The sequence below is a fragment of the Mangifera indica genome, chromosome 11, assembly GCF_011075055.1.
Source record: "Mangifera indica cultivar Alphonso chromosome 11, CATAS_Mindica_2.1, whole genome shotgun sequence".
Lineage (NCBI taxonomy): Eukaryota > Viridiplantae > Streptophyta > Magnoliopsida > Sapindales > Anacardiaceae > Mangifera > Mangifera indica.
This window is the reverse complement of record NC_058147.1, coordinates 7,726,379-7,790,609: the sequence shown is the minus strand read 5'-3', so window position 1 is coordinate 7,790,609 and position 64,231 is coordinate 7,726,379. Positions and strand designations below refer to the sequence as shown.

Genomic DNA, 64,231 nt, shown 5'->3' with positions numbered 1-64,231 from the left:
TTAGTTTTTTATTTTATTTGATGTAATCACTCTTTTAGTCTCCAACACATTTTTTTAAGTGTAATCACCATAAATTGTTAAACTCGTCATTCGGTTAGGTGGGAATATATTATGTTTATAAGTATGAAGATCAAAACTCATATTACACAAAAATAATTGGTTTATGTTAAGATTTAATCTACTACATTTATATATTACTCATTTATATTATTTTTATTTGACGTGAGAGTCTTTAGTCTCAAACAAGAAGAACTTGAAAATTTTAATATTTGAAAACAAATATTTCAATTAAAACCAATAAAATTATGTAAACACATTTTTAAGTACATAATTAGATATAAAAATTATGTGTTATCATGTGATTAAGTGATTTTGAATTAAGAATAATATAACATTTAATCATAAGATGACATATAATTTACATACCTAATTATGTATTTGCTCGTAACATCACTCTAAAATTTCCTCTTTTACTATTAAATTATCTATGAACAAGAGTTAAAATTAAAAAAAAAATGTGCACACTTTCGAATACACAATTAGGTATACAAGGATTTACTATTAGCAATAAAACTATGTATACACATATTTAAATATACAATTATGTATATAAATGATTGGTCATTATTATGGTAGTCGAATTGCATATTGTAATATGTATCGAAAACTTAATTTTTCATATCATATATTGAATATCATATCGTATTATACAACTTTTAGAAAATTAAATAATAAAATAATAAAAAACTCTAATGACACCTCATTATTTTGAAAAATATTATAAACACTCTTAAAAATTTAGAATTTTTCATATACACTCTTACTATATCATCATTTTCTCTAAAAAGTATATCGATCTATATCAATAATAAGTATTGCATCATACAATAAGTCTATTATATCGTATTAATTTAATACACCTCATAATACATATAATTTTTTTATCTGTATTGTATCGTATCGTAAAATACTAATAATTATAATCATCATATAATTCGATAATTTTAAATTAAATATAAAATAATAATTAATTACAAAATGATATATTATCTATATATCTGTATGTACCATAAAATGTGTGCATGGAACATTGTTTTGATATTTCCCCTCTCATTGCTACTATTATCCATGAACAAGAGTTTAAATTAAAAAAAAGGAGATATCCATTGAATTTTCGCCAAATTAATATTCTTCTACCTATAATATAAAGCAACAAAATGCCTCTTATCATATTAGTAGGGTTAGATTCAAATTGAATTAAGTTCGAGTTCGATTTAGTTTATATATAACTGAGCTCGAGTTCGAGCTTAAGCTCATGAAAACTAAGCTCAAACTCGATTCGGTTCGTCTTTCATGATTAAAACTACGTCGTTTTAATATATATTGATCAAAACGATATCGTTTTGTATCAAAATTTTTAATTGAAAAATTTAATGAATAGCTTAAACTCGACCGAACTCATATAGAGTTGGCTCGTTTTGGGCTTATTTGAACCGAGCTCAAACAAGCTCGATTCAAATCTAACCCTACATATTAGAATCAAATATAAACTTGACATATTTTTTTTATATTTCATGAAATCATACACCATAGCTTCTTTTTGTTGACTACACATATAAATTAATGCATTTTTAAAGGAACATTCAACGTAATTTTGTATGATTGAAATTGGTCAAATTTTTTTCATAATGAAATTCACCTTACATATAAAAAAATTGCCTTTTTAATATTAGATAATTTATTAAAAAGTAAATCAAATTGATAATTAAGTGCACAAATGAAGGAAAAACAATGTTTTTTAAATAAAAGTAGTAATCAAATTAGTTATTTCACTAATTTATAGTTTAATCAGTTTAATTTATTATAAAATTATTATATATTTTATTAAATAGTTTCAAATACTTGTCACAATTTTTGAATATAAACATAATTTCAAATATATTAATTAAATAATTGATATTTTATTTTATATATATATAAATCAATTATAAATTTTATTATTAAAACAATTAAAATCTTATAAATTATAATTATTTTAAATTTTAATGAAACAAAAATTATATAATATTATATATTCCAATTTTATTGATTTTTAATAATTTTTTTCACTTAATAAATTCGATCAAATTTTAAATAAATTAATATTTATATATAAAATAAATTAAATTATAAAATCATACTAAATTATAAATAAATTTAAATTTTAATCGGGGGGATCGACTGATCCGGTTTCATTTTAAACGTCCAGAAAACAATACTAAAAAAACCGCACATTCATAATATATTCTTGCAGACGTGGGCCCAGATCAACGGTCACGGACTGCACAAAAGGAATCAAACCATGCTCGTGAGTCCGTGTCGACACGTGGCTAATATTCAATGGCTGAGAGCCGCTCAAAAATATCTGGTCATAAGCGCACCACCACTCCCAAGATATTTTCCTTTTACCAAACGTAAACAAAACACTGATGTAACGTGGACCAATCACCGCCCTGCTACAGATATATACATCTTCGATCTCGCCTAACATACACGTGGCTCAATGCTGTCGTAGGAATATATCTCCGGATCTTCGCGTTCAACCCACTTAATTTCCGTGGGGGCCCTTCATTTCACCGCCTCACCATGCATGCTTTTATGTCATGTTATGCATGTATACACATTCATATAATCATGCATCATTCTAAACATGTCGTTCTCTCATTGGTCAAGGTTCAAAGATTGACATCTACCGTTGACCCGCAAGTATTATCGTAAGTTTTGGGCAAGATGATACAATTCCGATATATCAATTTTAATATAAAATTATTTTTGTAAATTAGTAATAATTACTATCTAAGGGTAAATATTAATTGAACCGTATCAAATTCAAATATTTTTTAATTTAAATTTGATTTAAATAAAAAAAAATTTGATTCAAATTTAGTTCGAATTTATCAAACTAATAATAAAAATAATTTAAGTTTAATTCAAATAAAAATAATTTGATTTAAATTTATAATTAAGATATGTGAATTAACTTGAGTTAAGTCCAACACTATTATTAGCTCAAATAATTGGTGCAAGAAGTTTCAAGTAATTAGTTAAAATTAAACACGATAAAAAATTAATAAAAAATACATAAATCATGCAGAATATTTGAATAAAAAAATTATATAGATTAGCTTAATCTTACAATTATTGATTAAAATAGAACTATCTAGAACGGCAACGTCCCCAACAAAGACATAAAGTTGACACAAGTGAGTTGAATGTCGGTCACGCATTTGCAATAAAAAATTACAGAGTCATCACTTGTCGGTATCATTTTTGTAAAAATTAGTGGAAAATAGGGGCCCAATTAAACCGTTCTTCCAATTTACCTCCACGTTTCATTAACTTTACTCTTACCGGGTCCCATTTGGTGATATTGGACGGCTGAGATAGACGCATTAAACTTTGATTAATTAGTGATTAAAATATGGTTGGGACGGTTTGAAATTGATGCTCTAGGTTAGTGAGAAGCCAAAGCATGGTGTGGATTTTCATTTGGTTTTTTATGTCATGATTTTCATGTAGATGTGAAATGTGAATATTGGTACATTGATTCTTGTGCTGAACAGAATTGTGATTAGATGTAAGAAGGGGTGAATACAAAATATTTCTCGACTTTTTATTTTCAACCTTCGTACGCATGTGTTAGAATTAGGTTGGACAAATTTTTTTAATATAAAAAAAAAGGGAAAATGACTCTTTCCCACCCATTTTTTAGTCTATCTCAACACAAACCCACGTCTGATAAAAAATCGAAACATCTACCCAAAGTTTAATCTGTTTACTCCCATCCACATATTTTCTATTAGATTAATGGGTAAATTCGTTATTTTATTAATAATATTAAATAATTAAAATTTTATCTCATTTATCTCCCTTTAATTTAAAAAACTAACATTTATCCCCTGAATTAAGTTTTAAACAATTCACTTTTCCCTCCTGAAATACAACCACTTTTTTCGACGACGACGGAGAAGTTTTCGTCTAGAGGTTGACCACCTCTGGACAATGATCGTCATCTAGTCTGGACGACGTTTTGTTGTATATTCTAGACAACGTTTTGTCGTCTATTCTGGACGACGTTTTATCGTCCATTCTGAACGACAAGCGTCGTCCAGAGAATGGATGACGCTCGTCACTCTCCCTCCAGCCACGTCGTCGCCGATGACAGGAGGGAAAGTGAAAAAAAATTAGGATTTGGGGGGGTGAAAGTCACTTTTCAAAGTTCAGGGATGGGGGTAAAAATTAATTTTTAAAATCGGAGAGAAAAATGCGATAAAATTATATAACTGGAATATAAACAGTAAAATGACGGTTTTACCCTCTATTTAATGGAAAACTTAACGGCAGTTTAGAGATAGGTAGGTGTTTGGGTTTTTCATCAGACGTGATAGAGTTGGATTCGAGCCGAACCAAACTCGAGCTCGCTTGAGCTCAGCTTGGCTTGACTTAAGAATAATATAGCTCGAGCTCGAGCTCGTCGAGCTCATTATGCTTAAGCTCGAACTCAGCTTAAGTTCGGCTCAACTCGCTTCGAATTTGAATATTCGTTATTAAAACGACGTCGTTTTGTATCCAAAATTTTAATTTATAAACTTTGACAATTAAGTTCGAGCTCGCGCTGGCTTAGGGCCAGCTCGTTCGAGCCAAGCTCAAGCTCGAACGAGCTTGGCTCGAATCCAGGCCTAAAACATGAGTATATCTTCCGTCATCATGTTTGAATCAAATTATTCTTTATATTATTGAGATTTGAGTGAGATTTTGCAGTTTGAAACTTTAGGATTTCGATTTTGAACAATGCTTGAAATGTTTTGATTCTTGGTTGTTTTCGTTGAATTTGTTGAGGGGTTTTGTGTTATAGGCTATGTAGATTTGATTTGTGTTAAAATTAGAGGCCGAAACGACGAATTTTTGGCCGAAAACTCCTTTCGAAGTGATCGATAGTCCGACTGTGGGAACAGTGTTTCCCACGGTCAAATGATTTCTCCCACGGTCAGGAGGGATTGATCGTGGGTTAGGGGGGTTAATTAGCGTTTTCAAAACATTAGGGAGCTGGGCGAGCGTCCTCAGTCCACGACGGGCTTTTCTGAAATTTGCCACGTGACAGTGGGTTGTTGCCTTGTATACTGTGGGTTGGGCGGAAATTTGTTTTTTTGAAACTGTAGGGGCGCTAAGAGATTAGAAAATTACTGAGGGGTCAGGGATAAATATTGGATCTGTTTGTAATAGGAATTTTTTTAGGGGGTAAATTAAAATTTTTCTTATCTAGGGTTTCTTAACGTGTAGTTTTCGAAATTTATATCCGTTTTTTCTGTTTTAAAGTTTTTTCATATGTAATTTTCGAGTTTGAGATTCAGTTTTTTGAATTTTGTGTTTTTTGGCACATTTTACAATGTAATGATGTAATTTCAGCTCAATATTTCGATTTTTTTTGTTTATACGATATATTAATTTGTATTTTTGAATTTCAGTTTTGTTTTTCTGAATTTTACCATTTTAGGATATATCGACTCATATTTTCCAGATTTTCGAAGAATTTTTCGATTGTTATCATTCTATGGTATTTCAACATTTAGAATTCGAATTTCAGTTCCGTTTTTTCGAGTTTTACCGTTTTATGATATATCGACTCGTATTTTCCAGATTTTCGAAGAATTTTTCGATTGTTGTCATTCTAGGGTATTTCAACGTATAGAATTCAAATTTCATTTTCATTTTTTAAAATTTTACCGTTTTATGATATATCGACTCGTATTTTCTAGATTTTTGAAGAATTTTTCAATTGTTGTCATTTTAGGGTATTTCAACTTTTAGAACTCGAATTTAAGTTCCGTTTTTTCAAGTTTTACCGTTTTATGATATATCGACTCGTATTTTTCAGATTTTCGAAGGATTTTTTCATTGTTGCAATTCTAAGGTATTTCAATGTTTAGAATTCGAATTGAAGTTCCGTTTTTTTGAGTTTTACCATTTTATGATATATGAACTCGTATTTTCCAGATTTTCGAAGAATTTTTTTATTGTTACCATTCTAGGGTATTTCAATGTTTAGAATTCGAATTTTAGTTCTGTTTTTTCGAATTTTACCGTTTGAGGATATATCAACTTGTATTTTTTAGATTTCTAAAGAATTTTTCAATTATTGACATTTTAAGGTATTTCAAAGTATAGAATTTGAATTTTAGTTCCGTTTTTTAATTTTCACCATTTTAAGATACCGAAATCTTATTTTTTACCTTTTGTCATTTCTTTTTTTATTGTTTTCTATTTTTCATTTTTGTATGTGGGTATGTGTATGATGCACTTTATCTGTCATTATGTATAGATATGTATTTGATTTTATTTTTTAAATAACTTGTCACAAAAATAATTATTTCTTATTTGAGTTATGTTACTATCAAATGTTAGATGAAATAAAAAAATACTCAAACAACTCATTCTAACAAATATAAAAGGAAAAAATTATTTGCACCAAAGTTATTACATCACATATCAATACAATTACACATTTGCAACAATAATAAAAATACATCGGTTATATATAACTGAAGTACAACAATGATGAATCATATAACTAACAAAACTGATTTCACCGCATGTCAAGATCTTGTCCCTTTGCCTTTTTTAGATGAACGTTGTGGGCCGGAGCTCGACACGGGTACTGGGCTTTTACATTGGGTTCGTACATGTCCTAGTTCATGGCAACGACTACAAATCCTCGATGTCACATTTTCTCCCTACGAAGGTCATCGATTTTTGTTGGAGGGGCGATCCGGACGACGACTATCGAGGACGAGGGGCAGAATAACCATTCCTTATGGTGAGTGCAACCAATCACATTGGTTTCCAAGATGATTGATAGGTTCCTGATATATTGCACGATAGATATCGGTCCGAAAGAATGGATGAACCCATGCATTGACATTCGTGAGCCTCATATGTCGTGCAATGACAATGACATGCTTGCATGGAATACGTGAAAGTTGAAACTTTCTACATGTGCAAGACATTTCATCGAAGTCCACAATATCCATGAATCCATCAAAACCGACAACCTGATACTGAGTAGGCGTAATTGACCGAACCTCCAAACGTGCAGACTTTGATAGACAACTGTTGATCTTCTCCTCCGCCCAAGGGGTGACAAAGTTAGGACATTCATCTGTAATTATGAGTGAATATTAACAACACATTTGATAATAACCAAAACTAAAGGGAAAAAGTACATGAGAAAAAACTTTTAATTAATAACGATTTTTTTATACTTACTTGCATAGTTTCTCCTCTCGTAAAACCATCGTTGCATAGTATCACGAATGAACTCCAAGAGCATTGTGATATGTAGGCCCCGTGCATGTCTGACAAGGGCATTAAATGACTCAGCAATGTTAGTGGTCATGATGTTGTATCGATGTCCTAGAAAGTACATTCTACTCTAATGCTCAAATCCGACATCACGTAGATAAGCTCTAGCTTGAGGGTTCATTGAGTCAAGAGATTACATCATCGCCCCAAATTCTGATTCTGTGTATGATTTTGTGACTTTCCAATATGCACCCGCAACCTGTAAGGTGGTAAAAAATATGAGAACTGATTATAATCAAAATGTATGAAAAGGATAAATTGTTACAAATTTGATTACTTGTTTAAACACTATACCTTTGAGTCTCGTTTATACTTTGTCCGCATGTTACACAGAAGATGATGACAACAACATCCATGGTGGACATCTGGAAAGACTTCAGCCATTGCCGAGTATATAGCATGATGTCGATCTGAGATTATTGTCAGTTCAAATAGGTCATTGATACATTCTTTAATCCTCTTGAGAAACCAACACCACGTGTCGTGATCTTCTTTTTTGTAGACACCGAAACCAATGAGATATATCTAGTTATTACCATCAAGAGCCACTGCAATGAATAAATGCCCCAGATATCGACCTTTAAGAAAAACAGTGTCAATGCAAATAACATGATGGAGATATTCTCTGAATGCACGAATAAAACATCTTAATGTCATGAAAAAATTCTTAAATCGATGGTCATCATCCGTTTCAATAGCAGTAACGGTGCCCGGATTAGTACGTTGTAGATTGTAGCAATAATCTGGTAAAAACATAAATGATTCCTCCGGTGAGCCCCTCAATGAATTTATAGCCCAGTTTATTGTCCGCCAAGCCTGTGAATATGAAATATCAATTTTATATCGGTCGGCGATGTCCACAATTATTTCCTTAGGCCAATAAATTCGATCAATCATCACAAACTTTGACCTCATTAATTGACCTAAAGCTCGAACCCCAGCTTGTCTGTGATTTGACATGATTTGATCAACTAAACATGTATGGGTAGGATTCATAAAGTTGATTTGAAACACTTCACCGACTGTGGACCTAGTTGCATGTATATACCACTCACAATTTTTAGCCTTGCACTTAATTTCCCATCGTTTCTTGTCAGACTTTTTTACCATGAATTGAAATCTTTTAAGTAAGGCGAATTGCTTCACAACGTCTTTCAATTGAACTTTATTATAGAAAATATCACCAACCTTTACACCATTCTCCTCTCGGAACGATCTGGAACCACCTAATGATGTTGATGGTTGTGGAGGAAAATCAGGAAGCCACCTAAACGGATCAGTTGAGACATTGTCAAAAAATAGCCCAAAATAATTTTCACCACCTGAAATAGGATCTTCAAGCTACAAACTATCTATACCCTCGATAACTGATGTCGTATACTCATGCTCTACATCTTCAGAAGGAATATCAGACATATCATTTCTATCAAAGTCACCCTAGTCTGGAACTCTATCTTTTTCTTCATGAGCCCATGAGTTTGCAATGTACAACAGGTCATTACTAAAATCAATCAAGTTTTTCAAATCGTATTCTTTTTTGACCCCACTAATTTCTTCTTCTTCTTCTTCATCTTCATCTTCTTCCTCTTGCCTTTCAATTGGGGTACATATAACAAAAATAGGAATACATTCTTGTAAGTACTGAGACATATCAATAAGACCCTGAATATCTTCATCATTTTTGATCTGTACGGGTAGTCGAGCTCAATTTTTCTTGGCTTCATTGATAGTTGAAGGTAGTTTTTCATTGGATCAATACCGCAAGACTCCTTCAAAAGCTCAATAAATCCCTCGAATGTTATTCCATAAGGAATTTTAATCAACTGTTTGGATCCTCCAACATATTTCATTGTGTTGTTGCCACCTTGAATCCATTCTCCTTGGTAATGAACTGATGCATAACCATCCATTTTAATTATCAATCCTGCAATGACAAGTTTTTGAAAATAATTATTCATTTATAACAAAAAATCTGTAATAACTATGTAAAACGGTCTTATAATTATTAATATAAAAAAACCCCTCATATTTTTTAAATATTTTGTTAACCCCCTATAATTATTTAACAATTTATATAACACCCTCGTATGTTATATTGTATCAAAATACATTTATCTATTCTTAACATTCCATTTAAAACGTTTTTATAATGTTTAATATAAAAAAACCCCTATATTTTTTTAATATTTCATTTAACCCCCTATATTTATCTAACAATTTGTTTAACCTTGTATCAAAATGTATCTATTTATTCTTAACATTTCATTTAAAACGTTCTTATATTGTTTAATATCAAAATACCCCATATATTTTTTAATATTTTGTTAGCCCCCCATACTTATTTAATATTTCATTTAATATCCTCATATGTTTCCTATTATCAAAATACATCTATTCATTCTTAACATGTTTTTAAATCCTTCATGACATTATGAAATATCAAAATACCCCCATGTTTTTCTTAACATTTCATATAACCCCCTATAATTATCTAAACTTTCATTCAACACCATTTTATGTTCTCTTGTATCAAAAAACATTTATCCACTCTTAGCCTATTATTTATTTGCTTCATGTATTATGTAATTTCAAAATACCCCCTATATTTTTTAAATATTTTTTTTACCCCCTACAATTACCTAACATTGCATTTACCACCCTTTTATGTTGTCTCATATCAAAATACATCTATCTCTTCCTAAAATTTCATTTATAATGCTTTCTATATTGTATAATATCAAAATACCCCCCATATTTATCTAACATTTCATTTAACCCTTATATTATGATATATAAACTAGATTTAACAAATAAAATTAAGTTTTTAGGCTAACATTGGTATAAATACCTTTTTCTCATGAATAGTCTTTTTTCGAATTGAATTCAAAAATATGAACTTTTTCCGTCTGAACGAACCCCTACTAATTGATCTTGAATAAAAATGAGAGTGAGAATGAGTGTTTGAGTGATATAAGAAGTGTATATAATAAGAGCGAGTGAGGAGGGTTTATATAGATGAGGGGAGGGGTAATTTTGGTATTTTAGAAAAAGCTATGGGCATTTTTCTTTAGGAATAGTGAATTTGGGCATTTTTGCTTAATGGAGGGGTATTTTGGCCATTTTTAATAATTTCCCTTAAAATATGGTTGGGACGGTTTGAAATTGATGCTTGAGGTGAGTGAAAAGCCAAAGCATGGTGTGGATTTTCATTTGGTTTTTTATGTCATGATTTTCATGTAGATGTGAAATGTGAATATTGGTACATTGATTCTTGTGGTGAACAGAATTGTGATTAGATGTAAGAAGGGGTGAATACAAAATATTTCTCGACTTTTTATTTTCAACCTTCGTACGCATGTGTTAGAATTAGGTTGGACAAATTTTTTTAATATAAAAAAAAAAGGGAAAAGGGCTATTTCCCACCCATTTTTTAGTCTATCTCAAACACAAACCCACGTCTGATTAAAAAACCAAAACATCTACCCAAAGTTTAATCTGTTTGCTCCTATCCACATATTTTCTATTAGATTAAGGGGTAAATTCGTTATTTTATTAATAATATTAAATAATTAAAATTTTATCTCATTTATCTCCCTTTAATTTAAAAAACTAACATTTATCCCATGAATTAAGTTTTAAACAATTCACTTTTCCCTCCTGAAATGCAGCCACTTTTTCGACGAAGACGGAGAAGTTTTCGTCCAGAGGTCGACCACCTCTGGACGACGATGACCTCTGGACAATGATCGTCGTCCAGATCTGGACGACGCTTCATCATCCAGATCTTTGGACGACAAATCGTCGTCTAGTTTGGACGACGTTTCGTCGTCTATTCTGGACGACGTTTTATCATCCATTCCGGACGACAAGCGTCGTCCAGACAATGGACGACGCTCGTCACTCTCCCTCCAGTCACGTCGTTACCGATGGCCGGAGGGAAAGTGAAAAAAAATTAGGGATTTGAGGAGGTGAAAGTCACTTTTCAAAGTTTAGGGATGGGGATAAAAATTAATTTTTAAAATCGGAGGGAAAAAATGCGATAAAATTATATAACTGGAATATAAACAGTAAAATGACGTGGGGTTTAGAGATGGGTGGGTGTTTGGGTTTTTCATCAGACGTGATAGGGCTGGATTCGAGTCGAATGAGCTCGAGCTCGCTTGAGCTCGAACTTGGCTTGACTTAAGAATATTATAGCTCGAGCTCGGGCTCGTCGAGCTCATTATGCTTGAGCTCGAACTCGGCTCGAGTTTTGCTCGGCTTGCTTTGAATTCGAATATTCATTATTAAAACGATATCGTTTTAATACATATTAGTCAAAACGACGCCATTTTGTATCCAAAATTTTAATTTATAAACTTTGACAATTAAGCTCGAGCTCCGCTCGAGCTGGCTTAGGGCCAGCTCGTTCGAGTCGAGCTCGAGCTCGAGCTCGAACAAGTTTGGCTCGAATCCAAACCTAAAACGTGAGTATGCTTTTGAGATAGGGCTAAAAAATGGGTGGGAAATAGTCCTTTTTCCAAAAAAAAAATTCTAATCAAATTGATTCGTTAGCAAAGGGAAAACCTATCCAAATATAAAGAATTTTTATGAAAATTGGTATAGAAAGTAGTGTGTGTGGTATATACATGTATATATATATAAAAAGTTATGTAGGTTTGTCAGAATTTAATTTAGAAAGAAGAGTGAAAAGGTATATTTATGATAGAAAATGAAGTATTTGCTACGGAAATGGGAAAATCATGTTGGTGCCCAATACGCGTACTCATGCTTACTAATCAAATCATGCCTACATATACCTTTTTTTATGAAAAGAGGATAAAATAAAAATTTTTAGTTGGCCTTTTGAGTGGAAAATAAAAAATTTTGATTGCAAATTTACATCTAAGGGTATATGATTTTTAATAAATAAAATAAAAAATATTAAATGATATTTTATTTGACGTTGTTTTTAAAAAGATAAATTAATATTTTATAATAGACATAATGAAAAATATTATATACCACAAATAATATAAAAATACCATAATGTCTTTAATTTCATAATTCAAAAAGTAAAATCACATTTTAGTTTGAATTCGGCCATTAGAGCTAAATGTGCCTACCCACAATTTTCTCTTGACTAAGGCAATAAAATCACTTGAAAGTTTTGGGCTAGGGATCCTCAAGGCCCGATGAAGCCCAAATTTAGACTAGAAATAGCAAGCTCATGTAAGAGGATCTGACAACTTCACCCAAAAGCTGATGGGCTTCGACCCATTCAGTAATTACTTTAGTGATTCACTTAAGCTATTCATGACATCTAACGTCACACTTCGACCCATTTGAATTACATATAAATTAATTAATTTTGGTTAGATTGATGCTATCCTATCATATTCCATGTATAATAGTTGATCGTGTATCCTATTAAATATTAAAAATTTAATTTTTTATATCATATATCAAGTATTATATTATATAATATAGTTTTTAAAAAATAAAATAATAAAAAATATAATTGATATATTCTTATTTTGAAAAATATTACAAATATTTTTTAAAATTAAAAATTCTCATATATATTTTTACTGTATTATCATATTCTCTAAAAAGTGTAATGATCTATATCAATAATATATATCTTATCGTATAATACGTCCACTATATCGTATTAATTTGATATAGCTCATGATATATATTATTTTATATTTATATTATATTATATCATATAATATATATTATATATCGTAAAATATTGATAATTATGATTTTATGATAATTTATTATTCTCTCAAAAATTTGTACTAAATTTCATATCTTTCATAATGTATCACACTATTTATGATACTATAGGTAAATAAAGTGACGATGTATTGAATAATAATACGATAATGCTCGTAGGATGACACGTGAAATTTATAATAAAGATTTAAAATAAATAAAATTATCATGGGTAAGTCTCATTGAATACTTAATAGTTGAATTAGTTGTTGCACATGACACATAATGTTTAATTAATCAATGTTTTGTACTCACATACATTTACCATAGCTCCATTCAAGTAAAGGATATTGTTTTTAGGGAATAGATTTCCTGCTTGGCCAAAAGAATTACTCCCACCCAAGGTTTGGCCTACTTTGTTAAATTTCAAAAACTTAAATATCTATTCTTCTATTAAAATTTTTTATTAGAATTAGAGGTAAAATCATTAAATAAAAAAATATATAAAAAATTAAAATTTTATTTCATTTCTCCTTTTAGTTTTAAAAACTGATAATTTTCTTTCATCCTAAGTTTTGAAAACTCATTTTTTTCTCTTGTTAAGTTTAACTCAAAACACAACACATTTCCTGGTAAGTACTCCACTTCGACCACTTCTATGCCAGTGACTTTTTTCTCTAGAGCTATTTGTCACTCTTAACAATAGACAATTGGGCAAAGTTGGTTGAATCCATCGAATTTTCATCATCTTTCTCCTTCACTGTTTTTATCAAAATTAGTCGTTTTCATTGAAAAAATTTGTCGTCGTTTTGAGCGAAATCAATCGTTCAAGGTTTTCAACCATTGAGAAATACTTTGTCTTTGTCGACAATCGACCTTCAATTTCGAATCCTTTGTTGACAATCCTCTTTATTGTTTTGTCCTTTGTTGTCCACCCTTCATCGTCCATCCACCCTTTGTCTTTAGCCTTTGTTCTCCTCAGTAGGGAAAGAACTACAATTGTTGGCCAAAAAGGGCACTGAAGAAAAAAGAAGGAAAATATAAACGCTAGGAAGGGAAAAGGTGATTTTTCAAAACTTAGGGTGGAGAAAAATTGTTAAAATTTAAAATTAAGGGGGAAAATGAGATGAATTTTTAATTTATTTATATATTTTTTAAACAATGATTTTATCCCTGATTCTAACAGAAAATTTTAATAGAAGAGTATGTATTTAAATTTTCAAAACTTAATAAGTGTAAGTTTGGAGTTAGACCAAACCTTGCGTGGGAACAAGTCTTTTGGTCCCTGTAACACCCTTCCCTAGAAGTACTACCTACCGAAGGAGAAATGTTACGAATTAATATCCGAAACGTCTATTTTTTTCTTTTAAAATACTTTAAAATAAACTCATCACTAAAAGTGTTTAGAAAGTATTCAAAGAAAACTGAAAATCTGGAAGCAAACAAAAGATATATATACTTATATGAAAACTTATCTGAAAGCGTCTAAAAACAAAGAGTAATCATATACAACTGTACAATCATCTCAAAAAGGTCAAAAGTCGACAAGAACATGTTACTGTATGCATGTAATATAAACCAGAGATAACCTGCTCCAGCCAGATCTATCTTCGCTGACCTGACCCTACCTTGCAGCTACCTCGATCACCTGTACCTGCAATTAAGAAAGAAAAGGAAGTGAGAGATAAGAACACTCAGTAAGGAGAAAAAATTAAGTAAACTATCTCATTTATTGTTCTAACTCACTCTCGAGACTCAACCTCACTCATAACCCCTATAAGAACTCGAGGGGATAATCTAGTTCATGTTTTACTATTTGAGTCATACTTTGTCCTATATGGTGTCTATTTGATACTTTTTGGAAGCTGTCTATAGGGATTTGACACTTTTCTAAGCTCGAGCTCTTTTCCTTTCTCTCATTACACCATTTTGAATCTGATTTGAGTTCTATTATGAGCATGCTCTACTGCGAGTGGACCCTACTGTGGGTCTATATCCTACTACGGACGTGTCCTACTGCAGACGGTGTAGTGTAAAGTACCCCCTCATAGTTCATAACATGTATGCGTGTCTTATATCTTACTAATCTTGCTTTCATCTAAATCTATTCATAACTCACTAGTCCATACTCTTGGAATGACCCCTGAATCTTGAGCCCCAAATTCTTTTTCTTGCTTTTCTTCTTCTTGCTTTTCTTTTTCTCTCATTTCTTTCCTTTCCTTTCCTTCCCTTTCTTTTCTTTCTTTCTTCCTTTCCTTTTTCTCCTCCTTTTCTTTCTTTCTTTCTTTCTTTCCAAAAACTGTGAAATACTATTCACAGAACAGTCATTTGGTAGGACAACCTTATTTTTCATATAATTTAATAGCCCAAATGATTTCTAATTCATACAAGCTATATATCGTTGAAAAGAGGATTCAAAGATCTTTCCAACAAGCTATAATAGCACTCATAATTCAATAGATAAGACAGTCAAACTATGGGATGAAATTAGTGGCAAAAACTGTCTTCACTGTTTATTTGGTAAAACAATCCTTTTGTTTCATACAATATTTAATAGTTCAAATGATCTCTAATTCATACAAGCTATATATCCCTGAAAAGAGTATTCAAAGAGATTTGCAACAAGATATAATAGCACTCATAACTCATTAGATAAGATAGTCAAAATGTGAGATGAAGTCAGTGGCAAAAACTGTCTCCTCTGTTTATTTGGTAAAACAGTTCTTGTGGTTCATACAATATTTAACAGTCCAATTGATCTCTAATTCATACAAACTATATATCATTGGAAAGAGGATTCAAAGATATTTCCAACAAGTTATAATAGCACTCATAATTCATTAGATAAGACAGTCAAAACGTGAGATGAAATCAGTGACAAAAATTGTCTCCTCTGTTTATTTGGTAAAATAGTCCTTGTGGTTCATACAATATTTATCAGTCCAAATGATTTCTAATTCATACAAGCTATATATCATTGAAAAGAGGATTCAAAGAGCTTTCCAACAAGCTATAATAACACCCATGATTCATAAGATAAGATAGCCAAAACATGAGACGAACTTAGCGGTAAAATTGTAAATATTGTCCAACTCTCTGCCATCAACAAAATCACACACATAGACACCTCAAATGACAAAACAACATTTCTCAACTTCAAAATCATCATTTATAACATAGATCCAAGGAACTAAAAGCTTAAAATATGCAACATATCAAAGATGATACCCCTTACTTTATTTCAAGCCAATTTTTTTGCAAGTTGACTTCCTTTTCCTTGTCTTGCTTCTTTTATCACCAAAATTACCTTAAATCAACACCAAAACATACTAACATATTCATATAACATGCATCCAATACATATATAAACATAGGTAAAGGGAAAAGGAAGAGATCTTTTGGTTACCAAAGCTTCCAAAGTGCTTCATTTTCTTTTCTTTCCTTACTTTTCTTCCAAAACTCCTTCAAATCCTTCATTTTTCTTCAAAAAAACAAAGAAAAAGCATGAAGAAGGCTGGCTGCTGGATGAGGCGGAGAAGATGATGGAAAAAGGGTAAAAGTTGCCTTTTTGAGTTTTCTCTCTCTTTATATAATCCTTATCTCATTTTCATTTTCTTTTCTCTTTTCTTTCTTCTTCTTTTTTAATTTCTTTATGTATATCTATATATCTATATAGATATATATATAAAAACACACACACATATGCATGTGAACATATATATTTAAAACTGGAAATATCTCGAAATAAGGTCAAAAGACATAAATGCCCCTGAAACTCACCTGAGGGTATTACAGTCCCCCGACTTTGAATCACCTCATTACATTATGCATAATTTGATGTGTTATGGCTGAGTAGTTTTAGTTAAATTTTCTAATCCAGTGACATGGCTGATGGCCCTACTCTTGTATGAATAGGTCTCTACATGATGTGTATAGTTTCTTTAAAATGTAAGTGCGTCTTTAGATAAGGATGTCGAAAAGAATTTTATATTTAGGGATGTGCATAATTCGGTTCAAATTGTAAAAATAAATCAAATTGCTTAGTTTGATTTATAAAATAGTTTACTTTGAGTTAATAAATTATTGAAAAACAGTTTTTAGTTTGAATTGTGATTTAGACGATTTTCAAATCAACTAAATTATAAACCATATTTAAAAAAAAAAAATTATATTTAACATAATTTTTTAATAAATAATTAGTTGTACAACTTGTTTTTTCATATTTATTTTGTCCTTTTTTTATAAATATTATAAATATATATTTTACATTTATTTTATATGTTTATATTATATTGTAGAAAATTATAATTCAATTAATTTTTAAAATAATATATATTTAAAAGTAAATGATTTTAATAAGTTCAAACTCAATCAATTCATGTTTTCAATAAAAAATTTACCACCAGACCAAAATTTAGCTTCTATAGTCCGTTGAATTAGAAGTTTCTCTAACAACATTAAAAATAAGCATTTAGTAAGATAATTTTAATTTCATTAATAATAGGAATACAATTATACTATCAAGTAAACGAGGGATAACTTGAAGATAGTTTGAGTGATAAAATAGATTTTATATATAAGAGAATATAAGTTTAAGTTTCTTTTGGTAATATATCAATATCAAACTTTTGACTTATCTGATTAATTGGTTCTACTGGTTATATGGTTCGTTAAAAAAAAAAAAAAGGGTAAAGACCCTTATCAAAATATGCATGGTTTATTATGAACAAGAAATGTGCATTGTGGAGTTACTTAAGATACCACAAGTGAGTTCACTTGTTATGTTTTATGTGACATTAGGATCAGGTAAGTGTATATTGGTAGAATGATCAAAATCAAAAGTTTAACTCGTTATGAGTGACATAATTTATCCGTTAAGATTATGTGAGTTTATCTCTCTCAAAATTTTACTAAAAATTACATATAAATAGAGCAATAGATTGTGCGGTATGCCAAGAGTTGTCACTTGATAAATAATTAAAAATATTATTTAATTAAATATTTAAATGATATGTCATTACCATTCGTGCGACCTGCAAATTGCAAAAGGGTCTTTTACCATGCAACTTGAACTAAGTGGTCACCACCGAATTCTTCTCTCCATCGTATAAAAGGCGCCCCATTTTCTCAAAACCTCGCTTACATCTTACCAATCAGTAACCCACGAAAAAGAAAAAATAAAAAAAAAATCTCTGAATCAAACTTCTAAATCATCCAACAATCAATCTCTTCTCTTGATATGGGCAAGAAGAGAAAATCAATCGCCACAAGCCTCGATGAAGTGGATCAAAGCATGTACGCGTCGTTTTGCAGCGCGGCGAATTCACTCTCGCAGCTTTACACACAAGCCATGAACCACCAGAAACACTCTTTCCAAGCTGGTGAACGCCACGGCCTTGTGAGTTTTTTCTTCATGTCTGTTCATTTAACGACGAAAGATTTGTTTTTTCCTTTTTATTGTGCGTTATATCTAATGGGTCTGTTTTTTAATTGGTGCACAGATAGATGGATGCATTTGTTTGATACATTAATTTATTTGTTGTCTTTATAATGTTGGATGTGATTTTGAGTGTACGGATTATAATGAATTGTGTTTGATTTAATGAATTAAATGTTATGGGTTAGCTGTGTGGTTTGATTCCTCGAGGCCGTTTATTGGTGAAAAGCCCTGAGGTTTTTGTTTCCAAAAGATTATAGGGTTTCTGGAACCCTATATTTGGACTTGAATTCGAGGAATTTTGCACTGCAGGCGGTTAAGGATTTGGTGTTTTCACTGGAAGAGGAATTTTGTTTTTGGGTTTTGATTTTAAGTTGAATTTTGACTGTTAATGGCTAATAGGTTGATAATGAGAGGGGGAATATTTTCTGGTGGAAAGACTGAAAATATTCGATTGATCATTTTCTCTTTTTCTTATTCCTTTTGCTCTTGCTCTTGCTCAATGAAGTTTAAGATAGTGTTCACATCCAAACTTTTTGTGACTAGCGTGTGCTGCCATGTGGTTTAATAATTGATTCTGGTTACAGCTTTTTTTTACTATTTGGTTTTTATGCCATTTGGGGATACTTGATACTCTAGCCCTTGTTTTAGTTGCAGGCAATGACAAATAAAGTTCTCATTTGCTACATAAATGTATTATTTCTCTAATGATTTTGGCCTTAATCTGTTTATTTGCTATTTTTTTAAAAAATAATTTGTTGGCAGCTTGCTTTTTATCTCAGCATTTTATGTATCTAATCTGGTTATCTTGTTATAGGAAAAACTTTATCAGTGGATCTGGAGACAAGAAGAAGGAGGATCAAGAGTGACAACAGTTGATATTCTCAATTACCTTCAGGTTGATGTTGATTTGTTTTTGTGCCTGATGTTTCAATGTTATGATATTTTTTTCGCTGAATGTGTTTAAATAGCAAACAGATTGGACAACCATGCACATTAGCTCGTTCTCTCTCTAAGACAAGTACACACACATGTGCACTTGCAGAGAAGTATATTGCTGTACAACTGGCTATTACTGATGTACACTTCTGAACTGCATTAAGAGGTCATCATATGTGATCTTTTAAGTGTGGCTGTTTCTGAAACATTTGTGTTATAACCATGCTTGCACCTTATTGCAGGTCATGGTCTTTGTAATCTTCCATAGGTTAGCACCATTGTAAATTAATCCTAGCATTTGCTGCATGGAACAACCTTTTGGCATCTGCTGTTGGTTAAGGGTATCTGACATATCAAGGAAAATTTTAGTAAATATGATTTATTGAGAAGAGTAAATAGTTGAAATTTCAAAGTTTTCATGCAAATTTAGTTACTATGTCAAGCATAATAGATTTTGTGTGGTTATACTTGAGATCTTTTGTATTTGCATACTTTAATTTGCTGAATCTGTTTTTGGTTATGATTAGAGTAATATGATTTTTGGATTAATAATGTAATAAATGATTGTTAAAATAAGAACATTTAAAGACCTATTGAGTGATGTCTAGATTGCAGATTGAAGATTCCTGGAAAATTTAAAAAAAAAAAATTCTTACTTTACATGCTATACTGTTGGAAACTAAGAAATGACTAACTTTCTGCTTACATTTAAGACTCTTGGACTGCCTTCTTGGCTTCTAACCAGTAGTGTTATGTGCTTTTGGGTTGTTGTTTAATAATTCAGTCATGTAAGATTCTTCCAAATCCAAGTTTGAGTAGAAAATCTTTTTTGCGTTTGTAGACTTTGAAAGATGTTTGCAAATATTCTTCATCAGATATGTTAGAATTTGAACATGCATCATTGATGAAACCTTTGTCAGCACTTAGATGGATTGGGAGAGATAAAAAAATCAAATGAGCTTAAATTTGTACATCTTTTTTCCATTTTTAAAAAAAATTTATTTGGGATGTAAAAGTAATATGGGTTCTTTGCAGAATGAGCTAGATTACAGTGGAAAGGAGCCATCAATGTCCCCTAGAGCACAAAATCGGCATCAGCATTCCCAAGCCACACCACAGTTAATGAGTTCTGGCATCTCTGTCTCTTCGGGTCCATCTGGCCAAAGCACCGGGCAGGGAACTCGCTCTGAGCACTGTGATCAACAATCCAGAAATTCAGTTTTCTCTAATGCCTTATCTAGCCCCATTCGTCGGAGCCTTCAGCATTATCACATAGCACAAGGAGGAGGCTTTGGCAGTATGCCTCCTGCCATTGGAAGCAGGAACAATGATCCCAACTTTCTTCAGCACCAAAACAGGGATTCAAACAGTTCCAATGATTCTTCGATGGACATGCATGCTGACTAAAATTGCTATGAGACCAAATCCAGAAGCATCTTTCCATAAAAAGGCTTGGACAGGCTGCTGCAATTGGGACACTATTTTCTTCATCATTTTTAGCTTATGGAATTGATTACTATATACAAGAATAAACACATGATGCTGGTGACTTGTTGAAGCGCGTGAAGAAGAATTGTGTGTGTTCTCTCATGAGGTAAAAGGCAATGTGATTAACACCATCGCCTATTAGTTACTGTTTTCATTTGAATCTAGTCGTTTGAGTCTCTTAAGCCATATCCTTTTTGTTGAACCGACTCTGCTACTTATTAACCAGTACTGTTTGTTATATTATCACTGCATGATCGCTTCCCTGAACTTTTTTGGTTTATTATTATTTTTTAAGTTATGTGAATGTATTCTTCTGCATATCTGCTGCATGTAGCATGTTCCAATTTGCTTGCGGATTCATCTAAATAGTCAGGAAAATATTGGTTATTTTTTAGGTTGATTCATTGTAGGAAATGTGAGTTACATTTATGTGAACAAGATCAACATAATTTCCGATTTGTGTTGGTTACTGCACAAGTTATTCTTGCTTGCATTTATTCACTAGTCTGTCCTTCATTGCATAACTAACAATAAACTTATTAATGTTTAAGCCAAATCAATGTACTATGAGTGAGAGAGGATGCTAGCCTTGATGGGCGCCCAAGACAAGGGAGTTGTCTCCCATGTTGGGGTGATTGAAATTATTTTTTGGGCCAAATGACTTATTCCCAACCGCAAATTGTTGTTTTCTCAAGTTCTCATCTTTTAACTTTGAAAAATTTTTTTATCCACTTATTGATTGTTAAGTCATTTTATCTATAATATTACGGATAAACTAAAATTTTATTTCATTTTCTTCCCCTAAACTCTAAAAACTAATAATTTTTCTCTTAGGTCAAGTTTTAAAAAACAATATTTTCCTCCTTAGGGTTTACTCTATAATCTCTGGTGCCATCTCTAATCGTCTCTTCCTCTTAATGCTTTCTCTCTCTTTAATGGCGATCTTTCTCTCCTTATCTCTCCCTCTGGTAGCCTAGTGAAGCTGGAAAGACGAAGACGTAGATCTCTCGTTTTCGTCTTTCCAACGAAGCTTCCTAGAAGAAGACGAGTTGAATGCTTTCCCAAAAGAAGATGAGTGTCTTTATTGTCATCTTTGTCTTTCCAGACAAAAACGAGATCTTTCGTCTTCCTAGATGAAGACGAGATCTCTCATCTTCGTTTTCCTGATGAAGTTCTTTGTTTTCTCGGCTTTGATGTGTTGTTGAAGAGAGAGATGAGGAAAGAGACCGTTGTTGGAGGTAGAGGAAGTGTTGGGAGGGAGAGACCGTTGGAGATGACGTCGGAGGAACGACCGGAGATTGAAGAGTATACCCTAGAGGGGAAATGTTGTTTTTTTAAACCTGAATTTGCGGAAATTGTTAGTTTTTAGGTTTTAGAGGGGGGAAAAGAGATAAAATTTTAAACCTAATGAATTTGATTAACTTTAACAGTCCATGAGTGGGTAAAAGAGTTTTTTAAAGTTAAAAGGAGAGAATTTAAAAAAGCAACAATTTTTGGATGGGAATAAGTCCTTTGGCCTTATTTTTTATAGCAGATGAATTATAATGGAGTCCAACAATTTGTAAACCTATTCTCTAGTCCATGTTGGATTGCAGCTTTGACAAGAAATGAATATGAATTTTACCTACCAGCCACCATTTGCACTTGCTCTAGCTTGCTGTTTTTGATTGATGATTTTTCTCCGTTGAGCTTATGGGGTTTTTCCATGATATTGGAGTAATACTGTCAAGCTTCATAACAATTTCCATTGTTTATTTTGTATTGGTCTTGTTTACCCTAATATCTACATGAATTACTGTTGCATGAAGGGTTTCATTCTTTTATCAAAACCTTGCCTTCAGTTGAATTGCTAGTCTTCATTGGATTTATATGACCATCAAATTTGACCGTACACATGAAGCTTGACAGAGATAGGGTGTGTCTAGTATTTTAGTGACATGACACATTGCTAGAAGCGTGTAGATAGTTCACATCAGTAACATGATGGTAAAACTTGAATGGAGCAAGTTTTGCTCGTCTCTCTGTACATATGGTCATATTTTGGTCATAACTTTCTTAGTAGCTATCTAATTGTAAAACTAAGAAAAGATGAGAGACAGGACTACCATTCATGTTTTTATAGCTCAAACCTCAATCATTATTTGGGTCAAATTGTCATGACAAGGTTGCACAATGGGAATCTCAAAGTAAAAAGAAGATTTTTTAAGATCGAGGGCCAAGATTTGATCAAGAAAGTTCTAATGGCTCAAGATTCTTCTGAGAAATCAAAGGATGACATCAGAACGATAACTCTAGCGTGTATACAAACATACACTAACTAGAAGGAGGAGTCGAGAGGGACATTATCAAGAACTCAAGAAGGAGAATGACAATCTTTGGTTAACTTTGGGAGTTGTTTTCAAAGAAAAAAGTGGCATTGAGGTGACATCTTTTGTAATATGCATAGGTATGTGATGAGATTAAAATAGTAATTTCATATAATTTATTGAATTAATTAAGTATGATATATATGTGGTTTATGAAATGTTGAAATTAAGTCAAGTGTAGAAGAAGAGAAAGGTTGAATGACCATTCCAGAGTTTGCAACACCTGTTCCATATTGGTGGAACACTCATTCCAACAACTATATGGATGAAAATCTATAAAAGGAGGCCATTATCCAATTAGATTTATGTATATCCTATATTGCTCACGATAAAAAAAACCCTAACGGCTCCCAATTGTCATTACAACCCTCAAATGCTTGATTTAGAGAAGAGATTCAAGGCTAAAGGATTATTTATTCAAGATATTTTAGGTAAGTAAGGATCTTTTATACTTTACACTTTGATTTATGGATATTTGATTGAAATCTATACACATGTAAATATAGGGTGTAGTACGGTGATATGTAGAATATGTTGCGAGTATACTATGATGTGATGATATTTTATATTGATTATTGTGAATGTTTGAGAAGTGATATTGATGGAAATGTATTGTTGTTGTTATCACATGTTTCAATATAGATTGATCTTGATATTAATTATACATAGTAGAAAGTGAAGTTGAAACAAATATTAGAGAATTGAATTAGTTATGATGTGAATTGTGGCATTGGATTGATTGATTACATTGCAAAATCTATAGTTTTGTTGAGATAAATACGATGGAACACCTTAGGGTTTAGGGTTTAGGGTTTAGATACGATGGAACAAGAATAGTCGTTTTATACTAAAGTTTAGATGATAGATATCATGATAAAACACCTGTTCTAAAGGCATCAACAATTGTTCCATACACATAGAATAGTTTGCAATGAAATTTCCGTTCTGAAAAGGACAACGACCATTCTATATTAATAATGATTAAGGATCTAAGATGTGAGAATAGTTGTTGTAGAGCCAAGAACGATCATTCCAAAGCAAGAAGGAGAACAATTGTGTTAAGAGTTATAAATGCTCGTTTCATAACTAAAAAGGTGAACAAATGTTCCAAGTACATGTGTGTATAACTCAATCCCATGAGTTTTATAGTTTTATGAACAACTATGAAAACATATTTTTTCGTAAGTTTTATGACATGTTTTTTTAAAAAGTTATTGCAATAGGGCACTTGTGATATCCTTCATACATATGTTTGCAGTTGGGCACACCTACAATAGAGGTGTTATGATAGTCCATTTATGTTTGTGTGAATGAAAAGGAGGATTGTGAGAGTTTATGTGACTCACGTGGTCATATTGTCTAATCTGTATCTCAATCTAGTCCTTTTAAGTGAAAAAAGATTTAAGTTATCGATTCTAACGATGTGTTCACATTGGAGAAGATGTATAAGCTATCATAATATGAAATGTTATTGAAATCAGGCCAGACTGGCCAATTTGGTTGGTTCAACCATAAGTCGATCCATGGTCTGATCGGGTTTACATATAAAAATTTGTTTGTTTGTTTATTTGTCTTATGTATATGCATTTGTAAAGAAATGAAAACCGAAATAGTGGTAGTCGATAACATTAAAAGATTATGATTGATTAGGGGGTTAAGAGTTAGATAATTGTCAATAAAAGTAAACAAATATTAATTAGAGAGAGAAGAGTTGTTATTGAAGGAAAACAAATATTAATTAGATAGAGAAATGTTGAATTAAATTGATTTTGAAGGGCTAAAATAAGTCAATTATTTATAAAAGTATTTTTAATAGGAGAAAATACATCACATATTTTTTGTTTAAATACATATGATTTATGTTTAAAAAATATGATAATTTTTTAATAATATTTAGAAAACCCATAATAATTTAAGAACTAGTTGAACCGTTCAAACTATAAACTAGTGAGACTCTTAGTTTGATCATCGATCCGGTTTTAAAAACATTGATGATATGCAGTTATGCATAATCATCACCATTTATACTATGTAAATTGTTCACATCTAATATAAAGTGTTCACAGTATTTAGATAACATATTAAATGTAAAATGATTGAGTCGATCAAATAAAATGCATCACATTAAACATAAAATAGTGATGTTATACCCAACAATCTTTAACGTGTAATGTTCGCGATTGTATGCATACCACTCAAATCATATAGATATGCATACTTAACAAAACATTGAGGCTCCATGCGACTATGAAACATGACAATGCCCTCACAACTTGGCTAAAAAAACCAAAAAGTGGATAAGAGTAAATATCTTTTTTGTCTTTTTTAAATTTCTTATGCAATCCCTTAATATATCTTTAAATCCTCTCTCTTTCCAAATTCTCTTTTAGATTTCTTTTGGATCACTTTTAACGGGAAGGAAAAAGATAAAAAGAACTCTTTGTAATTTTTCCCCAAAAACACATTAGAAAAAAAGTGAATTTATAACTATGAATGTAAGTTTTACTGCAACAACTAAACCATATTCTCTATCTTGTATTTTATATATATATATATATTAACAAACGAACCGAAGCCTTTAAAATGGAGATACTTAAAAAAACAACCTAAACTTATCTTGGCCTTTAAAATGGGCCAAGAGAATAAACTGGCAAAGCTAGACAATGAAAGTGAAGAATCCAAACAAACAAAGCTAAAAAAAAATTACAAAAGGCATCATAGGACAAGTCCTAGGATGTGAAAAAAGGATGAGCCCTAAGCCAAAACAACTAGGGAGAGGACTCCTAGGCCAAAACACCATGCATTGTGTTTACTACACATTAATTTTATAATGTATTGTCGTCATATTTCTCATCTAATGTCTTAGTATAATTATTTTATTACAACTTCTTATATTGAAAATTATCCGTACATATATCGGATAAGTGTAATTTACGAATATGTTGGATTTTGGTTTTCTTTTTTCGAAAAAAGTTTTTAAACGAAAAGATTTTTTCATTTTTTCTGTTACCCTCCCCTGCCCTGGACATTCTTTGAAGTCCCCATACTTTGATGGCAGACAGACCGAATGACTAGTAAAACTGAGAGATCATTTTAGTAATTTCCCATTTCAGGTAAAATATGAGAATGTTCAACATTTAAGATGGGTTATAAGTAAGTTGGAATTACATCTTCACAAATAATAATATTTAATTTATCATCAATTAATATCTATTAAAATATAAAATTTAAATTTAAATAAATATATAATAATATCCAACTGGTCTTGATGTTAAATGTTGAGAATCGAAGACAGAAATTAGGGCAACGTCCAGTGATAAGTAGGCTCAAAATTGGGGAATGAGTGAGTGAGCCCATGTCATCTCTCCCACGTCACAGGGACATGATTGGAATGGGTCATCACCTAATCATATTTATTTATGACCATAAATGTCAACAACATTTATTAATTACATGTCTTTTTATTTTTAATTATCTCATTTCTATTAACTAAGTTGTGATTTATATATTAGTCAAAGGGGCTGTATTTTAAATAAATAAATGAGTAAAATAAATACCTATTTGATATCATTTTGGTGAATGGTCAAATAGAGATAAAGATAAACGGTTAGACGCGTCTTCATCTTAGACAAAAACTATTCATCTAAGACGAAAATGGCCAGAGAGAGAGAAAAATCAAAAATAAAAGAGAACGCGTTTAGAGACAACAAAATTTATTATCTCCGATAACGGAAAAAATCTTAAGGGAAGATAATTACTTTTTAAACTTTGTGTGAGAAAATTGTTAAAATTTTAAATTAAAAGGAAAGACGAATGTGATAAAATTTATTTTTTTAATTTTTTAACTAAATAACATTTTTATTAATAAAATGATAAGTATTTAAATTTTTAAAACTTTACGGATAGAAGTTTGAGAATACACCAAACCTTGGGTGGTAATAAGTCTTTTGCCCTTTATTGTTTGAAATTAGAACATTTAGATTGTGCCCTCCATAAAGACTCCTTTTTTGAACTTTCCACCATTATTTCATGTTTTGTTCTTAAACCCATATACCATATTTAATTATTTTATAGTTATAAAATTATGAAATAAATGTTAAATAAAAGAGTGCGGCAAACAGAAGCAAGCTTGCTCTTTATATAATTACTACAATTTTATATAGAAATTTCTATACTTTCCCATAAGTGAAAAAATACAAAAATTAAAAAAAATAAATAAAAAAAAGAGGAGGGCCCATTTGGTAATTGACATCATGGACCAACTAGCCACTGTCCCTATCCTTCTTTAAATAAATAATTCCAACCATTTGAAAGCCCAAAATTGTTTATTTTAATTTTCTTTTCTTCCCATTTTCAATTCCTCGCCGATTAATTTCCCTTTCAACAGGCCGCCGACGCCGATTTACTTACTTAACTAGATTTCTTTCTCAGATCCGTTATTTCTCCCGTCAGGTAGGACCTTAACTCTCTTCCACCACCCCGTTTTGATCTGAATATTTTCTGTTTGATTCCCGGGAAAATGAAAAAAAATAAAACATTGAGTTTCGACATTGTGCTGACTAATGAGCTCTCGTTTGTTTAGCTTTAAAAGTGGTGCATGTTGTTGTAGCTGATTTGATTTGTTTCTGTTCTTGCTTGGTTGCTTTCAAGTCAAACAGATCTTCAATTGTGATGTTTAGCAGTAATTATGAATTCAAGTGATCTCACAGTTCTTCATCGTGTTTTGTTTTTGTGTGAGTCTCATTGAAATGAGAATGTTTAATTTGTTGTTTGGACATGGACGGGTTCATTACTTGAAAAGTTTAATTTTATAAATTAATATATGTATATGATATGATGACTGTACAAATGATGTGGCATGATAAGACTATTGTTTATGGGTTTTAGGCTGTGGTCAAATTACAATGTTTAATGGATTTGTTTAAAGTTTTTTAGGATTTGATTTTAAACAAAATTGGTTTTTGTCAATTGGGGTTGGGGGTTTCTGTTTACTCTGCTTTGTGTGCGAAACTGAAGTTGCTAATTGAAAATCTGTCGTTGATGATGTGACTGACTTTGAATTATTGGCGGATGAAAGGCCGGTGAAGAAATTATTGTGAGAGTGAGCGGCAAAACGGAAATTATAGCTTATTAAGTGCCCAGATGAGCAGAACTGATGTTATTGGCAGTTGAAGGAGGAGGGTTCTTCTCTTCTTCGGCATCTGGGTATAGTAAGGGCCTGACCCTTCTTCTATTGGGTCAGAAAAACGAAGACAACAAAGAGAAACCCATGAGAGTTTCCCCGTGGAATCAGTACCAGTTGGTGGACCAAGAACCTGACTCTGACCTCCAGCTGGCTTCCACCGCCGAGAATAAGCTTTCCCGCGGCTGCGCCTCTTTTGTCTGCTTTGGTCGCGCTTCCGCAGGACTTGACACCCCATCGGCTCCCAAAGTAGGCCCTACCCAGCACCAAGATGGCTTACCAGGGTCTCTTGCCTCTGACCAGAGAAAGGATAAAACAGTTGATCTTGAGGATGAAGATGGTATTGTAAGAAAGGTTTCTCTTAGGAGTAGCTTAAAGAAGCCATCACATAACATTCGAGTTCCCGCTCAAAATGTTAATAAACACGACGAAGTGAGTGAAAAAGGTAGTGATATCCCTGGTCACACAGAAAGGAGGAAAGTTCAGTGGACTGATGCTTGTGGCAGTGTACTTGCTGAAGTTAGAGAGTTTGAGCCCAGGTAAGGGAAGTTTTCATCCCTAGATGAAATGTTTTGACTATATTTTTAATTTTAAATTATAGTTTCTTTGTGCACATGTACTGTTTTTGTCTCTATTCATGGTTTATCCGTGTGCACAATGAGCTCAATTTGATACTTCTGTGTCTTACTATCAATTACTTATGCATAATTGTCATGCTAATAGCAGTTCCCATCAAGCTACTCATGGCCCGATTATTCTCTGGACTGAACTTCATTGTTACTTCTTTCAAGACTATTAAGTAAAGTATGAGTCAGGAAATTTGCTTTTCTTAGATTATTTGTTGTAACAGTTCATTTTGCCGGATAAGGAAAATGCACTGAAGCTGTTGAATAAGTTTTGTCCATCCTGTTGCAATACATGGTGATTCAAAACAGGTTGGATGATAGGCCATTTTAACCCAAGTATTTTAACTTAAAATGTTTATCCATTCAATATCATTTCTATCTAGTTCTGAGTGCTTCAACCATTTTGCAATGAAAAAAGTAAGGACTGAATTTAGAATTTTAATGATGTCATGATGAACAATGACTTTAATTAAATTGGAACTCTTTATTGGAGATAGGCCTTTCAGTTATATTGTGATGAACTGTGACAGTCAGTAAATGAGTGGGAAGTACATGTAACTCATATTAGTTATGTGATACCATTATTGCTGTTTTACAAAAATGCAAGAACTGGGTTCTGTTAAAATAGTAAACAGGAGACCATATTAATCCATTTATTGTTGTAAAGGTATCAAGAAATCACCAATATAATTGGAGTAGACAAGATTAAAGTGCTGCAGCACTAACTTCTTAATGCAGGACATGGTGATTGTAATAATATGATTATGAGGGTTTCTTGTTTGATGTATATGGTTATTTGATGTCTTGAAGTTGGCATGCAAGATAACAAGTGGGATATATACTGATAATGATTTGAGGGTTGTATATGAAACCATTTGGAGTTCTCTGTGTTATATATAAAAGGGTTTGAAGGTGGCAAATCTGATTTTCTTGTCAAACCAATAGGGGATGCCGGGAGAATATATTACAGATATAAGTTTTACATAAGGTAGACCCATACTGTTGACATTCCATGACCAGTCTGCACAAGATCAACAACAATGTTCTTGTGAATGGGAATCACAATTTGCTTTTAAGTTTGCATTATGTAGTTATGGTTCTGACAGTATGGGGTGGCACCTTGATTTTAAAAGGTGTGATTTAACACTCATTGGAGGTTAGTTTTCCTGATTCTTTCCGAGTGAATAAAAAAATTTGTGCATTAGCAAATGCATAATTTGGATTGGACTCTGAACGTACCTTCACCAACAACTCAATATAATTCAACAAACACAATATCCCGACAAATTCGAGAGTGCCAGAAACCTCTCCCAAGGATGGATTTGAGCGCTAGCTCTCTTCTTAGGGTTTCCACAAACAATAATAATTTTCTTGTCTCCTCCCTTTTTCCCCTTTCCCCTTCTTTTATATTGTTTGTTTTTCTTCACACGTTTTGTGCCTTTTCCCCAATGTTGGCCGTGTGGCCTTACCCCCCTTGGATTGCTCCACCTCATCACAGTATACCAAAGTCCTAACAGCCTCCCAGAATTGAGTCACTTGGTCATTATTAGAGAAATATGCAAACTTACATTCCAGTTGATGCTAAGTGATTACTGTGAAAGTTGGAAGGCCACGATTCATAATCTATTCTTGTTGTTTCATATGGGCACTTAATTTTAATAAAGGTTGGTATTAAACACCATATTCTCTTACCATTTTTTTCTTTCAATTTTTTTGCTTGGTAAGGGATTTCCTTCCCAATTGATACTGGGAAAGTTAAGCATATTTTTCATCACTATTTGATTTTTCCTTATCTGGCATTCCCTTATTTTTAAACCTACCGGTTGGTTTTTGAATGCTGAAGTACCTTGAAAGATAAGTTCTTGCCAAGATCAATGAATATGGAGGATTAATGGATCTGGTCAGTGTCAAAACAGAAGGCCATATATTCATATGTCCTCAGATTGGTGCATCACACATGGGGAGTCAGAAAGTGTAAATACTATATTTCTTCTGCACTTTGTATCTTTGAGATCATTGTCCATTGTCTTTTTGGGTGGCAAGATTAAGTAGGCTATCCTGCATTTGTACATTTCTTTGTTCATTGCTAATAGTGCTTTTGGAGAAGAGAATAGGGCTATGCTTTGTGGAGAAGAATAGAACAGTAGACTTTGCATTTTTCATGCCCCTTGTTAATAAAAGTTCCTGTTCATTCTTCATAAGATTCATATCAAAATATTGGGTTTGTGAAACATCTAACTATGATTTTAGATGTGAGCCATCAAAGTAAAATATGTTGGAAAAAATGAAATGAGCATACAATGATGTTTTAGTGTTACTCCCTCTGCTCAATGAAATTTATAGTATATGATTAGCATTTTAACGAAATATGTTGAGTAGAGGGAGTAATGCTAAAACATCATTGAATTTATAGTAAAATATGCTGATCTCAATGGTGTTTAGTATTTTCTTGGATATGGGTTCATATCTTGTAGCCTTTTCATGTATCTGAAGAATGTGCTTAGATGTGTTTTTAAATGTCTGTAACTTCTTGTCTTGCGCACATATTATGTTGGCGTTGTCCATATGTCTGTGTTACCATATCAAGCGTTTGATGACTTTGAGAAATTGATGCAATACATTTTAAAAATTCTTAAGCAGTCTTTTACATGTTCAGAGTGTTAATAGATTTAACTTACTAAGATCAGATATACGGAAAGCATCCTTGTTCAACATGCTTATTTTTAAACTCATGCTAAGCATATGCTTGTTTATTCTCTGAAGGCAAAGGGTTGTTACATTCATTTACTTGCTTTTCTTCTTTTTCTTTTGAGAATGGATTAGCTTAGAATTTTTTTTTTTTTTTTTTGTAATGGCAGTGAATTGGGCGGATCAGATGACGAATTTGACAATGGAATTGAAAGAAGCTGTTCATGCACAATCATGTGATTTTGTTCTCACCAACACCATTTGTGGACTCACATTTCTTAAGATGCAGCAACGCATCGGGTAAGATTACTAGTAATGCCATTGGTCTGATTTTGGCCTGCTTCAACTGATTTCTGGAGAAGGGAAAGCAAGTTTTGGATCTCTTGCCACAAAAGAATGATACAAGGATAGGAGCTTCATTTCTGATCACTTTTGTTGGATTGATCATTTGTGTGTATATTTATTTGTTGAGGATTTCAATTTTGACACTCGGATTCTCTTTGTTTTGTTATGCTCTTCTTCTTGTTTCGCCTTTTGCTACTGTTTCTCGTTTTCATGTCAAGTGATGTTAAAAATTTCATCTCCTACGATACAAATCAATGCGACATTAATTATGGTGGTAGCCACCCTAGTTTAGCATTACCCTGCCCACTCGCACTAAGAGCGCGTCAATTTAAACAGCCATTTATAAATTGCACGTGCTATCGCTATCCACTTGCAGTTGGCGACAAGTGAACAACAGCTAGTTTCTCTTTTGGATAAATTCGTTTGGGTCCCTAAACTTTTGTTTAATAAAACATCCTTTAATATTGTAACGTCGTAAGTCACAACAATATTCCTATATTCTCTACTGAGGAGGAATAATTAGTTTATCTCCATATATATATATATATATTTGCTTTGATAATCAGACATTTCGTTTGTATTAGTTAGATGAATAATTTTAAATTGTAGTAATCAGATTTATAATCAATATACTAGATAAGTCAGTATTTTATGAGGATGATAAAAACTCAAACTCAAACATTTTCTTGTTGTAATATTTTGTTAGTTTTACTAATTTTTAAGTCTTAGTTGATATCTTCCGTTTACATTACAAAATAAATTTTTATTGTGTGAGTGGCTCTTTCACTTAATATGATATACATAATAATGTTAGTTGCGAAGATAAATCATTTGACATTACAAATTCGAGAGAAAATTAAAATAATCATTTAAAAAACTCCTTTTAAACTTAATATTGCATTCAAAATAAATTGAATGTGTTTAAGAAAACAGAGAGAAGAAAAAGTGAAAAGAATTCTTATTGTTCTAAAGAGTTGTTATAAAATAAATAAAACATTTAATTGGAATATGGAATCATCTTTATACAATCACTAATTTTTCCCAACTATTCCTTGTGATAAATTTCAAAATTTTAGGACCTCTCTTAGATGGAGTCAAATATTAGGGATTTCAAAAACTTGTTCCTTTCCTCGTCACCTTATGGTTCATCTGTCTCTCCTTTGAAAACATGGCAAATCTTTGTCCACACAGGCCACACCTCTTCTCCACCATCTTTTTCCTTTAATTCCCTGAAAACAAGAACACAAATTCAACAAAAACAGAAGCAAAACAATAACACATATACAGATAAAGCAGAAAAATGAAAATGTCAGTAGCTTCTTCAATACCGTGTATCAAAATCCCAAGTCCATCAACCTGTTGCTCTTCTTCTCCTTCGTCTTCTTCAAGCTCATCACTTTCGCTACCAAGTTCCTCTTTTTATAGATTTTCAAGAGCAAAACAGCGGCTTGGTGGTGGGGCATTTTCTGTAACTTGTTCCCAAGATGAAGGGCCGATTAGGAGACCTGTGGCGCCTACTGTGAGAGAGCCTTTACCGCCCTCTACATTCAAACAGCCTGTCCCTCCATCGCCGCCGCCGCCTACTCCAACGTCGTCGTCTTCTTCGGTGGCTCAGCTGCCTAAGCTGGCTGTGGTGGCTAGTGGCATAGGTAAGAATGTGATTACTTTGGAGTTTCAGAGGCAGAAGGCAAAGAAACTTCAGGAGTATTTCAAGCAGAAGAAGCTTGAGGAAGCTAATGTTGGGCCATTCTTTGGGTTCATGGGAAAGAATGAGATCGCCAATGGCAGGTATTTTTTTAACTTCTATTTATATGGGATTTGGGAAGGTCAAACGGGTACCTTGCCTTGTGAGGATTATTGCACTTTTGTGTTGAAATTGAATTGCTGAATTAGATGGAAAGAAATAGTGATTCATTGGAGGTATGAAGAGATTATGATGTGGAAATCTGTGCTGTGCTAAGAACAAAAGCAAAAGGCAGATGAATTGTGTAGAATCTATGAAATTTTTGCGTATTTGGTTCAAATTTGAAGTTCAATCAAGGAGTAAAATTCCTTGCTATGATGTTAATGTTTCCTTTAAGTTCCCAGTTAAATTACTTTTAAGATATCTGCGCCTTTCTGTGCCCTTAAAGAAAGCATTCATTTTGCACATATTTTCACTTCCATTAAAACTAGTAGTTCAGTGAAATCGTGTTTAGAGTGGTATAGTAAAAGTTGTGTGTAAAATCTAGTAATTATTAGTTTAATGGAGTTTCATGTTCAGTCTTCCATTTCCATCAATTGATGTATGGAAGTTTACTCAGCAATGCTATTTTACTTTTAAAGATGGGGTTAATTACTATGAGCCAAATTCTTTAGTATAATGCAACATCTTGATTCATTAGCATTTTTTTTTTCATTTGCTTGAGTCCATTTTTGGCGATTCTTTAATAGGCCTCTTCTTTTTCAACCTCTGTATTGTACTCTACTGGTTTTACAATATAGTTGTAGTTTCTCAGTCAACCTATGTGTAGCACCTGCATATTGCTATTAGTCTAACGACTCTTAACCTCAACAAGCAATATCAGCATCCTTTTCCAAAGGAAGGAGAATGTCTGCTCTGGCATGCTATTCGCCTTTAGTAGAACCTCTTTTTTTTTTTTTAAATGATAAATTCAAACAAAAAGAAAGATCAACTTGTTGAAGATTAGGGAGTCAATAAACTCTGGACTCGCCTCTTGCTATGCATCAATATATGTTGGCGTCCTAAAAGTTACATTTGGACTGGACAAATGTACAATAATGTTTGTTTGCTGTCAGTTGTTATGTGATAGAACTGGAATTTTAGTCAGTAACATTTTGTTATCCTGAACTCATAACAACTTCTAGATGCTCTTAATTCTGTGAGTAATAGTTTGGGTTCTTATACAGTGCCTTCTCTGATGTTTACTAGTTTTGGTTGGCAGGTGGGCAATGTTTGGTTTCGCAGTTGGAATGCTGACGGAATATGCGACAGGCTCGGACTTGGTTAATCAAGTGAAGATCCTTCTTTCGAATTTTGGGATAGTAGATCTGGAATGAGTTATCTGCTTGACCCCTTAAACCTTTATACTTTTTGGGTTTCTGTAATTATTGTAGCTATATCCACCGTTTCATCTGCAACTTCTTCTGTTACACATTTCATATTCTCTTGGTTTATCAGTTGGATATCAAAGGATGTATTTACACAATTTACTTGATTCACAAGTATACAAGTTTATGTTTGAGCAGGGCGCGAAATCCGGTGAGTTGCCTCCTTTTCTTTTAACAAAATATATGCAGAGAATATGCTTTCTGTTTCTTCATTTGAAGTTGAAAATAAAATCTGCTGAATTCACGAAGGCTGCATAGAAAGATCTGAACTCTGAAGTCTTTAAAACAGCATAAACAAAGAGAAAGATTAAAAAAAAAAAAAAAGAGAAGAGAAAAAGAAAACTTGTCATGTTGATGTTTGGTTGGAGAGAAATGATTTTTTTTTTTTAACATTGAGAGATAAATTGAACTGGGCCTAGGTGGATCTTTATACAAAATGGCAAGTCCAAAAAAGAAAAATCAGTTTGGAGGTACATGCAAGCCATAAATACCATTTGGAAATTAATTTTGGAACAGTAGAACAGCCTCTATTATAAATGAACAAGTGACCCTTTGTCAATTTATCTCAAAATCGGTTGTGTGATGTCATAAAAAAGGTGCAGTTTATTGGATAATGTTAATGTTAGCCTAATCTTCAACATCATAAACCAATTACTGTAACAGCAATCTTGGTTTTGAAAACATTTTTACCAAAGCACATTTCAAGGTAAAATCTCAATCCAATGCAGTGAATCCTTTAAAAAGGTTTGTTCCTAATGCAAAGTGAAGTTCTTTAGTTCTAGATAAGAGAAAAAGGAAACAACAAAAGAAGAATAAAAAGTTCTAGCACAGTAAGTTGATAATTAGCGATTGCCAATCATAAAGGCAAAGCATGGTTATGATCATCATTTGCATAGAGGTTAATGGACAATATTTCTTTCTCTTTTCACCGAATTTCTTAAATTTGACAGCTTACAGTTTGAGAGCAAGAATCATCAGGCACCTAACTAGATTTCTAATGAAGAGAAATAGAGCTACAACAGAAGAATTTGTCATTAAAACATTCATTTGATTATAGCATAGACTAGTGTAAGAAGAAACGTGATAGTTACAAGTCGCAATGCCCTTCGGAGGAACAACAACCTTGCCTCTAGTCCTAGTACAAGAGCCTCAATCCTTGCTACACGAGCTGCCAACATGTCCAACCTCCTTTCCCAGGATGCTACATTGTCAATGCCATCTGCAATACTAAGGAGAGAATCTTCATGCTGAGGTGAATCACCTTCCCATGCCTGATAGTGACACATTTTCACTTGTTGAAGCTTACTGCAACAACAGATAAACTTTGATAAAGCCATAATCATTTCAGCATTTTCCCATTTCCCCTAACCTCAGCATTAACTTTGTTAAAGTTTCAACTCATCCTTTTTCAGTCAAGTAATGCCAATCAATTCATGAATCCTCACATGATTATGTTATAGGATAGACAAGAAGTAATATTATCCTCGAGTTTTGATCATTACCCAAACCATGCTTATTTTAGCATTCTAGCTTTGTTATAACAGAAATGATTCAAAATTCACAAGCCAAACATTCTAATTTGACAAGAAATCTGTTTCCAATAATGCCATAAATGAACTTGGCAAATGCATATTAAAAACTTACATAAAAAGAAGCATATGAGCAACTACACAGGCAAATTATGTATGCATATATATGAGCATGCAGGAGGACGCGTATGTGAGTGTGTCTATCATATACAGGAGGATAACTTGGAAAGCGGCAATTCGCAAGAATCTCTGCTTCAATGTGGATAGAAATGGAAAGAAAAATGACATAAAGTTCTAAAAAAGATGAAGATTTTTAGTATATCATATGTTCTTGAACCTCCAATTTAATTGACTGTTACCAGCTTTTTCTTACTTCTCATTGCTGCTTTTCTTCCCTCCTACACATAGAATCAGATTCCTACAAATCAAGACTTGCACAAAACAGCACATTACTCAACCTAGCCAAACCACAAAAAAGTTCTAGCATTTGTTAATTCACCCTCTTTTCTCAAAAAACTTGACAACAAAAATGTAAAAAACAAATGACCATATTATCAGGGTAATCCTATAACACAGGGATAGAAATATCCCTGGCATTATCAAGATCAACATATTGGTAACAGTAATGCCACATTTGGAATGTTTAACATCATTTTCACTTTGAAACTGGTACTAACATAGTACTCCACTTATAGATTTAGGCTAAATTAAAGCTAATAATCAGTTAGAATTTGCTCAAGCACAAGTATAAAAGCATGGTGTTGGTGTGTGCTCCAGAAAACACGAAACTTGAATCCCTTTCTCTGTTCATCCCACAGACAAAAAAACAAGATTTTATACATTTTATGATCAAGAAACAAACTTTTCATCATGGAAAATCTTGGTTAAAGCTAAAGATAATCAAACAAAATTACAAAGACTAAATTTTTATCAGCTCTGACTAGTAAAAAATTGAACTTTGAAGCATTTACCTGAAAGTGAGAAGAGAGCAAGATTAAAACTGAACTCGAAAGCTGAAAATTTCGTAAGCTTTAATGGGAGGAAAAAGCGCTTTGAAAATTCAAAGGCCAGCCTCGATGGTAGAGAGGAACAATGTGTGCAAATTAGGTGGTAGCCTGAAACCAGAGGAACAAAACTCGCCACTTCAGACTAGACCTGCCCCATGATCTGATGACGTGGCAACATCACAGTGGAGTTTACCAAATGGCGCAAATCGAAGGCCAAGATTTCTTTGTAAATACTCAAAATATCCCCGTGATAGTAGTCCCATCCCATATATAAGATTTAGCCAACGGGCTACCTGTATATATTGTTGAATATATAATTAAATATATATATAATATTATTATATAATTAAATATTAATTTATTTTTAATTTAAAATTATCTAATTATATAATAATATATTATATATTAAAAAATATATATAAATAGTTCTATTATTCTATCACTCTACGTTATGTTTGACATTACAAATATCAATTTAAGAATAAATTATACAATGTAATATCACTGAAATTTTCTTATAATGTTTGCTAAATCCGGTGGACTAGGCTACCATCTCTTGGCTTTTTATGCTCAGCAGAACTCTTCACAGGCCAATTAAAAGATATCAGATTTGGGCATGCATGCATTCAATCAATTTTTTTATTTATTATAGGCAAAGGGACTTGCTCCTACCCAAAGTTAATTGCATTATCAAGTATTTGTTAACTATTAAAAACTCAAACATTTATTTATAAATAATTAAAATTAATAAAATTAGTTAATTTTTAATGATAAAATTATTATTTAACTAGATATATATTAAAAATAATAAAATATTATCTATTTTCCTTCTAAGTTTATAAAATTAACAATTTCTCTCTAAGATTAAATTTTAAAATGTTATATTTTCCTTATAAGGTTTCCTTCTTTTTCTTTTTCTATTTTTTGACACTGTTATCGATCGACTTCTCTCTCTTCCCTTTTTTAATGTTCGTAACTGGATGAAGAATGTCCTTGTCACAAAGCCGATTTGTCTTCGTCTAGTGACGAAGACGTTCTTTATCTGATTACTAGCATCGGAAAAGGGAGAGAGAGAGAGAAGCTGACTAGTGACACCAACAAAAAGAGGGGAAAAAAAGAAAGAAACTATGGAGGAAAAAATATAACATTTTAAAGTTTAATTTTATGAGAAAATTGTTAGTTTCCTAAACCTAGAGAAAAATAAATAATTTTAATTAGTTCTGTTACTTTTAACAGTCCAAAAGTGGATGTTTGAGTTTTCAATAGTTAACGGATATTAATTTGATAATACAATGAACTTTGGATGAGAATAAGTCCTTTAGCCTTTATTATAATCTAAAAATCCTTTCGATAACCCAAAAATTCTTTTATTTGCATTGCAAGTCCGAAATCAAAATTAAGCATCTACGATCTACCAAACCTAAAAATCCTTTAGATAATCCAAAAATTCTTCGTACTTGCATTGCAACAGTTGAAACTACGTAAACCAAAGGAAATAAAAATGTAAGTCAATTTGTTTTTCACTCTATTCCTCTGTTCTTTTTAGCGGAAAAGGCAAAGAACAACACCCTCCAAATTCGCTTTTCAACAACAATACAAAAATGCCGGCCTTTTGCCTATGCCAATGGTCGGCACTTGTTTATCGTCTTCTTCTCCCATCACTTTCTCGTCTCAAACTTAACTCTACAAGTGTCTCTCTTTCTTTCTTGTTCTTCGACCTGTATTATGCAATTTGTCAAGAGTCTTTTAAACTGAAATTTGACTGGATAAAAAAAGTCATAGGATGTGTACAGGCTAAGACTGGATGAACTCATAGGCTAAAGGGTTGACCAAGTTCAAAAAGGAAAACGGTTATGTGGGGAGAGTCATGATGGGCTACAGGAGATCCACAGGTCAGAGATACAATGAGACAGAACTGGGTGGCGCTCGGATTCTGAGGCCTGAGTTGCGTGTTGTTCCTGAAATTATTAGGAAGGTGATATGAACCTGACAGAACCATACTTTTCAATATAGAAAACAAGTATGATATTTTGTATTTAGAATTCTAACATACCACTATGCTTCACAGCCTCAACGTCTGTGCAAGCTAACTGTGCGTTAATTCCCTACTAGCCTTAAGTGAATATTACAATGCCGATATCACCATCTGTGTCTCACAATTACAATTAGAAGACATAATGATGACTCTGATACTAAATGATACATATCTTGAGAGAATCACACCTAAAAAACTAGCTATTAAGATGGGAGAACCCTAGACCATATAAGTTTCACACTAGTCGTTTATACTTTTCAATCTGAGATCTGAATCTCATGCTTTACATTTGAGATCCTAATAGAAGGGAAGGTGATTAATGGTAGAGTGAAAAGAGGTTTGCAGAGTGGAAACAATAAGGAAAGCGAGTTTGTTGGGGGATGGCCTAAATAGCTCATTTATAATATTCCTAGAGAGGCTTTGGCAGGTTTGGCTCCAAAAAGCGCCGAGTTTTATGATAAACTTGACAAGGTAGAACTGATTTTTTTCCCCAATTTTACTTTGGTTTTCATTTATTGCGCTTCCTTTAACCGATTGGAATGATTGATTTTCTGCAAATTTTGTTGATCCAGGAAAAGGGTTTTGATGTTATGTTCTCTGCTTAGGCCTATCAATTGAATTAGGCTCAAGTTCAGTTGTGATTAGCTTTATTTTGGTCTTACAAACTTTTGTTTTCCTGAGTTTCTCAGAAAAAAAAAAAAAAGGCAATTGGATTGCTAATTTGGCTGTATTGGTTTGGACTGTTGCACGGGTCGGGCAGCGTACTTACAGTAATGTGTATAAAGCTCCAGATAGGGAGACCGGAAAGATTGTTGCCATGAAGAGGCTTCAGTTCGATACATCGGAGCCTGAGAGTGTGAAATTTATGGCAAGAGAGATTATGATTTTGCGGAAGTTGGATCATCCCAATGTAGTAAAGCTTGTAGGATTGGCAACATCAAGAATGCAATATAGTCTTTTTCTTGTTTTTGATTTCATGCAGTCAGATTTTGCTGGAGTCATCTCCCACCCTGATGGCAGACTCACTGAACATCAGGTGCAAATGATGATTATTTCATAACTGATTTTGGTGGTCTGAGTTTTATTAATTTGTCGCTAAAGTTTGAGTTTTTGTTATGCAGGTGAAGTGTTATATGCATCAACTGCTTTCAGGCCTGCAGCATTGTCATGAAAGAGGGATTTTACATCGTGACATCAAGGGATCAAACCTGTTGATTGATAAAAATGTGTTGCCAAAGATTGCAGATTTTAGGCTTGCCAATTACTTTTCTCCCAAGCAAAAGCGCCCTCTCACAAGCTGAGTTGTGACGCTTTGGTATAGAGCCCTTGAACTGTTGCTGGGCACCACAAATTATGGTGTAGCCATTGATTTATGGAGTGCTGGAAGCCTCCTGGCAGAAATGTTTGCAGGCAGGCCAATTATGCTTGGTAGAACTAAGGTGAAACCTCGCAATCTTGCTTCAGTTTTGTCAACTAAAGGTTCAAGAAATCTTTGTATTAGTTGTTAGTTTCTGATAAGATCAAGTTTTAATGCATTCAGGTTGAGCAACTTCACAGGATTTTCAAGCTATGTGGTGCACCATCAGAGGACTACTGGAAAAAATTGAAGCTGTCAACAACTTTTCAGGCCACCAGCATAGAAACCTTGTCTATTTGGAGGCTTCCAGGATTTTCCTGAATCTTCTTTGGGTCTCTTGAGCTCTCTGCTCGCATTAGATCCTGCATATCGTGGCTTGGCATCTTCAGCCCTCCAAAATGAGGCAAGTAAAATACTAATGTCAATGATTTGCGAATTCTATCGCCAAATCTCATGCTAATAAGTTCCTTCTGCTTGCAGTTCTTTTCCGTAAGTCCACTGGCAGGCGATCGAAAATAGAATGTAATCAGGAAAAATTGAAGCTTCTTGTTTAAAATTTGCTATAGTTTCTCTCTGTGTAGTTATTCTGTAACTTATTTCTGATCACTTCATTAACTTCCAGGAACAGAAGATCAAGAATGAAGAATCGGTCTAAAACACATCACGAGTGCAGAAGTAAAGATCAAGCGTCTGAACTACCAAAACAAGAAAATGAATCAAATAATGAGGTAAAGTTTAACATTTAAAATTCATAAGCAGTCCCTTCTATAAATGAAATCGTAAACAAAACAATATGTATCAAATGCAAGTTCTATTAGAAGACTATAGAGTTGCAGATTAGTTGAATGGTTATAATTTTCAGGAGCCGGAGGTGGAGAAGATTGTGGAGCTAGATGTGCGAAGCCACAAGCCCCGCATCAGCACCAGCAGCGCGACATCCAGCGTGAAGCAAAGCAACCAGTTGGAGATCTTGCCTTTCCTGCTCTCTCCAATGGCAGCTTCGAGTCAAAAGTTGTTACCAGAAACACATGATCATCCCAATGCAAGCAAGAAGATCAAGAACCGGCCTCCATTACCCACCTTCAGAACTAGTTCTAACAATTATAATGACACTGACATTGCTGTTAACAAATACAAATTAAATCGAGTCCATAGGTCTGCATCCACCAGAGAATTCAGAAAATTGAATCAAAACAAAAACTTAGGAGCTCTATGCATTGATCATTAGACTGTGAAATTATTTTCTCTTTTTTTCAGTTATAATTTTTTATTTCCATATTTGTTTCTATACATTTTTTTATCCTCTTTAGACAGTGTAAAAGTCAATACATACACCATGATTATGCTCTACAATGCATCTAAGATTTGTGCTTCAGGGTTGTCCTGGTGATTGTAAATTGTAGCTTGCTTAATTTAAAGCAAATGTTTTTTCTTAAGTAATAGATAACTAAAATCGATATTGTTCTCGGCTGTTAACAAATTCATGAATTGTGTCATCGGCTAAAATTTTTTATATGCCCTTGTGGCATCCTTGATATTGTATTCTCAATGATCAGTCTGGTATACACATACATTATGATTTAAAATCACTAGTTTTGTCCTACTTTAGACTCATCAGAGTAACAAGTTTAACTCCTGATCAGTTTATGCATAGATGGTTAAGTCTCTTTTCAATGCGTCCCTGACTATATTGCACACGCTCCATGGATAGAGCGCCCCAATTAAGTCTATATTCGAAATGAGTTTGTTTGAATTTTAAATAAGTTTTATTCAAATGAGCCTAATATACATGAACCCAAACCGGAGCTAACAAATATTATTACATCCAAACTCAAACAAAAAACCAAGTACTAGCCAGGTTCGGCTTACATGACTGCAATAAATGTATTTACTCAAATAGTCAATGCAAGGAGTGGAATCGGGCATTAGGTGGGGGTTTGGGCATTCGGATTAGTAAGGAATGGAATTGGGCAGCGGTTTCTAAGCACCTGTGGAACCTTTTGCCACCAAAAAGTGACTCTACTTGGGTTAATTGGATGAGGAGGAATATGTTAAAAATGAGATCATTGTGAGAAAACGAAGCGATGGGTGAGTGTCCTTGGTTCTGGAAGAAACTTATGAAGCTTAGAGAAGATCTGTATTTTAAAAAGAGAAGCTGGGCTAAGGAGGGAAGACTTAGAAGGAGGTGGATGAGAAAGGTGAAAATTTTATCTAACTTTTTTTCTGTTTTTGCAGGTTTCTCCAAAATCACCATGCTGTTGATCTGTGATGATCCTGGTTGTTATTGCTTTTCGGTATCGTTGTTTAATTTTTGCAGTACTTTTGAGCTAGTGATGTCAGGTTGCTGCTAGTTCTATTGGCTGCATTGCATGACTTGAGAGATGCTGTCTCTCATGCGCTGCCCAGTTTGTTTGCTACCTTCTGCCTGGCAGCTTCCATTGTTGATCATCTCCTCCCTTCAAGTCTGTCATTCTCCTCTGGTGGTGTGCTGCTGCTTCGCATATGTGGTTGGCCTGGTTTCCTAATTTCCTTTTTGTAGATCAAGTTTTTGTCCAGCTTGCCCAGTTTCTACTTCTTCAGCTTGAGTCTAGAATTCCAGCCGAATCCTTCCTTCTTCTCTTCTGATTTTCTGTTGCATCTTCTTTGGGGTTGTAGTCTTGCAGCATGTGTTTCCTTGGTCTCCCCTCTTGTAGATGGCAATTTTTGGTTGCTGCTTTCAGTCTTGCAGGCTCCCCTCCCAACAGTCTACCTCCTACTTTCCTATGAGCTCCCCAAGTCAGCCATAAGTTCTCCTTTGGTTGCACATATTCCAGCTTATAGAATTTATGGCAGAAAATTGTTTGTGTTGAACTCCCTCATGGTTCTGCAATTTCAAAGGTATCCCAGTCTCCTTGTTCACCTCCTTGCTTCCCTGCCTCCTGCCCACTTTGAGCTGAAAGTTGGCTCTCTCTGGACAACTTGGTTCATGCCTTCCTTTAATTTGTTTTGCTGCAGCATTAGGCTGCCTGTTGATGGTTTATTTAGTCTTGCCATTTTGCTTGTTTTGGTCTTTTTGCTCACAGGCTTGCTAATTTGTATGTATTTAGCGTTTGAAACATGTATAGCTCTTTGTGTTCTCCTCTTGAACTCTGTCATTGTGAGAATGGTGGTAGGTCTTCAAGAAGAGAATGCTAGAATGTTCCTTTTGTTGTTTTGATAATTTGGCTTGTTGTAGTTCTTTGACTTCCCTTCGATTCTGAAAGAGTGAGCTTAGGTTGTTTAGGGTTCTTACTTGAGGTCTTTTCTTGTTGTTAATATATTCTTTAATTACCAAAAAAAACAAAAAAAAAACTTCTCACATTTTTTTCTCAATTAACACATCCTTTCATTTCATTTTACTTTCTCCATTAACCCAACTTTTCACTTTTCTCGATTAACACAACTTTTCAGTTTTTCAGCCTTCAGGCTTCAACACTTAACTCCTCCATTGGCCATAGAATTCCAAAAAGATTTTAGCTCAAGCAGCCATTTTATTTCTCATCTGTGACATTTGGTTGCCCAAGTTGCTTTGTCAAGGAGCTTGTTTGCATTTGACGATGAGCCAATGGAGTAAAAATCAAGTTATTCTCTGAACCAAATGGTAAGTCATTTTCCCGGCGATGACAAGTCATTTCTTGCGAAATCAACTATAAGTTTTTATATTGCATCCTAATTTTGGATTTAAGGTTTCTAATTTAGTTGAACTGTATTTTGGGATTAAGGTTTCTGTCTAGTGAGACGAGTCATTTCCGAACTGATCTTGAACTCCAGTTCTGACGACCAAGCCAATCACAATAAGCCAATCTATCAAGTTAGGCAAGCTCGAGCCAAAGCTCGGGCTCACCAGGTAAAAATCGAGCTGAAACCTAATCGTATCATGTTTAAGTTCGATTCAGTTTGAATCTAACCCTAACCCCAACAAACAACAATAAAACCACGAAACTAATAAATATGCACACACACTCTTTTGCACGCCAATTATTGTGTCTGTCCAAGCTCTTGTCATAATCACTAATCTTGAGCCATGACATGATGTTATCACATACCGATAATTATTTGCAAAGTTTGTTGTTACTAAGTAGAAGTGGTAGTGGGTCATGCCGAGCCAAGTTGGATTGGCTTTACCATGAACTATCGTGCCTATAGGCCATCTGAGGCCTAAACTTGCATAATAGCAGGCCTTGCAGACCATACGACCCGCAATACGACTTACACTATAGTGGGTCATGTCGTACCAAGCCTTTAATGGGCCAAACCCTAGGCAGGCCACTCCATTAATGTTATTAATAAAATAATTTTTCATTAAATTTTTTTAAAATTATGTTTTATAATAAAAGAAAACATGTTAAAAAATTGAATTCTGATTAAAATAAAGGTAAACATATTTATAATAAGTGAGTTGAGTTTTTATAATCAGTTTCACTTATGTAAGATAATTAAAATTTATGTTTGATTGAAACTTAATACTCAACCTTTATATAAAGTGAATTAAATAAAAATGTTAGAGAGTTTATAATTTTTTTATACTTTAATTATTTTTAATTTTTAATTTTTTGTATGACTAGTTGCATCTAGGTTCATGGTACAATCCTTAGGTCTAACACGACGTACTACAATAATGGGTCACACTAATAATGGAGGACTCGGTTCAAGTTAGGTCAGGTCAGGTCATCCTTGCTATGTCTATTATAAAGTAAATAATGCAATGGAGGAGGCAAAGATATACATTGGGTATCATTTTGTACTATTTGAAGGAAGATGATATCACACTATCGCAATTATTTTAGAATACATCACTTGTCGATACTAATTAGAGGGTGTTTGATTTAAAGAATATTTTATTATTAAAATACGAAGATTACTTTGAAAATAGATTATCTTAAAGATTACTGAGTATAAATTATTACTATATTTGATAAAATTAAGTAAAAATAGGTAAATATAAATAATTATTGTATTTAATTAAAGATAATAAAAAAATATTAGTATATTATTTTATTCAAATACCTTTAGATTTAATTATTCTAAAGTATTTTTTTTGTTATTTATTATATTAATTGAAAATGAGATTATTTTTATCCTAAAAATAATTAATAAATAAAAATATAGTTACAATAAAATTAAGATTATTTTAAAATCTTTTAATAATTAAAGTAAATACGATAATATTATTAATAATAAAAATTATTAATTTTTTTTATTTATAAATTAAATAAAATAATATAAATAATGGAAGGCAGGAGGACACCTATAAACTATTAACAAGTGTAGCACTCATCCTGAAAATTATACCGAAACATAATGCGCCAAGCATGGCCCATCAACTCATGCATGCGTTAAAAATTTCCAATAAAAACGTTGGCTAAATCACTAATGCCTACTCAAGTTTTAGTACATTTTTAAAACGCCCCTATAATATTTTAAAAATATGAATATTTATCAATAAATGGTTAAATTTAATCAAAATTATTAATTATAAGAAATAAAATTATTACTTTATTAATAAAATTAAAATAAATAAAATTATATTTTCTTTTCTTTTATTGATATAAAAAACTAATAATTTTTTTAGGATTAAATTTTAAAAAATTTATTTTTTTCTTTAAGTTTTGAAAAACAAATCCGACCAACTATCAAGTGAATGGTGACCTCCTTCTACGACAATCTCCTTCGTTATCTAAATCTAGATGATGAACGTTGCCTCTCGTGATGATAAGTGGTCATTCTTCGTGGTCAGATATAAAAGATGGATAAAAAGTGTTAATCATCAGTCAGAATGATGGTGACCGAAGAAGAGAAATAAACTTTAGGGGATAAAATATTAATTTTGAAAATTCTAAAAATAAAATATGAGAAAAAATGATATTAACTCTTAAGGTTTAGAGTTTACTAGTAAAATACCGATTTTACTTTTATTTATAATAAAAAATTTTAACAAAATTAATTTATATATGAATATTTAAAATTTCAAAATATTATAAATATATTTTTGAAAATAGATTAAAACTCCAAAAAAGTTTAAAAAAAAAAAAAAAAACTAACATGTCATATTTCAAAGCTGAATCGATTGTAAATTAGAAATTAAAGATTTGGTCAGATTCGGTTGGGGTGTCAATTTCAATCAATAATCTCCTTCTCTTTCCACTCAGACCGCAATAAAAAATTTCTGCATTTTTGTTTTTAGTTTTTGGACATTTTGATATTCCCTCCCTTCCCTGCTAATTAATTGTCTAAGATAGCAATAATTAATTATTAATTCATGCACTTAACAGTTTAGCTGACTTTGTTGATTGGTCAAGCCTAACTAATTAATGTTAATCCTCTTCCTAATTACTTCAACTTGATCAAGTGTGAATCCTTATCAAAATCCCCAAGACTTGCCTCAATCAATCCCATCCCAGCAAAATAATTTCAACTTATCAAATAATTATTGATATTTAAGGACGCAAAGTTCAGACTTAAATGATTCCAAATTGAAACGTATGAGATTCTGATTGTTATTAAAGAATAAAATTTAGAATGATGAAATTTCAAATTTAGTTCAAACTATAAAATCGAACAAAATCGTTTAAAAATTACGATTTGATTTGGTTTGTTTGTAAAATTATTTGTTTTAAATTGATAAATTTTAAAAAAATAATTTTTAATTTACATTATAATTTAGGTAATTTTTAAACTAAACCAAACTGTAAATCATATTTTTTTAATATATATATATATATATATATATATATATATATATATAAACTATATTTGATAGAATTTTTTAATAAGCAGTTGTTTTTATTCATATTTATTTTATTATTTTCTTTACTTATATATTGTATAAATATTTCATATTTATTTTACATATGTATTATATTCAAGAAAATAATAATTCAATTAATTTGATTAAATAATATATATTTAGAAATTCATGACTTTAATAGGTTTAAACTGTAATTTAAATCAGATCAAACCATATTTTTTCAGCTTGATTTAAAACTTAAAATGGTTTGGTTTAATTTAAAAATCTTTTAAACTATTTTTTTCATTTTGATTTCAAAAAAACTTTCAAACCACATCAAATCTGATCATACACACTTCTGCGAGTGCATTATGTTTTTAATCAAAATGTTGAGAGAGAGAGTATTTGATGATTTTTAGCATACCCTTTTCAATTCTTCACCACCTAAATTAATCCACAGCTTGATTTTGTAAAATAAAGAAAAAAGAAAAACTGAAACAATGAACAAGATAGAGAAAGAAGAAATAACTGAGTTATATTTGCCATCAGATCCAAATTACACCCCATTAAGTATCCACGAAAAGAGAAGTAATTTCAACATCTCTTTGTGTCATTTTCCTGAGAAAATATAAATTTTCCCAGAACATAAACCATGGAAACACAAAACTTTATACAAGCAAAAGCCATTGAAGTCTCAACAATCTTTGAATTGATTAAAGATTGTTAATAAACTATATATATATATATATATATATATATAAATATACTCAAACACTGCTATAACGAGCATCAGAGAACTTGTTCTTGATCCACTTGAAGCTGTTTCTGACGCTGGATTTAACCTTACCTTCGACGGTGAAAACGTTGTAAGAGGCTATTCTTTTCTTCCTTTTAAGCGCTGGATCGGCTGATGTTGCGAAGCCATTTCCTTTGCCGTACGGGCCGTTGAAGGTGTATGAATTTGATCGATCTTCCCACCCGAATTCTTCTGAAAAAGACGATGAGTATTCTGGTAATGACTTGCTCTTCTCCATCACTTAATTTGCAGCACTCAATCACTTTTATTTGTTTCTCTTCACGGGATTTAGACTTTGTCTCTCTATTTATACAACTGGGATCAAACTGTTGAGTTTTGGTCCACATGCCCTTCAGCAATATTTGATTGGTCAAAGAATGGACGGTCCTGATTGGATAGTAGCAAACATTAGGCGAAATTTTGGATTTAGGAAGAAAAAATTTTAGTCTTTTTGTCTTTTCAATGCTGAAATGTAAAAATAAAATTATGCTATAAATAAATTACTATACAAATAAATTTATTAATATAAATTAGTGATAATTTATCATTAAAATATATGATTGTTTATATTTTTTCTCACATTAAAATTATTCAATTATATATAAAAAAAAAAACATACACGGAGAGAGAGTTGAAGCTTCTAAAACAATGGACCCTAACTATTACAATTCTGTGGGTTTTTATATATCCATGGTAGAATTACATAGAAACCCTCTAGTTGTTTACAAATTGTAACGCCATCCTTCTAGTTTTATAACAGTGTAATTTAGTCCTAGGTTTCGTTTGCCACATGTATTAACAAATTAGATACTTTTATCTCAGTTTATACAGAAAAATTTGTATATATAATGTTACATAAAATATAATTTCATTTACTTATATATATATATATATATATATATATATATATATATATATATATATATATATATATATTCACTTACAATTATGGGATTTTTTAGACCTTTAATTTATTTTTAAGATGATTCTCATGGGATAATTTTAAGGATCATCTATCTAGTAAAATAGAATGGATGATCCAGTGTGGCGGCAGAGCAACTGTGATGTTGGAGCGGCAAGGGAGGTGATGATAAGTGAGGCGTAGAAAAATGATGAGGGTAAGTGGGTGGTGGTGATGGGGCCAAGTGTGGGTAGCATAATTAAAATGAAATCAGAAACAATAAATTGGGGACCCAGATGAGTGTTTTTAGGCTTTTCATTTTAACAAAATAAATAAATAATAAGCAGACAAAAGTAAGCCCTGTTTTATTTGGCAAAGGTGATGATGATGCCCAACCAAACGGCAGCCTTGCCTTTATGCAAAGTTAATGGACTCAGCTTCCAGTTCTACTTTACACAAATGCTGGTGGCTTAATGCTTTTGTGGGCCTTCTGTGTTTATTTATCACCCATAATTGATTTATCTTCATCACTGTCATCCCCACTTTATCTTAAAATCTTTTTTCCCACTTTGCAACTCTAATGTTTTGGTGTGTGACACCGTCTATGCATCTTTGTAGTTAGCTCGCAACCCTTTGATTTTTCATCATGACTAGGAATGGCAATGAGGGGATTTTAATCTTTGTCCTCTTCCTTGGTTTGCCCTCATTGCGGAGATTAAAAGGATTTTCTATCCCTTCTTTGTGAAGAAAAATCTCTTTTCTATTTCTACTTTTGTCTCCACAAGAAAATTTTTTCTCTTTGTACATTTTAAACATAACATTAATATATTAAATAATTAAAATAATTAAAATTAAAACTAATTCACTATTTCAATTATCAGAAATATTATATATTGATTATTTTAATATATACAATAAAAATATAAATAACTTAAAACTATAAGAATATATTAATATTTTAAACAAAAATATTAATTTGAATGGAAGAGGATAGAGACGGGAACAGAAATGAGGATGGGGAAGGGATGCATGTATCTTCATCCTCGACCCATTTCCAATTGTAGGGATATTTTTGGTCTTTGATCCCGTCTCCATTTCTATTTCTATCAGAAAATTCTTTCTTCATTAGTCAATGGTCCTAAATTTGGATCAAAATTATCATCTCTAATCATGACACACTTCAAATTGGTTTTCATGGGTAATCTTGATTAAATTCCCTAAAATCTTCATCAAAGTATTGTTAATCAATTGCATATTAAAGCTTAGACAAATTTTATAGTATTTAGATATATAATAAGAAACCTCTGATTACGATGTATTTCTGCACACAAATAGAAATTATCCTATAGTCTGACGGAATATCTATCCAAAGTGACATAACAGAAGACAAAAATTTTCATATACCTGTGCTGAAAAATTGACTAAAGAGTATCTTTGTCTGTATGAATAATGAGTTTAAATTTATAAAGAATTAATAATATATTATTACATAATTAAATATTATTTTATTTTTAATTTAAAATTATTCAGTCATATAATTACATATTATTACTTATGCATAAGTTTATATTTATTATTTATATATATAATTTTATTATTTGTTTTCCGAAGCAAATATGTAAAATTTATTTATCAATTTTTATAAAACATATTATTGATGTTATTGGGAAATTTGATGCGAGGGTCTTTATTTTGATATGTGGAATACATCCGATGAATTATCATTTTAAAATCAGATAAAATTTGAATATTTAAAACACCATGCTCTTTATCGATTTCGAGTCCAAGTTTAGTAGCCCCTTTAAGGTATTATTTTCATTTTCACTAAATGATAAAATTTTCTCGGCAACCAATCACTTTGTATGATAGAAAAGAGATGCGTGCATGCATGCACGCAGAAACTGAATGGGGTTAAAGTCTTAAAATCATTAATTGAAGACTGGAATAATCTGTTTTATTGCATGCAAAGAATCGACAGGAGTGCTGCTTTTGTTTCCTTTTCTTGTAGCTTGGCGACCTCCCTGTACTCATTCATTGAATGATAATTATTAATGCAAAATGGAACTCACTCACTCAAGTGGTGAGATGGAATTGGTAGGGTTAAGTTTTTGGCTTATTAAAAAAAATAGAGACAAGTTTTAGGTGAGACCTCATATTATATTGATTCTAAAGTATTTGACAGGTGAATCCATAAATAATAATATTATATGTATAAATTATATAAATAAATAACGATGCATTATTATATAATTGTGTAATTTAAAATTAAAAATAAAATAATATTTAATCATATAATAACATATGATTATATGATTAAATAAAATATAACATATGATTATATAAATAAACTATTGTTTGAGTGTAAATCTACCCAGAATTTTTCATACCTATATATAATATAATCAATAATATATAACATATTTATATTATTCTCTAAATAAATAAATAAAATTATCTATAACAATTCTTTTTTTTTTAATAACTTAGGACTCTGTCCATATTGGTTAGATAGATAAATTTGAGATATAGTTATTAGATCTGTAATCACTGCATCAAATGAGTTAAGGTTTAATAAACGTAACAAAAACTTGAACCCAAATCTTTTCCGTAAAAGTTGTAATACTCCATCAGTTTTGCTAATCTTTAGGGTCTTTAGTTATATATTTTGACATTAATTTCTCGGGATAATGTATTAACTCTATTATTTATGAAGTGTAAAATAATATTTTTAGTTCAATCTATTAGGCAATGTGTAAATTTGTATAATATCCTGATGATTTAAGCTTTGTTTGTAACCTTCTGTAAACAATTATTTTCCATTAAATATAGAGGAGAAACTTGTTTGCCCTAGTAAATTGTATATGAGTTTCAGTCAAATAATATAATGAATTGTTATAGATATAGGAAAATTTTGAGCAAGAGTATTGTAATTGTAATGTTCCACCCAAGTTTTAATGTAAAGACAAATATATATATATATATATATGAGATTTTAAAAACTTAAACATTCACCTATAATCCAATTTCTGTTAAAATTTTTAGCTAGAATTAGGGGTAAAATCATTATTTACTAAAAAAATTTTAAAAATTAAAGTTTTATTACATTTCTTCTTAGGTTTAAAAATTTTATAATTTTTCTCTATCTAAAGTTTTTAAGTTTTGAAAAGTGACAATTTCACCCCGAAATCCGTTCTTCTCTCCAACGACGACGATCATCTGAAGATGAGGCGGAGAGTCAACGACCATCTCCAAAAACAGAAGAGACATCTTTGTCGACTCTCCGTCTCTTTCGAGACAAAGAGACACATCTCTTTGTTGTCTCTTTATTGGACGACCTCCCACGATAGCCATCCAAACAATTTCGATGGTGAGGGTAGGAAGAGGATGGCACCGGTGACGGTGTGGTGGCCAAAAAGGGGAGAAAAGAAAAGCCAAGGTGGGGGAAAATAATTATTTTTTAAAATTTGAAATGTTTAGACATGAAAAAAGTTATTAGTTTTCAAAATCTGAGGAGAGAAATGAGATAAAATTATAATTTTTTAAATATTAATGGTAAAATGTCAGTGTTACCATTGACTATAAAAGAAAAGTTTAACAAATTTTGGGTTATGGGTAAATGTTTAAATTTTAAAAAATTAGATGGTATGAGGTGGGAGTAGGGCTCGACTCGAATCCAGCCCTAGGTGGGAGTAAGTCTTTTGGCCTTCCATCATTGATGAAAGGTGTGAGATCTATAGAGTCAAATCATGTTTACACTTACAATTTTTAAATGGAATAAAAATTGTATCTAATTCACTTCATGGAGGAAGATGCATATAACATGAACGAATTCTTGAACAAGTTTGAAAGAACATATTCTTCTTGCTTGCAGAATTAGAATTGTTCAGGCCAACGACCAAATCTAAACCTATTACAAACATAATATCAAATTTCCCAACATTTTTCATGCACTAAAGTTAAGCAAATGGGATATCCTCCATTATCTTACTACAAATTAAAAATTAAAAAGTTCATATGCTTCCATTACTACAAAAATTCCATAATGAAATTTTCCATTTTCTGATGTAATTTTTAATTTAAAAAAAAAAGCTTCTAAATAGTGATTATAGAAAAATTATCATTAATATGCATGAAGATTCCACAACAAATGGACAAAGATGGAAGAAGGTGCCTTGTATATATTATAATATAATAAGTTGCAATTCATTTTGAAACTAAAAGGTAATATTATACGTATATATTTTTTAATACATAAACATATATATATATATAATATGTTATTGTGTGATTATATGTTACTTTATTTTTAATTCAAAATTACGTAATTATTTGATAACACATATTAAGTATATATATATTTATATATATTTAAAATGGATATGTATAGTTTTATTTTTAAAAAAAATTAGAATCTTCAAAACATAGTTATTAGTATCCTATGATACCATATGATATAAGAAAAAAATGATACGTATCGTGAGATATATCATTTTAATATGATCTAGTAGACATATTCTATGACACGATACGTATTGTCGATACAAATTGATACATATTTTTAAAGAAAATAATAATATAATATGGATATATATGAGAAATTTACAATTTTTAAAAGTTTTTGTGATATTTTCTAAAATGATGATATGTCAATTAAAAATTTTTAATTTTTTTATTATTATTTATTTATTTATTATTTTTTAAAAGGTGTCTCATGCGATGCAATGCAATATAATATAATATATAATATAAAAAACTAAATTTTCAATACATAATTCTACTAGCATGCTTCAAAGTTCTTCAACTCTCTATATAAATAATCTTCTATTGTAATTGAGTGCCCTGTGTTGGGCCCGATTCTGTCTTCTTCATTATTGTAAGCCTTATCAAAGACCAAGTAGTTTTTAGTACTTCTTAAATTTAAACTATTTTATGTTTGAAGCTTCTTACATAAATATTAATATTTCATAATAAAGTAATATTAATTATATATTATTATTGTTGATATTAATTACATAAATATTAAGATGACTGGGAAAATAAGTGTTTGGTTCCAAAGAAAGTAGAAAATATTAATAAATCGGATTGATATTAATCCCCCGAGAAATAATATTTAAGTTAATTTAATTATGTATTAATCTCTCTCTCTCTCTCTCTCTCTCTCTCTCTCTCTCTCTATATATATATATATATATATATATATATATATATATATATATATATATATATATAAAGTTAATAAGGAATTTTGTAAGAGTGATTTTATGTGTATTCATTTTGAATATACAAATAGGTACGTACTTATGTATATCATTATATGATTAAGTATTGTTTTATCTTTAATCTAAAATCATATAATCATATAATCATATAATAACACATATTAAATATATATATATTTATTTATATAGTCAAAATAGGTATATATACTCTAATTGAATTATGTAAATAAGTTTTTTTCTTTCTTGAAATTATAATAAGAATGTGTTAAATTATTATGAATTACACGAAATAGGCTTGGGCTTAGGTTAATTTCTTGGAAGAGACATATTAGGCAGAATGGGCCTTAATGCAGAGATTGGGCTGTCCATCATATTTTGTCCCTGTAACTAAACCAATACAGATCCTTGTCCCCTCTCTCTCGCCATCATTTTTTTCTGCCTTACTTCTCTTATCATTCAAAAGTGCACTCCATAACTAAGCAACCAACAAAAAGAATTTATTTATTTTAATTTTAGTCTTTCAAGGAAATTAATATCTTCATGACAATACATCTCTTTTATATTAAATCCGTCGCTGGCTCAATCACTACCGATTGTTCGACAAAAGTCCCAATGTTCATGAATACCTTTTCTCTTGCATACATGAGGTCAGATGAGACAGTTTGTGTAAATCTAGAGAGTTGTTGATTGGTTCAACTACTTTGTATTTTCTTATTCAGAGATAATTATCTGGTTAAAAATTTTTTGAGGTAGGTTAATATTAATTATGTTTTTTATTTAATAAAATTAGAAAATTGAATATTTTAATGTTAGTTTATAAATGAGTTTGAGTAATCAATAAAGATAAATCTAATACACTTAAAAGTTATGATTTAAGTAGATAACATAAATGTAGACTTCGAGATTTATTAAACAGGAACCTACAATATATTAGTTAAGTTTCTATTCTAAAATTTGATACAGTATAACTGCAGTATAACTTATCTTATTAAAGACTGTCATTCAGAGAGATTTCTGTAGTGAAAGATCAAATCACATCGAGAAGTAATATTGACAGGTATTTTATTTAGTTTATATAAAATAAATCTTACATATATTTACAATATCAAGGTGGAAACCCATGTATTTGCATTATTTGACAAAATACGTATAGATGATGTAAGTTATCTATATATTCTTGGTATAAATTGTTTACACGTTTATAATAAGATGCTAGGTTATTGAGATGTTAAGAACACGTCAAGGACTTGTCAATCGACAGTTGATACTATCGAAGGTATAATTACCAAGGGATGAGTCAATTTTCGGTTATCAATTGTATACATGGGTAGTTAAATGTTACTAGGTTTTGTTGACACGAAAACTTCTAAAAATGCACACCAAAAAGTGTTGTCCAATCTTATCATATAAACATAAAAATTGTTTGATGATTTTGAGAAGGCTTTTAAAAATGCCAAAAATATTTCTAAAAGACAATAATTGTGCACTGATTTTGACCTTTACCTGCAAAAATGTAGTACTCTAATTTCTAATGACGAAATCAGCTTAAATCGGCTAATTATTTAATTCATTAATCATGATTTTGACATTGAATTATGTCCATAGTTATGTTATTAGCGTCTATAAGAAGGATTTTGACATAGAATGGATAAAGGGTACAAGAGAATTATTGAGAGCCCCTTGTCTATTATATCTATCAAATAAAAGTAGGCTTATATGTAGGTACACTTTGTTGTTTTTCTAATATAATAACGAATTTAGAGATTTAATCTTATTATGATTCTATAAAAATAAGACAATTAGATGAATTATGTGATTCGAATTGGTAAGAAGTGATAATAATCCTATGTAGACATGAGACAAAATAGGAAATAATAATCTCGTAGATGTAAAAGGGTTAAATTACAAAATTGCATTCTCCTCAATATTTTCGGATGGAGGGGCTTCTAAGTTAAACAAAATGTTTTCTTCCCTTTTCTTATTTCTTTAGCCGTGAAAGACACTATTGCTTTCATTGAAGGATGCAAGTTAAAAAATCACTTATTTTAGTGATTCAAATTTCTTAATTTCAAATTAAATTACAAGGTGCAAGGCGTTTTTTATAATTCATACTTTATTTCTTGAAACAACATATAAATTTCATTTTATCATTATTGCATATGATATGAACATGATCTAAATTATTTAATTTTGTTACCAAAATCTTTCATTCTATTTGTATTTTGAGATGATAAGTGGGTAAGTGATACATTTGGTTAATGATTAAGTGGCTTGGTGTTGGCTAGCGGCTAGTCATCTCTCAGGTGTTGGTTTTGTATGTTTGGTCAGGGAAAAATTTTATCACATAATAATTATCTTCTAGTTTCTAAAGTGTGAGTAAAACTTTCAAAACTTTTCACCGTTTTGCACAGATTGCTAACATTAATTACATCACCAATGGTCTCGTTCAATTATGTTGTTGTGTTAAATGTTATTGATTGTGATCAATTTGTTAGAGCTACTTGGTTTTTCGTGATAGGTTCAAATGTTCCTGTGAGAGTTACATTATTGTTGGGGTTGGATTAGTCACTTAAGGCTCTTCTATCCCATATGGGAAGGTGCCTTCTAGTGGAAGACTAGAGGAAAAAGTGTGTTTTGTTGTATAATTGAGGGGAACTTTTCTCTGCCCTTCTTCTACAAACAAATTACTGATTCAAAAATCTATACACATCAAAAAGTACACAAGACTAGGCCTTAGCGCAAGGAGATGATACTGATAATTGGAATTATTGAAGTAATTTTATGTCCACTATTTACAATAATAAATGGAATTAATAACGAGTAAACAAGACTATGTGAGTGAGTTTGTGAAACTAGATATTTTTAATGTAGTTTGGCTTTTTTACTCAAGAATTTATATTTACGATTATATTTTTCAGATCTTTGAGAAGAATTATGATAAAGTATCGATAAAAGATGCAAAAGAATTATTAAAAACCCTTCTCACTTTTGTATAATAATTTATAACAACAAGTTTTAGGGTTTTTACAAATTCTTAAAAAGTTTAGGGGATTTTTTAAAACTTTTAAATATCAATATACCCTTTAATAATTTCAAAAATTATCTTCACATCTCAAAAATAAATAAATAAAATGTAATAAATTAGTGCATAAGTGTTATATTACAAACTATCATAATTATAAATGTATTTTTAAAATATATATGGTAAATATGATAATTTTTTAAATAAGAAAAAAATATTTATTGTCTATAATAAGTTTCGAAAGATGACAATCCTTTCTTTACGTACACTCGTATTATAATATTTTTTTAAACTTAAAACAGGAAAATAATATAGGGAAATTGAAATTTTTAGCACTATTTTATTTTGTGTATACAAAATTGCCACTTATCCTAAAGCTTTAACAAATATACCACAACAGTAACCACCTTCCCCAAAATACCCCTCTTTAATCTTTCATGCATAAATTCTCTCTCTTCTTCTCTACAACTTTTTTTTCTCTTCTTCCTCTTCTTCCAAAGTGATAAAAGAATCACTCTCACTTCTTCCTCATCTTCAAAAACAAAAGTAGGAAAGAAAAAACTGAATTTTTCAGATTAAGAACTCTGTTAAGTGAGGATATAAAAAAAAAGAGCAAACGACAAAAAAACTCAACCATATCCATTTTATACCCTAAAAGAGATGACCATCGAAGAAGATTAATTAGTATGATTTAACTGAAAAAAAAAATTAGCATTTAAGGATTAAAATTGGAAAAAAAAATTTACATTTAACAAAAAAAAATAAAAACGTTAGCTGGGTTTATTGGGTTGGCGTCAACGCTAACCCTCACTGTTCCCAGCTTTAAGTTTTTTTTTTTACGTTTTTTTTCAGTTAAACATAAATTTTTTTTTTTTCAGTTCAAATCCTTAAATGCTAATTTTTTCTAGTTAAATCCTACTAAATGGTCTTCTTCGATTGTCATTTTTTTTCAAGATATAAAGTAAATGTGGTTGAGTTTTTATGAATTGTTCTTTTTTTTTTATATTCTTACTTTGAAGAATTTTTAATCTAAAGAATTTAGTTTTTTCCTTCATGTTTTTGTTTATGAAGATGAGGAACAATAGAGAGTGATTCTTTTATCACTTTGAAAGAAAAGAAAGAAGAGAGAAAAAAGTTACAGAGAAGAAGAGAGAGAATTTGTGCATGAAAGATTAAAGAGGGGCATTTTGGGGAAGGTGAGTACTGTTATAGTATATTTGTTAAAGCTTTATGATAGGTGATATTTTTATATACACGAAATAAAATAGTGATAAAAATTTCAATATCCCATGTATGTATTCGAGCAAAACTCATAGGCTAAAGCCAGCCTTATAAAAGTGGTGACCCATTCAGACGCCAACTCTCAGCAACAACTACAAAATTAGATAACAACACACTCTAGCTTCTCCATTCTTGCAATCATGCTGAAAGCAGCTAATCCTACTGCATTCTCCACTTCTCTGCCACCACCTCAATCTGCTTCTGATTGTCCACCTCCTTCTGCTTCTTCTTCTCAAACAGTTGCAGCTTCTTCTTTCGATTATGTGCCTAATTACTTACAAGAAGACGACCTCACTCAACAACGGAGGGACTTCATCTCCTCACTCCCTACCCAAACAGGCTGGGTCGCCAATCACCTCCATCAATATCAAGGCTTCTGGCACACCACCCGCCAGCTCCAAGGAGTTTTAACTTCCCAAAACCACTTCCACGCTCATGATTCCGATATCCTCCTCGTCACCAATCCCAAATCCGGCACCACTTGGCTCAAAGCCTTAATATTCTCCTTACTAAACCGCTCAACACACGCATTTAACAATCCTCAACACCCTTTGTTAACCAACAATCCTCACGATCTCGTACCTTTCATAGAGCTCAAACTTTACATCGAAAATCAGGTCCCTGACCTCTCCATTTTCGCCTCTCCAAGGCTTTTTTCAACTCACTTGCCTTTCGTTTCTTTGCCAAAATCCGTCGTTGACTCTCGCTGCAAGATTGTTTACTTGTGCAGGAATCCGAAGGACAGTTTTGTTTCACTATGGCACTTCACGAACAAGCTGAGACCGAAAGATAAAGACGCGAATTCGCTAGAGGAAGCGTTTGATAAGTTCTGCAACGGTGTCAGCCTGTACGGACCGTTTTGGGAGCATGTTTTGGGGTACTGGAAGGAGAGTTTGGAGAGGCCGGAGAAATTGTTTTTCTTGACATTCGAGGAGATGAAGGAGAAGCCAGCAATGCAGTTGAATAGACTGGCGGAGTTCTTGGATTGTCCATTTTCGGAAGAAGAAAAATTGAATGGGACGGTAGATGGGATATTGAACATGTGTAGCTTCGATAGTTTGAGGAAGCTGGAGGTGAATAAGACGGGGAAAATGTTCTCCGGCGAGGAGTTTAAGGCATTTTTCCGACTGGGAGAGGTCGGAGATTGGAAGAATTATTTGACGGATCAGATGGCGGAAAGGTTGGATGGGATTTTTGAAAGCAAATTTCATGGTTCTGGGTTGAAGCTTTAGTTCTCCTCTACGTGATTGTTGAATTATTATTGTTATTTTTTGCACGTTGATTCTGGTGTCCTGAAACGTTAGAAAGTAATTTATTTGATGGTTTTGTTTTGACGTATTGAAATGATCTCAACGAGTCCATTTATAGGAGGAAGTTATTATTTAAAATTTATTAATAATTATAAAAATAAAATTATTATTTAACTAATAATATTTAAAAAAATTAAAATTTTATTTTACTCTTATCCCATAGTTTAAAATACTAATAATTTCTCTCACTTAAAAGTTTGAAAAGTTAATTTTCCTCTCTCAGAGTTTCATTCTTTTGCTTTCTTCTCTAGTGATGTTATCTGGCCAACCCCATTTGCTGACTCTCCCTCCCACGTCTTGAATGATGACAAGGCCATCATTCTTAGGCCATAAACACAACGAATTGTTCAAATTCGTCCGTCAATGAACGCATTCCTTTCCACCATCTTCGTAGTATTCATGGTCAGAGTACAATTTGGATATAGACGTATTAACATCATAAGATTCATTTAATACCCATTAGTTGACTAGACGAAGACAATTCGAAGATAACAAATCAGTTTCATCTCTTTATTAGATGAAGATGAAATTGCTCTAATGGAAAGGTTGACAATGAGAGAAGAAAATGGTGGGAATGTCAACGACGATATGAATGACATGGGGTCATTGAAGAAGAAAAAAAAAAACCCTAAAAAAAAAAAAATTTTTAAAAACTTAATTCTAAAAAAAAAAATTATTAATATTTTAAATTAAGAAAAAAAATTACTGTGCATGCGCTTTTCAAGCACTCCCATCATATTATATTTCCAACCAAAGCTTACGTCAGTAAGCATTATGATAATTAATAAATAAACAACTTGAGGAAAAGCATATTCGGTCATTCTTGGCTTATTTATCAAGTATAACTTCTTTATTTTTTTGGCTCGACTTTTGTTTACTATTTCATGTTCCCAATTGGAGCCAACTGCTTTTATTCCCACCCAAGGTATACAGTATCTCCCAACTATTATCCATTAAATTTAAAAGATTTAAATATTCGTTTGTAAATTTTATTATTATTAATAAAGGTAAAAATATTGTTTAAAAAATTAATTTATTCATTTTTTCTTCTTTAATTTTAAAAATTAATAATTTTTTTATTTTTATTTCAAAAAATTATTTTTTCACTCCTCCTGTAACATTTCTAATCTAACAGTTTAGCGTATTGTAAAGATATTATTTACTTTGGACATACAGTTTATTATGATTTTGCTTCTAGATTTTATAATCTAAAACATGTTTTATCAATTTAAAGAGTTCATAGAGTATTTAATCAGTCAAATCCTCTCACCCTTAATCGATGTAGAATACATAGATAAAATACAAACAGACCTAACATCTCTCTCGTCCTTTGTTGATGTGAGATTTGTCTAAGGGTATCACACTTACCATCTAGGGTTCTCATATTTTAAGGTTAATTTGTCCCCCTCAAAGTTCAAAAATATTACATTTACACCCCCAAAAATGTATTTTCTTTATCTGGCGACCATTCTTTCCAATGATTCATTACGAGACATCTCCTCTCCCTTTTCGATGGTTTCTCAATGCAAAAGCCACCCAAAATTCGATTAAAATGGTTAGATTTGTTGCACGGATCTATGTAATTTTGTCACTCAAAATTTAGCTAACACACAAATCTGTGCAACAAATAAGAGAAGAATAGTGCCTCGAAAAGGCCAAGGGATGACTCCTCAACTGTGGTAAGGTATCTTTCTCTTATTTACTTACACTTCTAACATTGCCTCTTGTGATATTCCAATATCAGGAATAGGAGGACTCTTAGAAGAAAAGGGCTTCTTCCTACTTGAGTAGAGATTTCAAGGCCCATTCTAAGTGAGTGGGCTATTGTCTACCAATTTCGAGAGGTTGAGTCATCACCTACGAGCTCTTCAAGAGCAATTTTGATTGCCCAATTCCACCTATTTGAGTTAGGATTCAATATTCCTTTCAAAAGATGGGTGTTTTCTAGTCTTCGAATAACCTCTTTGATGAGGTTCCAAATGAGCCTATGAGAGTAGTGTGGATCTCATTCAACCAAATTTTGGATGGTTTTCGAACCAAAAAACCATTGAAGAGGGAGAGAAGGTGCTGATGGTAAGGTAGACAACACAACTAGAGTGAATTATTGAAAGAACGGTTGTCGGAAATAGAGAATACATTTTTGGAGGTGTAAGTATAATATTTTTGAACTTTGAGGGGGCGGTTGTTAACTCTAAAATATGAAAATCCTAAATAATAGGGGTGAAAAAATAATTTTTTAAACTAAATTTAGGAGAAATTATTAGTTTTCGAAATTAAGATGAGAAAAAGAAATAAATTATTATTTCTTTAAATAAACTCTCTAAATGACATTTTACTATTGACAGTACAAATAAAATTTAACAAATAAATTATTATTTAGATTTTTAAAACTTAGTAAATAAGAATTTAGAGATGAACTAAACCTTGGGTGGGAATAAATCTTTTGGCCTTTAAAATTCGTGAGGTATATCTCACCTATTCTAGTCTAATCTCAAATTTCTTCTTCTTCTCTTTTTTTTTTCAACAGTGAAAATTTAAAAGTGTATAGTCCCTAATTTATTTTTCTTCTCTCTTTTTGTTTTTTCCTTTTTAACAGTAAAAATTTAAAAGTTTATATTAGTAATTATCTATAAACAAAAATGACAAAAGAGTTATTTAATGGAATGGATGTTTGACATTAAATATATAGTAATAATATTATGCAACTAAGAACTAAACATACTATAATTAAAATAGAAAACTATATAAAAAATTGATGATTTCAGACAAATTGACTTCTCTTCATCGATTCTAGACAAATTGTGTCAGAAGAGTGTGACTTTCATATTGTTGATGAAGGAGGGACATCACTGGAAGGGATAAAGAGCGCTAGAGAAGCTGGCCGTTCGATAGAAAATTATCCTTAAAAAATTGAAACTCTAGAGGGGTGGAATGTAACTTTATAAAGTTTAAATTTGGAGAAAAATTGTTAATTTTTAGGGTTTAAAAAGGAAAATAATATAAAAATTTTATATTTTTTAATATTATTAATTAAATAACGATTTTACTTTTAAAACTAACAATTTATAAGTGGGTATTTAGATTTTTAAAACTTTATGGGCAAGGGTTTATGAGTTGAGTAAACCTTGGGTGGGAACAAGCTTTTTGGCCTTCAATTAATATATAAATGTTTAGGCATCGTTTGGTGGACCAAATGGAATGAGGAGACTTAAAACAAAGAAAAGGAGTTGAGAAAAAATTAAAAAGTTTCCCTAAGCATATTTATTTACAGAATAGTTAATCTAATCTCTTTTTCCTTTTGTGTTTGACAAGTATCTGAGCCATCCAATTTGATGCAGTTTAAGAATTTTTTCAAACCAAATTGAAATACTAGTTGGTCTGACTTGGATTACAATGTATAATATAATATAAATATGTAAAATAAATATAATATATATATATATATATATATATATATATATATATAATGAAAATGATAAAATAAATATGAAAAAGCAAATTGTATACCTAATTGTTTTTTAAAATTTTTTGTCAAAAATAGTTATATATATACTTTAAAAAAATAATTTACAGTTTAGTTCAGTGTAAAAATTGTCAAAACTGTAATCCAAATTAAAAAAAAAATGATTTAGAAAATTTTTAACTCAAATCATACTATTTTACAAACCAAACTAAACTGTAATTTTTAAGCGGTTTGGTTCAATTTTATGGTTTGAACCAAATTATATACATTTATAAAATAAATA

The 64,231-nt window shown here is 31.5% G+C and overlaps 5 protein-coding genes and 1 pseudogene across 15 annotated transcripts; 5 read left to right on the top strand and 1 right to left on the bottom strand.

Moving 5' to 3' along the window:
* The first annotated feature begins 18,193 nt into the window (after positions 1–18,193).
* On the top strand, positions 18,194–21,232 carry LOC123229865. Its single transcript, XM_044655859.1, has 3 exons — positions 18,194–18,499; positions 19,356–19,436; positions 20,513–21,232. The coding sequence occupies exons 1-3, from the start codon at positions 18,341–18,343 to the stop codon at positions 20,882–20,884; spliced, it is 612 nt and encodes a 203-aa protein (XP_044511794.1). The 5' UTR covers positions 18,194–18,340; the 3' UTR covers positions 20,885–21,232.
* Positions 21,233–27,650: 6,418 nt separating this feature from the next.
* LOC123230082 lies at positions 27,651–32,423 on the top strand. 2 transcript variants are annotated; one of them, XM_044656195.1, is made up of 3 exons: positions 27,651–27,783; positions 28,409–29,052; positions 31,998–32,423. In XM_044656195.1, the coding sequence occupies exons 2-3, from the start codon at positions 28,487–28,489 to the stop codon at positions 32,065–32,067; spliced, it is 636 nt and encodes a 211-aa protein (XP_044512130.1). In that variant the 5' UTR covers positions 27,651–27,783; positions 28,409–28,486; the 3' UTR covers positions 32,068–32,423. The 2 variants fall into 2 exon arrangements, with proteins under 2 accessions (XP_044512130.1, XP_044512129.1); XM_044656194.1 differs by lacking the exon at positions 27,651–27,783 and having other exon boundaries at positions 28,081–29,052.
* A 905-nt stretch (positions 32,424–33,328) lies between these two features.
* On the top strand, positions 33,329–35,430 carry LOC123229170 (light-harvesting complex-like protein OHP2, chloroplastic). Its single transcript, XM_044654807.1, has 2 exons — positions 33,329–33,960; positions 35,118–35,430. The coding sequence occupies exons 1-2, from the start codon at positions 33,473–33,475 to the stop codon at positions 35,230–35,232; spliced, it is 603 nt and encodes a 200-aa protein (XP_044510742.1). The 5' UTR covers positions 33,329–33,472; the 3' UTR covers positions 35,233–35,430.
* A 688-nt stretch (positions 35,431–36,118) lies between these two features.
* Positions 36,119–38,065, bottom strand: LOC123229215. Of its 10 annotated transcripts, none has more exons than XM_044654869.1 (3): positions 37,784–38,019; positions 37,186–37,270; positions 36,119–36,588 (listed from the first exon to the last, which is right to left on the bottom strand). In XM_044654869.1, the coding sequence occupies exons 2-3, from the start codon at positions 37,260–37,262 to the stop codon at positions 36,327–36,329; spliced, it is 339 nt and encodes a 112-aa protein (XP_044510804.1). In that variant the 5' UTR covers positions 37,263–37,270; positions 37,784–38,019; the 3' UTR covers positions 36,119–36,326. The 10 variants fall into 10 exon arrangements, 1 of the variants encoding a protein (XP_044510804.1); XR_006504823.1 differs by having other exon boundaries at positions 37,150–37,270; positions 37,784–38,065; XR_006504820.1 differs by having other exon boundaries at positions 37,172–37,270; positions 37,784–38,065.
* Positions 38,066–39,689: 1,624 nt separating this feature from the next.
* On the top strand, positions 39,690–42,439 carry LOC123229701 (annotated as a pseudogene).
* A 16,876-nt stretch (positions 42,440–59,315) lies between these two features.
* Positions 59,316–60,407, top strand: LOC123229700 (cytosolic sulfotransferase 12-like). The gene has a single exon (XM_044655616.1). The coding sequence runs from the start codon at positions 59,316–59,318 to the stop codon at positions 60,405–60,407; it is 1,092 nt and encodes a 363-aa protein (XP_044511551.1).
* Positions 60,408–64,231: the final 3,824 nt, after the last annotated feature.

Excerpts from the sequence above, each read along its gene's own strand:
- LOC123230082 (XM_044656195.1), top strand. The coding sequence starts at position 28,487 with ATGTTATTGGCAGTTGAAGGAGGAGGGTTCTTCTCTTCTTCGGCATCT. Across the intron at positions 29,053-31,997 it reads GTTAGAGAGTTTGAGCCCAG|TGAATTGGGCGGATCAGATG; the intron begins GTAAGGGAAGTT and ends TTGTAATGGCAG.
- LOC123229170 (XM_044654807.1), top strand. The coding sequence starts at position 33,473 with ATGAAAATGTCAGTAGCTTCTTCAATACCGTGTATCAAAATCCCAAGT. Across the intron at positions 33,961-35,117 it reads AATGAGATCGCCAATGGCAG|GTGGGCAATGTTTGGTTTCG; the intron begins GTATTTTTTTAA and ends TTTGGTTGGCAG.
- LOC123229215 (XM_044654869.1), bottom strand. The coding sequence starts at position 37,262 with ATGTGCTGTTTTGTGCAAGTCTTGATTTGTAGGAATCTGATTCTATGT. Across the intron at positions 36,589-37,185 it reads AAGAAAAGCAGCAATGAGAA|TAAGCTTCAACAAGTGAAAA; the intron begins GTAAGAAAAAGC and ends CTGTTGTTGCAG.
- LOC123229865 (XM_044655859.1), top strand. The coding sequence starts at position 18,341 with ATGGGCAAGAAGAGAAAATCAATCGCCACAAGCCTCGATGAAGTGGAT. Across the intron at positions 18,500-19,355 it reads CTGGTGAACGCCACGGCCTT|GAAAAACTTTATCAGTGGAT; the intron begins GTGAGTTTTTTC and ends ATCTTGTTATAG. Across the intron at positions 19,437-20,512 it reads ATATTCTCAATTACCTTCAG|AATGAGCTAGATTACAGTGG; the intron begins GTTGATGTTGAT and ends GGTTCTTTGCAG.
- LOC123229700 (XM_044655616.1), top strand. The coding sequence starts at position 59,316 with ATGCTGAAAGCAGCTAATCCTACTGCATTCTCCACTTCTCTGCCACCA.